The sequence below is a fragment of the Scyliorhinus canicula genome, chromosome 12 (genome assembly GCF_902713615.1).
Source record: "Scyliorhinus canicula chromosome 12, sScyCan1.1, whole genome shotgun sequence".
NCBI classification, from domain to species: Eukaryota; Metazoa; Chordata; class Chondrichthyes; order Carcharhiniformes; family Scyliorhinidae; genus Scyliorhinus; species Scyliorhinus canicula.
Genome location: NC_052157.1, coordinates 99,037,506 through 99,109,594, shown reverse-complemented (window position 1 = coordinate 99,109,594; position 72,089 = coordinate 99,037,506). Strand labels below are relative to the sequence as shown.

The following is a 72,089-nucleotide window of genomic DNA, read 5'->3' as shown; positions in this document are numbered from 1 at the left end:
ATACAGCAGAACATAGATAGATTGGAGAATTGGGTGGAGAAATGGCAGATGGAGTTCAATCCGGGCAAATGCGAGGTGATGCATTTTGGAAGATCCAATTCAAAAGCGAACTATACGGTAAATGAAAAAGTCCTGGGGAAAATTGATGTACAGAGAGATCTGGGTGTTCAGGTCCATTGTACCCTGAAGGTGGCTGCGCAGGTCGATAGAGTATTGACAGTCAGAGATATCCAGGTGTACAGATCCACAGGTCACTGACAGGGGCAGCACAGATGCATATAGGCACCAATGATATAGGTAAAAAAAACGGGATGAGGTCCTACAAGCAGAATTTAGGGAGTTGGGAGCCAAGTTAAAAAGTCGGACCTCAGAGGTAGTAATCTCAGGATTGCTACCAGTGCCACGTGGTAGTCAGAGTAGAAATGAAAGAATAGACAGGGTGAATGCGTGGCTTGAGAGATGGTGCAGGAGGTAGAGGTTCAGATTTTTGGGACATTCGGACCGGTTCTGGGGGAGGTGGGTCTACACATGGAACCAATGTCCTTGAGGGTGCTTTTGCTAACGCTGTTGGGGAGGGTTTAAACTAATGTGGTAGGGGGGATGGGAACCAAATGAGGAGGTTAGTGGACAGTAAGGAGGTAGTAACTAAAGCCTGTAAGGAACTAGATCATGAAGTCAGCGTGACTAAGGGGAAGGGTAGGCAGGGAGCAGATGATGAACGCAAAGGGACTGGTGGCCTGAGGTGCATTTGTTTTAATGCAAGAAGTTTAGTAGGTAAGGCAGATGAACTTAGGGTTTGGATTAGCACTGGGAGTATGATGTTATTGCTATTACTGAAACTTGGTTGAGAGAAGGGCATGATTGGCAATTAAATATCCCAGAATATCGATGCTTCAGGCGGGGTGGGTAAAAGGGGTGGAGGAGTTGCATTACTGGTCAGAGAGGCTATCACAGCTGTGCTGAAGGTGGGCACTATGGAGGACTCGAGCAGTGAGGCGATATGGGCAGAGCTGAGAAATAGGAAGGGTGCGGTAACAATGTTAGGGCTGTACTACAGACCTCCCAACAGCGAGCGTGAGATAGAGGTACAAATATGTAAACAGATTATGGAAAGATGTAGGAGCAACAGGGTGGTGGTGATAGATTTTAATTTTCCCAACATTGACTGGGATACACCTAGTGTCAGACAAAGAGGGCTTTGACAAAGAGTCATCAGACTCGAAATGTTCGCTCTTTTCTCTCCCTACAGATGCTGCCAGACTTGCTGAGATTTTCCAGCATTTTCCCTTTCGTTTCAGATTCCAGCATCCGCAATAATTTGCTTTTATCCAGTGTTTAACTCACTGCCACCTCTCTTCCAGGAATGCGTACCCTGAAGAAGTACTGCTCTTCTCTCCGACAGGATATCCGTAAGTCCCTCCCTCACTATCCTACTTCACAGCTTTCCATTTCTCTCTTAGTGTTGGACAAGGTATTTACCAAGACTCGCTTCCACAGCTATATTTCCTTCCTCAGTGACTGTCTTCATCTCCGACTTACCCCACTGGGATTTCAACTTAAACTCCACCCTGCATGTAACCTCCAGGATTACAGGTACCTCCAGGATATACAACATTCTTCCAACCGCTGCTCTCGCCGCATCCTGAAAGCCACACTCAGTGCCATGCGGCGCCACATGAAGATACTCAACATCTCTCTCCAGCAGCACCATCTTACTCTCTCTCAAAGCTGTTCCTGTCCCCAGTTTCATTTCATCCTTCGCATCATTCAACAGCTTTGACAAAGAGTCATTGGACTCGAAACGTTAGCTCTTTTCTCTCCCTACAGATGCTGCCAGACTTGCTGAGATTTTCCAGCATTTTCCCTTTCGGTTCATCTAGTGTCAGAGGTCTAGATGGAGCAGAGTTTGTCAGGAACATCCAGGAGGGTTTTCTAGAGCAGTATGTAAATAGTCCAACTCAGGAAGGGGCCATACTGGACCTGGTGTTGGGGAATGATCCCGGCCAGGTGGTTGAAGTTTCAGTCGGTGATTACTTTGGGAATAGTGATCACAATTCCGTAAGATTTAGAATACTCATGGACAAAGACGAGAGTGGTCCAAAAGGGGTGCTAAATTGGGGGAAGGCCAACTATACCAAAATTCGGCAGGAGCTAGGGAATGTGGATTGGGAGCAGCTGTTTGAAGATAAATCCACATTTGATATGTGGGAGGCTTTTAAGGAAAGGTTGATTAGAGTGCAGGACAGACATGTCCCTGTGAAAATGAGAGATAGAAATGGCAAGATTAGGGAACCATGGATGACAGGTGAAATTGTGAGACTAGCTAAGAGGAAAAAGGAAGCATACATAAGGTCTAGGCGACTGAAGACAGACAAAGCTTTGGAAGAATATCAGGAATGTAGGACCAATCTGAAACAAGGAATCAAGAGGGTTAAAAGGGTTAATGAAATATCTTCAGCAAACAGGGTCAAGGAAAGTCCTAAAGCCTTTCATTCATATATAAGGAGCAAGAGGGTAACTAGAGAAAGGGTTGGCCCACTCAAGGACAAAGGAAGAAAATTATGCGTGGAGTCAGAGAAAATGGGTGAGATTCTTTTTTTTAAATAATTTTTTTTAAAAAAATAATTTTTATTGAAAAATTTTGATTTTATACAACATTGACGCACCTTTTTTAAAAAAATTTAGAGTACCCAATTATTTTTTCCAATTAAGGGGCAATTTAGCGTAGCCAATCCACCTATCCTGCACATCTTTGGGTTGTGGGGGTGAAACCCACGCAGACATGGGGAGAATGTGCAAACTCCTCACGGACAGTGACCCAGGGCCGGGATTCGAACCCGGGTCATCAGCGCCGTAGGCAACAATGCTAACCACTGTGCCACCGTGCCGCCCAACATTGACGCACCTTAGTAAAATACCGAAAATAACAATAATATTAACAATCATATACATTCGCCCCATCCCCATGAACAACCCAGCATTTTAACAACAACGCAAATTAACACACTATAAAGTTACAGAATAAACACTACAATAATGCACCCCCCCCCCCCCCGCCCCCCCCCCCCCCCCCCCCCCCCCCCCCCCGGGGTTGCTGCTGCTATTGACCAAGTTACCTATCTCTGAGCCAGGAAGTCCAGAAAAGGCTGCCATCGTTTATAGAACCCTTGTATTGATCCTCTCAGGGCAAATTTGACCTTTTCCAATTTTATAAATCCCGCCATGTCACTGATCCAGGTCTCCACGCTTGGGGGCCTTGCATCCTTCCATTGTAACAGAATCCTTCGACGGGCTACTAGGGACGCAAAGGCCAGGACACCGGCCTCTTTCGCCTCCTGCACTCCCGGCTCTACCGCAACTCCAAAAATCGCGAGTCCCCACCCTGGTTTGACCCTGGATCCAACCACCCTCGACACCGTCCCCGCCACCCCCTTTCAGAATTCTTCCAGTGCTGGGCATGCCCAGAACATATGGGCGTGGTTCGCAGGACTCCCCGAACATCTGGTGCACCTGTCCTCATCCCCGAAGAACCTACTCATCCTAGTCCTGGACATGTGGGCCCGGTGCAGCACCTTAAATTGGATGAGACTAAGCCTCGCACATGAGGAGGAAGAGTTGACTCTCTCCAAGGCATCCGCCCAAGTCCCGTCCTCTATCTGCTCCCCGAGTTCCTCCTCCCATTTAGCCTTCAGCTCCTCCACTGACGACTCCTCCACCTCCTGCATTACCTTGTAGATGTTAGACACCTTCCCCTCTCCTACCCACACCCCCGAAAGCACTCTGTCCATCGTCCCCTGCGAGGGCAGCAAAGGGAATCCCTCTACCTGTCGCCTAGCAAACGCCTTTACCTGCAGGTATCTGAACATGTTCCCTTGGGGAAGGCCAAATTTATCTTCCAGTTCCCCCAGGCCCGCAAACCTCCCGCCAATAAAGAGGTCCCTCAATTTGCTGATGCCCGCCCTTTGCCACCCCCTGAATCCCCCATCCGTGTTCCCCGGGATGAACCGATGGTTGCCACCCAGTGGAGCCTCCATCGAGCCCCCTGTTTCCCCCCGATGCCGTCTCCACTGTCCCCAGATTCTTAGGGTCGCCGCCACCACCGGGCTCGTGGTAAACCTCTTAGGGGAGAGCGGCAACAGTGCCGTTACCATGGCACCCAGGCTCGTACCTCTACATGACGCCATCTCCATTCTTTTCCACGCCGCCCCTCCCCCCTCCATCACCCATTTACGTACCATTGACACATTGGCTGCCCAATAGTACCCCAGAAGGTTGGGCAGCGCCAGCCCGCCTCTATCCCTTCCTCGCTCCAGGAACACCCTCCTCACTCTCGGAGTCCCATGTGCCCACACAAAGCTCAGAATACTGCCGGTCACTCTCCTAAAGAAGGCCCTGGGGATAAATATGGGCAGGCACTGAAAAAGGAACAAGAACCTCGGAAGCACCGTCATTTTGATGGACTGTACCCTCCCCGCCAACGACAATGGCAGCATGTCCCACCTCCTGAACTCCTCCTCCATCTGATCTACCAGTCTGGTAAAGTTATGCTTGTGGAGAGCCTTGTGGAGAACTACCACTTGCACCCCCAGGTACCTAAAGCTCTCCCCTTCCCGCCTAAGCGGGAGCCTACCAATTCCTTCCTCCTGGTCTCCAGGGTGCACCACAAACACCTCGCTCTTGCCTAAGTTTAATTTATAACCTGAAAAGGTCCCAAACTCGGCTAGCAACTCCATCACTCCCGGCACCCCTCCCACCGGGTCCGCCACATACAGTAACAGGTCGTCGGCATACAACGACACCCTATGTTCCTCTCCACCTCGCACCAAGCCTCTCCACCTCTCTGAATCTCTCAACGCCATCGCCAGCGGCTCGATTGCCAGTGCAAACAACAAGGGGGACAGGGGGCAACCCTGCCTGGTCCCTCGGTAAAGCCGGAAGTACTCCGACCTCCTCCTATTCGTGGCCACGCACGCCATCGGGGCCTCATATAGCAGCCTTACCCATCTAATGAACCCTTCACCAAATCCAAACCTCCCCAACACCTCCCATAGGTACCCCCACTCCACTCTATCGAAGGCCTTCTCCGCATCCAGCGCCACCACTATCTCTGCCTCCCCCTCAATCGTCGGCATCATGATGACATTCAGCAATCTCCGCACATTCGTGTTCAGCTGCCTTCCCTTCACAAAACCTGTCTGGTCCTCGTGCACAACCCCTGGCACACAGTCCTCTATCCTGGTGACCAGGATTTTTGCCAGCACCTTAGCATCCACGTTGAGGAGAGATATGGGCCTGTATGAACCACTCTGCTGGGGGTCCTTGTCCTTCTTTAAAATTAATGAGATCAGCGCCCGCGATATCGTCGGGGGCAAAGTCCCCCCTTCCCACGCTTCGTTGAGTGTCCGCACCAGCAAGGGGCCCACTAGGTCCACAAACTTTTTATAAAATTCCACCGGGAACCGGGTGCCTTCCCTGACTGCATCTGCCCGATCCCCTTAACTAGCTCCTCCAGCTCAATCGGCGCACCCAGCCCCTCCACCTTCTCCTCCTGCACCTTCGGGAAAGAAAGCCTGTCAAGGAACCTCTCCATTCCCCTCCTCTCCCCCGTTGGCTCCGACCGGTACAGTTTCCCGTAAAAGTCCTTGAATACCTCATTCACCTCTACCCCCTTCCGCACCACATTCCCACTCTTGTCTCTCACTCCAGCAATCTCCTTGGCCGCATCCCGCTTACGGAGCTGATGAGCCAGCATCCTACTCGCCTTTTCACCATGTTCGTACACTGTCCCTTGTGCCTTCCTCCACTGTGCCTCCGCCTTTCTAGTGGTCAGCAAATCAAATTTAGCCTGCAGGCTGCGCCTCACCCCCAACAGTCCCTCCTCTGGTGCCTCTGCATACCTCCTGTCCACCTCCAGCATCTTTCCCACCAGTCTATCCCTCTCACTCCTCTCGCTCCTCTTCCTGTGTGCCCGGATGGATATCAGCTCCCCACGAATTACTGCCTTCAGGGCTTCCCAGACCATCCCCACCTGAACCTCCCCCGTATCATTCACCTCAAGGTACCCCTCAATACTTGCCCGGGCCCTCCTACACACCTCCTCCTCTGCCAACAACCCCACATCCAACCGCCACAACGGACGTTGGTCCCGCACCGCCCCCATCTCCAACTCTATCCAATGCGGAGCGTGGTCGGAGATTGCAATGGCCGAATACTCGGCCTCCTCCACTCTCGGAATCAGTTCCCTACTCACCACGAAGAAATCTATCCGAGAGTAGACCCTATGTACGTGGGTGAAGAAAGAGTACTCGCGTGCCCTCGGCCTCACAAACCTCCATGGATCTACCCCACCCATCTGGTCCATAAACCCTCTCAGTACCTTGGCCGCCGCCGGCCTCCTACCCGTCCTAGAGCTGGACCGATCCAGTGAAGGATCCAACACCGTATTAAACCTCCTGCCTCCAGAACCGGGATCTGTCCCAACATACGCCTCATAAAGCCCACATCATCCCAATTTGGGGCATACACACTAGCCAGTACCACCTTCTCTCATTGTAGCATGCCCCTAACCATAACATACCTACCCCCCTTATCCGCCACCACCTTCGATGCCTCAAACAACACATTTTTCCCCACCAGAATCGCCACTCCCCGGTTCTTCACATTCAACCCCGAGTGGAAAACCTGCCCCACCCATCCCTTCCTCAGGCGGACCTGGTCCGCCACCCTCAGGTGGGTCTCCTGAAGCATTGCCACATCCGCCTTTAGCCCCTTCAGGTGAGCCAGTACCCTCGACCGCTTCACCGGCCCATTCAACCCTCTCACATTCCAGGTGACCAATCGGATCAGAGGGCGTCCCGCCCCCCCTCCCCGTCGGCTAGCCATAGCCCGTCGACTGCCCGCCCCAGGCCAGCACCCCCTGTGCGACCCCGTCCCCATAGCGACAACCCCTCACCTCTGACCCCCCCGGCCCCCACCAGCTCCTTCTTGACCCTACCAGCAGCAACCCGGTATTCCCCTTTCCCCCCCTCCCTTCCCCCCAGGCTAGGAACCCTCCCAGCCGCGAACCGTCCTCCATTGTACTTCCGTGGGTCAGCTAAGTTCTGCTGACCCCGGAAACTCCCGCCAATAGCCCGACCCCTCCCGAAGTGGGATCATCCCCCAATCTATCCCTCCTCCTGGCACCGCTCCAGCGCGGGGAAGAACCAGTTAAGGCCCCGCCTCCCCGTCACCGTCTCCACCCCCCAGCCCCGCAGCACGGGAAACCAGAGGAAAGCCCGCGCTTTCGCCCTGCCCCACCACACCCTTCTGACGCAGCTCCCAAATATCAGCCCCCCTCCATACCCCCACTCCGACATAGAATACAACATACCCCCCCGACCCTCCCCGCAAGATACACAGCCCAAACAATGCCCCAAGCACAAAAACAAAAACATAGCAGAACAACCCCTCTGTAAATAACCATATTAAAATTGCAAAAGTACTAAAACAAGAAGAAATAAACAGAAGAAAAAGAGAACACAGCAACAGCCGAATCCAGCACTAATATCTTACAGCCGACCTCGCAACCCCCAACCCCTAGTTCAAGTCCAGTTTCTCCATCCGCACGAAGGCCCACGCCTCCTCCGGGGAATCGAAATAATGGTGCCGGTCCAAATAAGTTACCCACAGGCGCGCGGGCTGCAACATTCCGAACTTTATCTTTTTTCTATAAAGCACCTCTTTCGTCCGATTAAATCCGGACCGCCGCTTAGCCACCTCCGCACTCCAGTCCTGGTAGATCCGCACTACCCCATTCTCCCAATTGCTGCTCTTCACCTTCTTGGCCCAGCGCAGCACGCACTCCCGATCACTGAACCGGTGGAACCTCACCAGCACCGCACGCGGGGGTTCATCTTCCTTGGGCCTCCTGGCCAGCACCCTGTGCGCTCCCTCCAGCTCCAAGGGCAGATGGAAAGACCCGGCCCCCACTAGCGAATTCAGCATTACAGCCACATAGGCTGTCAGGTCCGATCCCTCCAGCCCCTCCGCAAGGCCCAAGATCCGCAGGTTTTTCCGCCTCATGCGGTGATCCAGCTCCTCGAAGCGGTCCTGCCACTTCTTGTGGAGTGCCTCGTGCCTCTCCACCTTACTCACGAGGACCACGGCCTCCTCCTCTCGTTCAGTGGCCTGCGTCTGCAACTCCTTGATGGTAGCACCCTGGGTGGACTGAATCTCTGACAGCCTTCTGTTCGTTTCCTGCAGAGAGCTCAGTACTTCATCCTTGAATTCTTTAAAGCAGTGCAGGAGATCAGTTTGTTGCTCCTGGGCCCAGAGTCTCCATTCCTCTGGAGCTCTGTCGGCGGCCATCTTGGATCCCTTCCCCCCATTTTTTCTGAGGAGCTGCTGCTGTTTTTTCCCCCTTTCCACTCCAAATTCGAGGCATGGACTGCGGGGAAAGTCGTTCAGCACACCTTCCCCCACCCGGAGACGTCGAAAAATTTCCGTTTTGGGCTCTCAAAAGAGCCGAAAAATCTCTTTAAAACGGGAGCTCCCAAATCTGTGGCTTGTTACTCCATCACAGCCACCGGAAGTCCCCCAAAATGGGTGAGATTCTTAACGAGTACTTTGCATCGATATTCACCGAGGAGAGGGACATGACAGATGTTGAGGTTAGGTTGGATTACTCTAGGTCAAGTCGGCATAAGCTAGCTGTTCACCCTCCCCCTTCAGAATGCTCTGCAGCCTAATGGTTTGGCTGTAATCAACCACCATCCGGAACTTTTCCCCGGTCTTGACGACCACCACCTGAGCTCTCCAGGGGCTATTGCTGGCCTCGATGACTCCCTCCCGCAAGAGACGCTGGACCTTGGACCTAATGAACGTCCTGTCCTGCACGCTATACCGCCTGCTTCTGGTGGCGACCGGCTTGCAGTCAGCGGTGAGGTTTGCGAAGAGAGGGGGAGGGTCGACTTTTAGGGTCGCGAGGCTGCATATGGTGAGTGGGGGCAGGGGCCCCCCCGAACTTCAGGGTTAGGCTCCTGAGGTTACATTGGAAGTCGAGTCCCAATAGGAGAGGAGTGCAGAGGTCTGGGAGCACATATGATTTAAAGTTAGCGTACTCAGCGCCCTGTATAGCTAGAGTTGCAGTAGTGCACCCTTGGATTTGCACCGAGTGCGACCCAGAGGCGAGGGAGATGGTTTTTTGCGCCGGGAAAATTGGGATCAAGCAGCGTCTTACCATGTCCGGGTGAATGAAGCTCTCTGTGCTCCCGGAGTCGAAGAGGCAAGGCGTCTCGTGCCCGTTAACCCGGACGGCCATCATGGAGCTCCGGAAGTGCTTGGGTCGTGACTGGTTCAGGGTGACCACGCTAAGCTGCGGGTAGCCGGCGGCGTGATCGGAGGTGCTGGGGCGGCCTTGCGATGGCTGTCCATATTGATCATATGCGTCGAGCGGCGTAGCAGATGGCGGCCAAGATGGCGGCCACCGTTGGTCAAGCGTGGCGGGCGGTGAGGAAGATGGCGTCCAAGATGGCGGCCCCCATGGATCGCACGTGGCCGGCCGTGTGGGGGAGGATGGCCAAGGTGGCAGCCCCGGCGTTGCACATGCTGTGAGGGCTGGAAGATGGCAGCCCCCACTGATAGCACGAGGCTGATGATGTGACTGCAGGGGATGGAGTCGGCAGGCACGCTGCCACACTGCGGGGTCTGCGGGTCTGTGAGTCTGAGGATCGGGCCTGTGAGTTAGAGTTCTTAGACCTGGCCAGGCAGACTTTGGCAAAATGTCCTTTTCTCCCGCAGCTGCTGCAGTTCGCTTTGCAGGCCGGGCAGAGCTGTCGGGGGTGTTGAGACTGGCTGCTAAAATAGCAGAGTAGCCCCCCATGATGGGCGGGTGGCTGCGCGGCACAGGCCTGGGGTAGTCACGAGGGGGTCGCGTGGTCAGCCGGGAACGCAGTAAGGCTCTGAAACGCAACCTCCAGAGAGGTGGATAACTTTACCGTGTCGTCCAGGTCCTGGGCCCCCTGAGGCGCCTTCTCACATAATTCGACCGGACTCCTGCCACGTAGACATCTCGGACGGCGAGTTCCATGTGCTGAGTGGCCGTAATGGCCTGGTAATTACAGTTGCGTGCGAGGACTTTGAGGTCGAGTAGGTAGTCATCTAGTGTCACGTGTGAACCTCGTTCACGGGCCATACGTAGAGGCGTTCGAGCGTCGCTAGGGCTTATGAGGAGGCCTTGTCGAGCTGAACAGAAATTCGATGGCTCACCCGTGCGTGGAGGAGGCTCAGCTTCTGTTCATCGGTGACGGACGGTGTGGAAGAGGCAACGAGATAGGCCTTGAAGCATCGAAGCCAGTGCGAAAAAATGTCTTTCGCCTCCGCAGCCTGCGGATCAAGTTCCAGTCGATCAGGTTTGAAGGCTGATTCCATAGTTGTGTTTAAGCTGATTAAATTAATGCGACCATTAATTCACTCAGAGACACGAGTGGAAGCAAACAGAGGTTTTAATCAGCTTAGAACAGTGCCTGCCTGCGACTGGTACAATACGTTGAACCTCCTACAGCTCTTTATACTTCCTTTCAAGGCGAGGAGCCATGGGCGCAGTGGCGTGCAGAGGTCTGGTGATGCCCAGGGCAAATCTTGATTGTATGCCCCAAAGACTCAAGTATAAGGCCTAATATACTGAGAAATATTATGAGAAAGGAAAACATTTTGAATATATAAACATAGATGAAACATGAAATAAACGCTTTATTCGATTTTAATATAAATCAATCAAATTTATTAAGTTCTTTTCCCCAAATGATACCTCCTGTCACAAAACACCTGAACTACTTCACTTTTTACATCAGCTGTGAGAAATTCTTTTTCAATGCTTATTAAAGCCAGGTTGGTCAATCGCTCCTATGACATAGAAGACCTCAGATATGTTTTTATTAATTTCAGTTTTGAAAATGATCTTTCACGGCTGGCGACTGAAAATGCGATTGTAAGCAGTAATCTGTATGAAACACACAGCATCGGAAAGACATCCCTCCCATACTGCAGTAAAGACTCCAGAGCATCTTTAGGATCAGGGGGAACTCTATTCAGGGCAGCACAGTAGCATTGTGGATAGCACAATCGCTTCACAGCTCCAGGGTCCCAGGTTCGATTCCGGCTTGGGTCACTGTCTGTGCGGAGTCTGCACATCCTCCCCGTGTGTGCGTGGGTTTCCTCCGGCTGCTCCGGTTTCCTCCCACAGTCCAAAGATGTGCAGGTTAGGTGGATTGGCCATGATAAATTGCCCTTAGTATCACAAATTTGCCCTTAGTGTTGGGTGGGGTTACTGGGTTATGGGGATAGGGTGGAGGTGTTAACCTTGGGTAGGGTGCTCTTTCCAGGAGCCGGTGCAGACTCGATGGGCCGAATGGCCTCCTTCTGCACTGTAAATTCTATATCTATAATTCTATATCTATTCCCTCCAGCTTGAAGGAGCATCACAAAATCAATAATTTCGTCATATAACTGAATTGCAACCACATCATTGTCATAATAATTTGCAAAGTCTGAACATTCCTTTTTTAATTTCTCTCTTTCTTGTTCATCTTCAATCACTACTGAATTCAAGTTCAGAAGAAAAGAAAATCGGTCACTGAGTCTTTGAAGACGGACACTGCGGTCTTCAATTTCAGTTTTTAATCTGTTCACAATCTCTACCATTACTCTATTCATTTCTTCTTATGCCGTCAGTCCACTATCTCTTGCTGACTCTCCAGGCATTATTCTTCTTCTCCTTGTTCGTGCAATTGGTATTCCCCAATTTTCACAATATTCATTGGCTAAATCTATTGCATTGTGGATAATTTCGTCATTCTTCAAATTCAAGATATGAATAAGTCCTCTCAGATCACAAGAAGCTTCATGGAACCCCATTTTCGGATCCTGCAAGCGTTTTGAGACTTTTTCCACTGATGATAAAACTGAGTACCAAAAATTTAATAAAGCTATAAACGGGAACTGTTGAATAGAGTTAAGTAGCGATCCTGCATCAGATTTAGTTTCCCTTGAAAATTCTCCTTCCAGCAGGTGTTGAAGGCTTGCAATAACGTTGTCACACTCTTCGTGGATTACTTGCACAGCATCATGGTTGGAACTCCATCTTGTGTCACACTGTCTTTTCACAGTCCGAGTGACAAATGATTTTAACACTTCCCAACGAGAAGTAGATGAAGAAAAAAAAGTAAAGAGTTTTTCTAGAATGCAAAAAAATGTAACAACAACAGGTTGCACCTCACTTGCATGGACACAGGCCAAATTGAGGCTGTGGTTCTCGCAGTTCACAAACACAGCTTTTGGGTTAACTTCAAGAATTTTTTGTTGAACACCTCCTCTCACTCCAGCCATAACTGCTGCGTTACATATGCTTGACCACGACAGTCATTCATGGAAATTTTGTCTTCTTCCAATTTTTCCTGAATTTTATTTACCAGGCTGACTGCATCTTTCTTGTTGACTTGAAAAAATCCCAGCAATGTCTCCTTTATTTCTACTTTTCTGTTTTCATCAATATGAACGTAACGCAGAATTTCAGAAACCTGATCTTCATGGGCAATATCTGGAGTTGAATCCAGCATTATGCTAAAATATTTTGCGTCCTTAATTTCGGAAATTATATTTTTCTTGACAGTTTCACCAAGAAGATTGATTATTTCGTTTTGAATTCTGTTGGACAAGTAGGTGACACTTTTTGGTTTCTCTTTCCCTCTCTGCAAGTGTTTTGCTAAGATGTCATCATATTTGGCCAAAAGTCTGATTGTTGCTAGAAAGTTTCCTGTATTTTCACTGACTGTCTCCCCTGGCTCTGATAACCCAGATATTCCTTCTCCTCGATGTCCACGATAGGCCAGATTCTGTTTTGCCAGAAAGGATATAACCTCGACAATTATAGCTTTCCATCTTTTCTTTTCAGCAGACATTTGCTGTTGAAGTTCAGCATCTATCGTAGTTGAATGATGGAGTCAAACTACGAGGTTCAGGTATTCCCTCATGTGAGCTCTATGAGAAGGGTTTTTCTCATGGTCAGGTATTCTTGGATTTAATTTTCTCCAAGTGGAGAAACCGTCTTCCTTTCCAAAGTTTGACACAGACGACAAATGCTCCTTTGAAAACAAAAAGCAAACAAAACAGTAGCATGCTTTCTGATATGGAGAGTATAACAACCATTTTCTCTCCACAATTTCTCCGTTTGTGGAAACTTTATCAAACCATTGTTTGGAAAATCATCTCCCATCCTTCTCAGCAAATGAACCACTTTTATTCTGATATCTTTCAGGGCCATGTTGTAATATTGTCATCTTCAAATGATCTGGAATCGGTTTCTTCAAACAGCCAAAATCGCTTCTTTGCAAAAATATGCTAAAATCTTCTTTATTTTCTTCACATGGATCATCATCCTGACAACGAGACTGAGGAGAGAGAGTATTATGTTCTGACCGAGCTGAATCCGTATCAGAAAAATCCTTCTCTGCACCCACATCATCTTTTACTTCTCCAGGTTCGCCTACTTCTTCTTTACTTCTTTTTATCCATGCATCTAATGCCCCTCTTTGATGGGACTCTTCTTCGACTCTGGCCCTCTTTTTTTTCCTGTTCTGTGCTCCACTCGGTTGTACACAAAATACTCGTAATATTTCATTTTCTATCTCAAAAACCGTAAGAAGCATGAGAAAATGGGAAGAAAATGGTAAACAATCGGTCAGTTGCAGACGGATAAACCATATTTAATTTCTTTGTTCCTTCGTATCAAATTATTTCACACTGATTCTCCACTGATAATTTTGTGCAATTTATATCATAGACTTGCAAATTAGTGGTATCTGTATTCGAATATTAGCATGTTAAGGAATAAATGTCTCCTATTCCGAGATTAAATGCCATAGCAGTCCTCTGATCATCCAGGCTTCACTCTTACTACATCCCACGTAAATATTTCATTAAATATCACCAAAAAACCTATAAAAAACATAGTTGCACCCGTTCTAGAGCTATTCACTGACCTCTTTATCTTTGTCATCTCTAAGGTATAGGACGGCTGCCTGGTCCAGTTGACAGCTATAGAGAGGGTGCAGAGAAGAGTTTTAAAATGGATCAAAAGATAAAGAATATCAGTTCTGTGGATGGACTGGAGAAAAAGGGAATGTTGCCCCGGGAGAAGATTGAGAGATTTAATGGAGATGTGTTAAAACTTGTGAAGGGTCTGGACAGATTAGATAAGATGGGGCTATTCCCATTGGCGGAAGAGCCAAGAACCAAAGAACACAGGTTTCAATTGATCGGCAAGAGAAGCAATGGCAACATTCAGAAAAAAAGTGTTTGTGCAGCGAGTGGTTTGGATGTGGAATGCAGTGCCTGAGAGTGTGAAGGACGTAGGTTCAACTAAAGCTTTGAAAAGGGAGTTGGAGAAGTGCCTGAAGGGAACGAATTTTCCGGGTGGTGGGCAAGGTAGGAGTGAGGCAAAGTGAAGCGTTCTTCCAGGCTGCCAACATGGACAGGGTGAGCAGCCTCACTGGGTGCAGCAGCCATTCTATAACACGATGTGGAGATGCCGGCGTTGGACTGAACACACTAAGAAGTCTTACAGCACCAGGTTATTCACCTGAGGAAGGAGCAGTGCTCCGAAAGCTAGTGTTTGAAACAAACCTGTTGGACTTTAACCTGGAGTTGGAAGATTCTTACTGTTCTATAACACAGGGTTGGGCAAGGCCAGGCCATTCGGGCCGTCAGCCCTGCACAGGCTCCTTCCAACTTCGCCTCATTCCCCCTTCTACTTGCTTCCGAATAACCTCCGCCAATTCCCCACGAGGGCAGCACGGTAGCATGGTGGTTAGCATAAATGCTTCACAGCTCCAGGGTCCCAGGTTCGATTCCCGGCTGGGTCACTGTCTGTGTGGAGTCTGCACGTCCTCCCCGTGTGTGCGTGGGTTTCCTCCGGGTGCTCCGGTTTCCTCCCACAGTCCAAAGATGTGCAGGTTAGGTGGATTGGCCATGCTAAATTACCCGTAGTGTCCTAAAAAGTAAGGTTAAGGGGGGGTTGTTGGGTTAGGGGTATAGGGTGGATACGTGGGTTTGAATAGGGTGATCGTTGCTCGGCACAACATCGAGGGCCGAAGGGCCTGTTCTGTGCTGTACTGTTCTATTCTATAGAGTTGAGCCCAAAGCCGTGGGGCAGAAATCATAGCTTTTCAAGTATTATTTCGCAAAAAGCACTCGTTCGTTAAAAACGCACCCAGGGGTGGCATTGCCGTAGATTCGGGAGAATTCGCGCCCTTTCTGTTCCCGCTCCAGCCGCCGAGTGGAAAGCCGCCTCTGCACCAGCGGCGACCGCGGTGCGCAGGCGCGCTCCGGTCGACCGCGGTGCTCAGGCGCGATCCATTCTCTGATTGAATGCCCCCATCCAATGGATGCCCGGGGCCAACGCACCGTCGGCCCCCCCCTCTGCACGCCACTGCCCGACCCCATCTGCTGCATAAATGTTCCCGATTCCTTAGCCATGCCTCTTTTATCCACATTCGGGGTTCAATCGGTCAGTCAGTGGGTCCTGCACGCAGTTCAAGTCGCCCCCCATAATCAGTCAGTGTGTGTCAAGGTCGGGGATTTCCGCCAAGGTAGAACATAGAACAGCACAGAACAGGCCCTTCGGCCCACGATGTTGTGCCGAACGTTTGTCCTAGATTAAGAATAAATTAATCTACACCCCAGCTTCTACAGTAATCCATGTACCTATCCAATAGCTGCTTGAAGGTCCATAATGTTTCCAACTCAACTACTTCCACAGGCAGTGCATTCCATGCCCCCCCTACTCTCTGGATAATGAACCTACCTCTGACATCCCCCCTATATCTTCCACCTCTGTATGTGTGGCACTGGGCACGTCCCGTCTCCAACCTCTTGATCACCTTAAATTTATGTCCCCTTGTAATGGTTTGTTCCACCCGGGGAGTCTTCTTTGTGAATTCTGTGTCGTCCCAGTTGGGAGCGTACACATTTACCAGTAAAACCGGTGCCCCTTCCGGGACACCGCTGACCATGACATACCATCCCGTCGATCCATAACTGTTCTGATCTCAGTAAATCTCGTCCTCTTGCTGATCCCTATGGCCACTCCCCTAGCCCTCGTTCCGTAGCATGAATGGTATGTCTGTCCCACACAGCCCTTCCTGACCAGCGGTTTGTCCTTCTGCAGGTAGATAATGTCGGCCTTCAGGCTTCTCAAGTGGGCAAAGACTCTGGATCTTTTCACCGGGCCGTTATGTCCCCTTATATTCCAGGTGACTATCCTGATAGGGGGTTTCTGACCCCCCGGTCCTGTGGGATCACCCAGATTTAGCTGTTGGATGCGCCCTGCACTCCGGGGTTTCCCTTTGTGTCGGGAGCCTCCAAAGGAGCTGCTTTCGGTGCCCACATAATTTCTCTGCCTGCTCCATGCCCGTTGAAGCCTGTGCCTATCTTGATACCAACACTTTACTATCGTTTTTGATGTGTTGGGATGACTGGGTCGATGTGGACTGCACTTGATGCAGTGTAGCAAGAGATAGACTTCCAACTCTTGATGAGATGCAACACGATTTTATTTAACATCTAAACTATTATACATGTTCAACTGTGAATTGACACTATGCTACCGCATGGTGTTTGCACTGGCTAGCTCATGAGCTCTGACTGTCTCAGAGGCTTGGTCCCGAGAGAGCGGGAAAACTGGTGCCCTCTGGCTTTATAGTGGTAGTGTCCTGTCTGGTGATTGGCTGCTCTGTTCTGTGTGCTTACTGGTCATCCTGTGTGTCAATCACTGCCTGTCTGCACTCCATTATATACATATTATGACATCTCCCCCTTTTTTTTTTACATTGTTTGTGTTCAGATAATAAATAGTAAGGTGCATGTGCGTGTGGACATGTATATGTGTGTGACTATATACAGAATGTGCTAAAATGAACTTATATACATAGGAAGGTGTCGCTAGTGCAGATATAGGGCAGGTGAAATGGTAGAAACGCTATTTACAGAGGTCAAAACGATGAGGTAACAAAATTGTGCAAAAGTTCAGTCTATAAGTTTCGTCTTTGTGGCGGGTGACAAATTCTGGTTGACCGCCTCAAGGGTGGATCAGGGGCCGCCTGCACTTGGATAGGCGGGACTGCCGGCAATGCGGTGGTCGCAGAGGCCGGCAGGATTGCTGGTAGATTGGTGGCCTCGTGGTAGGGCACGTCCGGAGGAAGCATTGTGGGAGGCGGGACGTCACGGTTGGGTGGCGGGCGTGGAACTCTGCGCAGCGCCCATCTGTTCCGTCGTAGGAAGGAGCCATCAGCCATGCGGACGAGGAACGATCTCGGGGCCACTTGCTTGACCACCACAGCTGTGGCGGACCAGCCGCTGTCAGGCAGCTGTACACGAACACAATCATTTGAGACCAGCTCGGGGAGATCTGTGGCATGAGCGTCTGATGCTGATTTCTGTTGGGCCCGAGACTGCTGCATCTTCTGTATGACCATGAGGTGGTCAAGGTCTGGAACATGGATGGCTGGAACCGTGGTTCGCAGAGTGCGATTCATGAGCATCTGCGCTGGAAACAACCCGGTGGACAGCGGGGCAGCTCTGTATGCCAGAAGTGCCAGGATGAAGTCGGAGCCTGAGTCTGCAGCCTTGCATAGTAATCTCTTGACGATATGGACCCCTTTCTCAGCCTTACCGTTTGACTGCGGGTAGTGGGGGCTGGAGGTGACGTGACGGAAGTTGTACAGCCGGGCAATGTCAGACAACTCCTGGCTGTAAAAACAGGGACCCGTTGTCACTCATCACCGTGAGCGGTATCTCATGTCTGGCAAATGTTTCTTTGCATGCTTTAATCACTGCCTTCGACATGACATCAGACAGTTTCTTCGGGGTAATTGGAGAAGTAGTCGACCAGGACTACTTCTCCAGTAGTCGACCATGGTCATGCCCCTTGGCGTGGAACAGGTCGACACCGACTTTGGACCACGGGGAGGTCACTATCTCATATTGCTGCAGAGTTTCTTTGGGTTGAGCAGGCTGACATTTTTGACATGTAGGGCAGTTGAGGACCGTGTTGGCAACGTCCTGGCTAATGCCCAGCCAGTAGACTGCCTCCCAAGCTCTGCGTCGACATTTCTCAACCCCCAGGTGACCCTCGTGGATTTGGACGAGCACCATAGTTCGCATGCTCTGCGGAATCATGATTCTATCGAGCTTCATAAGGATGCCGTCCTGCACCGTCAGGTCGTCCTTGACGTTGTAAAACTGGGGACACCGTCCCTTCTGCCAGCCATTCATGAGGTGCTGCATCACACGCTGTAGCAGAGGATCCTTGGCTGTCTCCTCACGAATTTGAACGACCTTCTCATCAGAGGCCTGAAGGTTGGAGGCACACAATTGCATCTGTGCATTGATTTGGCAGACAAAGTCAGTTTGCTCACACGGTGTGGTGATAGACCTGGAAAGGGCATCTGCAACAATGAGTTCATTGCCTGGCGTGTAGACAAGTTCAAAGTCGTAGCGGCGTAGCTTGAGAAGGATTCGTTGTAACTGGGGTGCCATGTCGTTTAAGTCCTTCTGGATGATGTGGACTAATGGCCTGTGGTCTGTCTCAACCGTGAATTTTGGGAGGCCATACACATAGTCGTGGAACTTGTCACTTCCCGTTAGGAGGCCCAGGCATTCCTTCTCAATTTGAGCTTACTGTTGCTCAATGGGCGCCATGGCTCTTGTCATAATATACACCAGTATATCATGGTGCAGACACACACTGATGGACACACACAGGGACCAATCAACATGTACAAACACCACAGCCAATCACCAGTTAGAATACACACACTATAAAGGCAGAGGGCACCACGGTTCCCACTCATTCTGGGTGCTGCCTCTGAGTGTAACAAGAACTCATCCAGCCCAGCACTGACTCACAACACGTGCTGAGAGAATCAACTGGTTCGGACAAGGCTTAGGTCTCTAGTTTAAGTTAGCATCATTTAGACCCACAGTCATCGTGTTAGTTAGTTAGAAGTAGTTAATAAAATTGAGTTGAACCTTCATCAGTGTTGAAAGTCTCTGTTCATCTCTCAAGTCTACACTAGCCAACACTTCATGATACCAGGAGTTGAGGAATGCTCGCACTTCTGAGACCTACCTTTCAGTGATCTGCCTTCCACCAGTCTTGCGCTATCGTACAGAATGGATTCCACTCGCCCGCCGCCGCCTTTCCGCATTGCAGGGAATCTGGGCTCGAACTGGAAACTTTTCAAACAGCGCTTCCAGCTGTACCTCGAAGCCAGGGACCTGGAAGCTGCCTTGGACGCACGGGAGATTTCTCTCTTCCTCTTCACAGCCGGTGACCACACTCTGCACATTTACAACTCGATGAGGGGGAGGACAAATCGAAGTTCAAGACCATAATTCTGAAGTTCGACAGCCACTGCGCGGTCGAGGTCAACAAGAGCTTCGAGAGATACATGTTTCAGCAGCGAATTCAGGGTAAGGACGAGCCTTTCCAGTCCTTTATTACCCACCTCCGCGTCCTTGCGCAGTCCTGCAACTACGGGTCCACCTCTGACTCCATGCTCCGTGACCAGATTGTTTTTGGTGTTCAATCTGAGCCCCTGCACCAGCAGCTACTAAAAGTAAAGCAGCTCACTCTCTCCACGGCCATTGAGACCTGTGTACTTCATGAACATGCTTCCACGCTTCCTGCATCCAGGCTGCTGAAACGGCGCGGCAAGCCCCTTACGAGGCAGAACGGGTCCAAATGATTAAATCTTTTCAGGCTCTGGATCTGAACGATGGCGGGCATTTCGTGCGCTTTTTGCAGAGTCCCGCATTTCCATGCAGCGAGTGTGCTGATGTCACGGACCGCTTCGCGCAGGTGCGCGCTATGCTGGATCGCCCTGCGCATGCGCGGTGGCGCGACGAAAGTCCCGACTCTCCGGCTTGCGACAACTGCGGCTCCGCCCACTTAAAGCGGCAATGTCCCGCGAAGTCCTGACGCTGCCTGCAGTGTGGCAAACGAGGCTGCAATGTGCAAATATTCCATGCCTGCTGTTTTTCGAAGGTCCACCCAGCCCCACAAAGACGTCAGGGCTATCCGACCTGCCATCAATGAACCTACTCTAGACCTTGATTCCGACTGTGCCTGCAATGACCCACAGGTCCCGTTCCAAATCGGCGTTGTTACTACGAACAAGATGTCCCCCAAGCGTGGCACTGAACCCGTCCACGTCCACAGCGTCAGCCAGGATGATGAGTGGTGTGCCACCCTCACGGTCAACCGGTCCCCTGTCAGGTTCTGCCTGGACACTGGCGCTTCTGCCAATCTCATTGCGTCGTCTGATTTTCGCAAGCTCTGCATACAGCCTGCTGTCCTGCCATCTGCGTGTAAATTGCTGGACTACAATGGCAATGCCATCGCCGCCAGCGGCTCCTGCCGCCTTGAGGTGACACATTGTGCTCACACAGTCATTCTCCCGTTCGAGATTGTTGATGCCTCAAAAGCCTCCCTGCTTGGTGCACAGGCATGCAAGCTGCTCCACTTAGTGCAGAGAGTACACCCTCTCTCTTCAAGCGATGTGGCTGCATCCTCTGACACAGACTTCAGGGCGCAAATCGACTCCATCATCCAGCAATACCATGATGTTTTCGAAGGCATGGGCACGCTCCCCTACACGTACAAAATCTTACTCAAGCCCAACGCCACGCCTGTCGTTCACCAACCTCACAGAGTCCCAGCGCCCCTCAGGGACCACCTCAAGCATCAGGACCTCCAGGACCAAGGAGTCATCTCTAGGGTCACGGAACCCACAGACTGGGTAAGCTCCATGGTCTGCGTCAAGAAGCCGTCCGGCAAGCTGCGGATCTGTATTGATCCTAAAGATCTGAATCAGAATATCATGCGGGAGCACTACCCGATTCCGAAACGTGAGGAGCTCACGTCCAAGATGGCCCACGCCAAAATATTCTCAAAACTGGATGCCTTGAAGGGTTTCTGGCAGATCCAACTAGATGAGTCAAGCAGGAAGCTGTGTACGTTCAACACGCCCATTGGCAGGTTCTGCTACAACTGGATGCCATCCGGCATCATCTCTGCGTCCGAGGTTTTCCACCGGATCATGGAGCAGATGATGGAGGGGATCGACGGCGTCCGGGTATATGTCGACGACATTATTATCTGGTCAACCACCCCACAGGAACACATTGCCCGCCTTCAGTGCGTTTTCAGGCGCATCCACGAACACGGCCTCCGCCTCAATAGGGCTAAATGTTCCTTCGGCCAATCGAGTATCAAGTTTCTGGGGGATCACATCTCCCACCAGGGGGTGCGTCCGGACAAGGACAAGATTGCAGCAATCACGTCCATGAAGACGCCCAAGGACAAGAAAGTGGTCCTCCGGTTCCTGGGTATGGTGAATTTCCTCGGGAAGTTCATCCCTAATCTCGCCTCACACACCACGGCCCTCAGAGACCTGATTCGCAAAACCACAGATTTCTGATGGCTTCCTGCTCACGAGCGTGAATGGCAGGAGCTGAAGGCCAAGCTTTCCACGGCCCCAGTGTTGGCCTTTTTCAACCCTACCAAAGAGACCAAAATTTCTACTGATGCCAGTCAGTCGGGGATTGGTGCCGTGCTCCTGCAACGAGACGAGGCCTCGTCATGGGCCCCCGTTGCGTATGCTTCGTGGGCAATGACTCCCACAGAGCAGCGCTATGCACAAATTGAAAGAGTGTCTCGGCCTTCTCACTGTGAAGTTCCACGACTAGGTCTATGGGCTTCCGCAGTTCACGGTTGAAACCGGCCACCTCCACCTTGTAAATATTATCAAAAAGGACTTGAATGACATGACGCCTCGCCTCCAGCGTATCATACTCAAGCTGCGCAGGTACGACTTTCAACTGATCTATACCCCTGGCAAGGACCTTGCCGTTGCCGATGCCCTCTCAAGGTCGATCACAACTCCGTGTGATCATGATGGCTTCATTTGCCAAATAGATGCCCAATTTCAGTTTGCAGCCTCCCATTTGCCAGCTACGGATGCACGACTGATGCAAATTCGCCGCAAGACAGCGGCTGATCCACTTCTGCAGCGGGTGATGTGTCTGGTGTCAGACGGGTGGCTGAAGGGCCAATGTCTGCAATTTTACAATGTCCACGATGACCTGGCAGTTGTCGACGGGGTGGTCCTGAAATTGGATCGCATCGTCGTCCCACAAAGCATGCGCCAGCTAGTGTTGGAGCAACTCCATGAGGCCATTTAGGAATCGAGAAATGCCGCCGCAGGGCCAGTGAGGCCGTCTACTGGCCGGGCATCAATGATGACATCGCCAATGTGGTGATGTCTCTACCTGCCAGCATTTTCAGCCAGCCCAACCACGGGAGACCCTGATGCCCCATGAGCTCATCACATCGCCTTGGACCAAAGTGGGCATCGACATGTTCCATGCATTAGGCAGGGACTACGTCATCATCATCGATTACTTCTCCAGTTACCCGGAGGTCATCAGGCTGCACGATCTCACATCCTCGGCTGTGATCAGGGCGTGTAAGGAGACATTTGCCCGACATGGCATTCCGCTGATGGTCATGTCAGACAATGGCCCCTGTTTCGCGAGCCAGGAATGGGCCGGCTTCGCCCGACACTACAACTTCGAGCACGTTACGTCCAGTCCCCTATACCCCCAATCCAATGGGAAGGCAGAAAAGGGGGTCCACATCGTTAAGCGGCTCCTCAGCAAGGCCGCCGACACCGGCTCAGATTTCCATCTGGCTCTGTTGGCCTATTGCTCCACCCCGCTCTCCACCGGCCTGTCGCCTGCTCAGCTGCTAATGAACCGCACCCTCAGAACGACGGTGCCGTCAATTCTCGCTCCCAACCTCGATTATGTCCCCGTGCTCCACCGCATGCACATGTCTCAACTGCAGCAGAAAACTTCCTACGACTCACGGGCTGCTGACCTTCCCGACATCCATCCACGCGACAAGGTTCGCATCCACCTCCCGGTCGGTGGCTGGTCTGCGCCTTCGGTCGTTCTAAGGCAGGTGGCCCCCCACCGCTCCTTCCTGGTCCACTTACTGGATGGATCCATTCGGCGCTGCAACAGGCGTCCTCTTCGCCTGGTTCCAGGATCATCACGGGATCCTCCGACCAGCTCTTCTACTGATCCCGCCATGGACTGTGTGGCGCTTCCGGTCGCTCTGCCTGCCCCTGACAGTGCTGCAGCCCTCCCAGCTCCTGACGCACCAACCATTGCCCCACTCTTGAGGCGGTCAACCAGAGTTCGTCGCCCATCTCAGAGACTGATCTTAAGAACTCTGTACACATGTGGACTCTCTGAAATGGTTTTTTTCCCTATATCTTTTATTGTTGCATTCGTTATCCAGTGATTTGTAAATAGATTCGTTGGTTGTTCCAGTTCATGGTAGTCATCTGCACCAGGCACCTTCCTCTGTAAATAGTCTTGTTCCCTGTATATAGCTTTGTACATGTCTTCGCACCTCACACGTAGCTCCACACACCCACACTATTTATTATCACATGCCTACATCAACATTTTTTTATAAAAGGGGGGATGTCATAATATACATCAGTGTATCATGGTGCAGACACACACAGGGACCAATAACATGTACAAACACCGCAGCCAATCACCAGTTAGAATACACACACTATAAAGGCAGAGGGCACCACGGTTCCCACTCATTCTGGGTGCTGCCTCTGAGTGTAACAAGAACTCATCCAGCCCAGCATTGACTTACAACACGTGCTGAGAGAATCAACTGGTTCGGACAAGGCTTAGGTCTCTAGTTTAAGTTAGCATCATTTAGACCCACAGTCATCGTGTTAGTTAGTTAGAAGTAGTTAATAAAATTGAGTTGAACCTTCATCTGTGTTGGAAGTCTCTGTTCATCTCTCAAGTCTACACTAGCCAACACTTCAGCTCTGGAGGCATACGGAACTGAGGCCCAGGAGGACGAGTCATCCCATTGGAGGAGCATCGCCCCAATACCATCCTGGCTGGCATCAGTGGATATTTTGGTCTCCTTGGTAGGATCGAAAAATGCCAGAACCGGGGCTGTGGTGAGTTTTGCCCTCAGCTCATGCCATTCTTTCTCATAAGCGGGCAGCCACTGGAATTCCGTTGACTTTCTGACGAGATGGCGGAGGGCTGTGGTGTGGGAAGCCATGTTGGGAATGAACTTCCCGAGGAAGTTGACCATCCCTAGAAAGCGGAGGACCGCCTTCTTGTCCTCTGGGGTCTTCATGGCGTTGATCGCCGAAGTCTTGTCAGCATCGGGCCGCACGCCTTGCGTCATGTGGTCACCAAGGAATTTGATTTCTGATTGACCGAACGAGCACTTGGCCCTGTTGAGTCGGAAGCCATGCTCGTAGATTCTGTGGAATACCTGCTTGAGACGATCGATATATTCTTGAGGAGTTGTAGACCAGATTATGACATCGTCAACATACACGCGCACCCCCTCGATACCCTCCATCATCTGTTCCATGATGCGGTGAAATACCTCTGAGGCAGAGATGATGCCAAAAGGCATCTGGTTGTAGCAGTAGCGACCGAACGGGGTATTGAATGTGCACAGCTAACCTTGTAAAGAATTTGTAATGAGGCAACTCTTCTCGTTTTGGTATTGGGTTGTGTTCCCTGATGATGTTGCGATTTAGATATTTGGGATCGATGCAGATTCGAAGCTCCCCTGACGACTTCTTGACGCAGACCATGGAGCTGACCCAGTCGGTGGGTTCGATGACCTTTGACATGATGCCCTGGTCCTGGAGGTCCTGCAACTGCTGCTTGAGGCGATCCGTGAGGGGCGCCGGCACCCGACGTGGTGCGTGAACCACAGGGGTGGCGTTTGGATTGAGCAAGATTTTGTATCGGTATGGGAGTGTGCCCATTTCGACGAACACGCTGTGGTACTGCGTGATGATGTCATCAATTTCAGCCTGGAATTTTCATCAGGTGAGGACGTCGCCTGTGAGGATGACATGGTGTGGACTCACTGAACCAGGTTCAGGAGCATGCAGGCCCGAGCACCGAGCAGGGATGCTCTGTCAGGTCCTACAATCTCAAATCGCAACGTTGCTTTAAATGATTTATTGGAAACTCCGAGTTGGCATGAGCCACTGGCAGCTATGGCATTGCCATTGTAGTCAAGGAGCTGGCAGGCCGGTGGAAGAATGCTTGGTTTGACGTGGATGGTATCGAGATCGGATTTCGAGATGAGGTTCGTCGATGCGCCGGTTTCCAGTTTGAACCGGATGCGAGGCTTGTTGACTGTGAGGACAGCACATCACTCGTCATCGGAATCCACGCTGAGGATCGGGAGGTGCTTCACTATCTTGGAGAAAGGCAGCACATGCTTCGTAATGATGCCCACCCGGTATGGGGATTTGAGGCACTCGGCATCAGGATCTGTTGAACTGTCGGGGTCGGAGTCTGGCATGGCCTGCTGTATGGAACGGACGGTTCTGCGTCATGGCTGGGATCGCTGTGTGCTGGGCAGTAGAGCAGATCTGCAAAGGGCTGCGTAGTGGCCAAGCTTGCCACACTGTAGACACCGTTGTGATTTTGTCGGACATTGCCGCTTTTAATGGGCGGAGCCACAGTTCAGACATGTCATGACGCCAACATCAGTGCATTCCGTGCGCCATCGCGCATGCGCAGTGCGGTCGAACAACATGTGCATGTGCGCAGTCTGGTCTTCTGCCTCACCATACCCTCGGTCGAGGCGCGCATGCGCTGGAGCCCGGGAAAAACGCACAAAATGGCCACTCTCGTCGATATTTAGGCCCTGCATTTGTGCGATGGCCTGCACCCGTTCCGCCTCGTGGGAGGTTTGCTTTGCCGTTTCTGCCGCCCTGATGTGGGGGTACCGATTGTTAGCATGTTCATGGAGAATGGATGGCGATGGTGAGGGTGAGCTGCTTGACTTTCAGGAGCTGCTGGCGAAGGGAAAGGTTCATCCTTACCCTGAAGCTCTGCTGGAAAACGTACTGTTCAAAGCTCTCATTCACCTCAATGTCACAGTGGCTGTCGAACTGCAGCAGGACGGTTTTAAATTTCGTCTTGTCTTCACCTTCAGCGAATGTAAGGGAGTTGTAGATGTGGATGGCGTGGTCCCCGGCTGTAGCGAGGAATAGTGCGATCTTCCTGGCGTCCGATGTGGCCTCGAGGTCGGTGGCTTCGAGACAGAGTTGGAACTTCTGTTTGAAAATCTTCCAATTTGCACCAAGGTTGCCGGCGATGCGGAACTGCGGAGGAGGGCGGACGTTTTCCATGTCACCGGATGGCTGTCTGCTGGTCAACACTGATTCACTCAAGGTAGGTCCGTTAAATTTTCAGCATCACTCACTGGTACCGTGATGTGTTGGGCTGGCTGGGTCAATGTGGACTGCACTTGATGCAGTGAAGTGAGAGACAGACTTCCAACACTTGATGAGATGCAACACAAAGAACAACAAAGAAAATTACAGCGCAGGAACAGACCCTTCAGCCCTCCCAGCCTGCTCCGATCCAGGTCCTTTATCTAAACCTGTCTCCTATTTTCCAAGGTCTACTTCCCTCTGTTGCCGCCCGTTCATATACCTGTCTAGATGCTTCTTAAATGATGCTATCGTGCCCACCTCTACCACCTCCGCTGGTAAAGCATTCCAGGCACCCACCACCCTCTGCGTAAAAAACTTTCCACGCACATCTCCCTTAAACTTTCCCCCTCTCACTTTGAAATCGTGACCCCTTGTAACTGACAGCCCCACTCTTGGAAAAAGCTTGTTGCTATCCACCCTGTCCATACCTCTCATAATTTTGTAGACCTCAATCAGGTCCCCCCTCAACCTCCGTCTTTCCAACGAAAACAATCCTAATCGACTCAACCTTTCTTCATAGCTAGCACTCTCCATACCAGGCAACATCCTGGTGAACCTCCTCTGCACCCTCTCCAAAGCATCCACATCCTTCTGGTAATGTGGCGACCAGAACTGCACGCAGTATTCCAAATGTGGCCGAACCAAAGTCCTATACAACTGTAACATGACCTGCCAACTCTTGTACTCAATACCCCGTCCGATAAAGGCAAGCATGCTGTATGCCTTCTTGACCACTCTATCGACCTGCGTTGCCACCTTCAGGGTACAATGGACCTGAACTCCCAGATCTCTCTGCACATCAATTTTCCCCAAGACCCTTCCATTGACCATATAGTCAGCTCTTGAATTTAATCTTCCAAAATGCATCACCTCGCATTTGCCTGGATTGAACTCCATCTGCCATTTCTCTGCCCAACTCTCCAATCTATCTATATTTTATTGTATTCTCTGACAGTCCTCCTCGCTATCTGCAACTCCACCAATCTTAGTATCATCTGCAAACTTGCTAATCAGACCACCTATACCTTCCTCCAGGTCATTTATGTAGATCACAAACAACAGTGGTCCGAGCACGGATCCCTGTGGAACACCACTAGTCACCCTTCTCCATTTTGAGACACTCCCTTCCACCACTACTCTCTGTCTCCTGTTGCCCAGCCAGTTCTTTATCCATCTAGCTAGTACACCCTGAACCCCATACGACTTCACTTTTTCCATAAACCTGCCATGGGAAACCTTATCAAACGCCTTACTAAAGTCCATGTATATGACATCTACAGCCCTTCCCTCATCAATTAACTTTGTCACTTCCTCAAAGAATTCTATTAAGTTTGTAAGACATGACCTTCCCTGCACAAAACCATGCTGCCTATCACTGATAAGTCTATTTTCTTCCAGATTCGAATAGATCCTATCCCTCAGTATCTTCTCCAACAGTTTGCCTACCACTGACGTCAAGCTCACAGGTCTATAATTCCGTGGATTATCCCTGCTACCCTCCCTAAACAAAGGGACAACATTAGCAATTCTCCAGTCCTCCGGGACCTCACCCGTGCTCAAGGATGCTGCAAAGATATCTGTTAAGGCCCCAGCTATTTCGACCCTCGCTTCCCTCAGTAACCTGGGATAGATCCCATCGGGTCCTGGGGACTTGTCCACCATAATGTCTTTTAGAATACCCAAAACTTCCCCCTTCCGTATGACAACTTGACCTAGAGTATTTAAACATCCATCCCTAGCCTCAACATCCGTCTTGTCCCTCTCCTTTGTGAATACCGATGCAAAGTACTCATTAAGAATCTCACCCATTTTCTCGGAGTCCACGCATAAATTTCCTCTTTTGTCTTTAAGTGGGCCAATCCTGTCTCTAGTTACCCTCTTGCTCCTTACATACGAATAAAATGCTTTGGGATTTTCCTTAACCCTGTTAGCCAAAGATATTTCATGACCCCTTTTAGCCCTCTTTATTGTGCGTTTGAGATTTGTCCTACTTTCCCGATATTCCTCCAAAGCTTCATCAGTTTTGAGTTGCCTCGATCCTATGTATGCTTCCTTTTTCATCTTAGCTAGTCGCACAATTCCACCCGTCATCCATGGTTCCCTAATCTTGCCATTTCTATCTTTCATTTTCACAGGAACATGTCTGTCCTGCACTCTAATCAACCTTTCCTTAAAAGACTTCCACATTTCAAATGTGGATTTACCCTTAAACAGCTGCTCCCAATCCACATTCCTTAGCTCCTGCCGAATTTTGTTATACTCTGCCTTTCCCCAATTTAGCACTCTTCCTTTCGGACCCCTCCTGTCACGATTTTATTTAACATCTAAACTATTATACATGTTCAACTGTGGGTTGACACTATGCTGACTTGAATGGAGACCTGACACTAGCCTGACCAGACTTACTGACTACCACATGGTGTTTGCACTGGCTAGCTCATGAGCTCTGACTGTCTCAGAGGCTTGGTCCCGAGAGAGCGGGAAAACTGGTGCCCTCTGGCTTTATAGTGGTAGTGTCCTGTCTGGTGATTGGCTGCTGTGTTCTGTGTGTTCACTGGTCATCCTGTGTGTCAATCAATGCCTGTCTGCACTCCATCATATACCTGGATGTATATTATGACAGTTTTGTCCCTTGTATGTTCTGTGTATCCCCTCTTTTCCCCTTTCCCCTTTGTTTCCCCCCCTCCCCATGTTCCCCCTTGCACCCCCCTCCTTGGCCAGATGCTCCCTCTCCCCCAAGAGCTGTGCCGCAGTCCCCCTTCCTACCTGTCTTCCCGTGATAGCCTCCTGCTAGTACGCTGGCTCCCCTCCCCGGGCTGGTTTAGCCCTGTATCCGTTTTGTCCGCCTGCCTCCATTCCCTTCATCTCCCCTCCCACCTGCACCTCCCTGTCACCGCTCGCTTTTCTTTGTCTTCCAACTCTAAACTGAAAATGAGGCAGTTCAGTCCCAGGCAAACACAAAGTCCACACACTAGTCTCTGGTTTCCGCTTTCTTTCCCGCTGCGATCCTTTTTCAGCGGAACCTACCCCAGCCGAGTTTGGTCCCTCTCCAGATCATTCGCTCTCACAAACACGTGAGGGTGCCAAAGCAATGTCCTTTCCCCCGGTATATGACCCAGAGTCTGGCCGGGAACAGCAGGCCGAACATCACCCCACTTTTATCAGGCGTCGATTGTGCTCTATTAAATTCGGCCTTTTCTTTTTGCAAGGTCCGCACCAATGTCTGTTAGACCCGGATTCTGTGCCCTTCCCATATGCACAACCTCGTACATAGAACATAGAACATAGAACGATACAGCGCAGTACAGGCCCTTCGGCCCACGATGTTGCACCGACATGGGAAGTCAAAAACTAAAGGCCATCTAACCTACACTATGCCCTTATCATCCATATGCTTATCCAATAAACTTTTAAATGCCCTCAATGTTGGCGAGTTCACTACTGTTGCAGGTAGGGCATTCCACGGCCTCACCACTCTTTGCGTAAAAAACCTACTGTGTTGTTCCTCGTGTCTTAATAAAGCTCGTAGTCTCAAATGTGGAGAAGATGCTTTATTGTGAATTTGTTCTTTCTTCAGAGCTTAACATACGGCTACCTCAAGTGCTGCCTGCCTGCCTGCTTGTGTGTCTGTCCTGCTATCAGTTCTGCCTTCCGTGAAGTGTGTCCTCACTTCCTGTCCCGGTGTATTTATATGGCTCTCCCGTGCTCCCTCTAGTGTTTGCTCAGTTGTATTGCATCTAGTTAACTTGTGATCACCACACCCCCCTTTTTCTCTTTACATATTTTCTGTACATCGTTAAAGAAAATTGTACATCCTGTCCCGGTGTATTTATAGCTCTCCCTCTAGTGTTTGCTCAGTTGTATTGTATCTAGTCAATCTACGATCACCACACCTACCTCTGACCTCTGTCCTATATCTATTACCCCTCAATTTAAGGCTATGTCCCCTCGTGCTAGCCACCTCCATCCGCGGGAGAAGGCTCTCACTGTCCACCCTATCTAACCCTCTGATCATTTTGTATGCCTCTATTAAGTCACCTCTTAACCTTCTTCTCTCTAATGAAAACAACCTCAAGTCCATCAGCCTTTCCTCATTTAAGATTTAAGGGGCAGCACGGTAGCATGGTGGTTAGCATAAATGCTTCACAGCTCCAGGGTCCCAGGTTCGATTCCCGGCTGGGTCACTGTCTGTGCGGAGTCTGCACGTCCTCCCCGTGTGTGCGTGGGTTTCCTCCGGGTGCTCCGGTTTCCTCCCACAGTCCAAAGATGTGCGGGTTAGGTGGATTGGCCATGCTAAATTGCCCGTAGTGTCCTAAAAAAAAGTAAGGTTAAGGGGGGGTTGGTGGGTTACGGGTATAGGGTGGATACGTGGGTTTGAGTAGGGTGATCATTGTTCGGCACAACATTGAGGGCCGAAGGGCCTGTTCTGTGCTGTACTGTTCTATGTTCTATGTTCTATTTTCCCTCCATACCAGGCAACATCCTGGTAAATCTCCTCTGTACCCGTTCCAAAGCTTCCACGCCCTTCCTATAATGAGGCGACCAGAACTGTACGCAATCCTCCAAATGCGGCCGTACCAGAGTTTTGTACAGCTACAACATGACCTCATGGCTCCGGAACTCAATCCCTCTACCAATAAAGGCCAACACACCATAGGCCTTCTTCACAACCCTATCAACCTGGGTGGCAACTTTCAGGGATCTATGTACATGGACACCGAGATCCCTCTGCTCATCCACACTACCAAGAATTTTACCATTAGCCAAATATTCCGCATTCCTGTTATTCTTTCCAAAGTGAATCACCTCACACTTCTCCACATTAAACTCCATTTGCCACCTCTCAGCCCAGCTCTGCAGCTTATCTATGTCCCTCTGTAACCTGCAACATCCTTCCGCACTGTCTACAACTCCACCGACTTTAGTGTCGTCTGCAAATTTACTCACCCATCCTTCTGCGCCCTCCTCTAGGTCATTTATAAAAATGACAAACAGCAACGGCCCCAGAACAGATCCTTGTGGTACGCCACTCGTAACTGAACTCCATTCTGAACATTTCCCATCAACCACCACCCTCTGTCTTCTTTCAACTAGCCAATTTCTGATCCACATCTCTAAATCACCCTCAATCCCCAGCCTCTGTATTTTTTGCAAGGCCCACCTCAGGATCTTTTCCCGGCCCTGGTACCGGTACGGCTTCGCGATAATTTCTCTCTAGGCTGCTCCCCTGCTTTGGGTTTCAGCCAGAGTGACCTGTGTGTCCTGTCGAGACCTGGGGGAGTGGGGAAGCTGTCCCTCCCGAGTAGGTTATCCAGCATTTGGGCAATATAGTCCATTGGGCCCCTGCCCTCGATGCACTCCGACAAACCCACTATCTGACTATTTTGTCAGCAAGTCCTGTTCTCTTGGTACTTAACCTTCACATTCAAGTTCTCCTGGGCCGCCCCCAACATCTTCACCTCAGCCTCCAGAGCCTCGATCCTGTTGCTCTGGTCTGAAAGCCTTTTCCAGGTCCAGGATCGTTTTTTTCTGAGCTTCCAGCTTCTTCCCCAGGCCGTCTATCGTGCACTGGAGGGAGGCCATTGCCTCCGTCACCATCTCCTTCACCACCACCTGGAGGGAGGCCATCGCCTCCGTCACCACCTCCTTCACCACCACCTGGAGGGAGGCCATTGCCTCCGTCACCACCTCCTTCACCACCACCTGGAGGGAGGCCATCGCCTCCGTCACCACCTCCTTCACCACCACCTGGAGGGAGGCCATCGCCTCCGTCACTACCTCCTTCACCACCACCTGGAGGGAGGCCATCGCCTCCGTCACCACCTCCTTCACCACCACCTGGAGGGAGGCCATCGCCTCCATCACCACCTCCTTCACCACCACCACCTGGAGGGAGGCCATCGCCTCCGTCACCACCTCCTTCACCACCACCTGGAGGGAGGCCATCGCCTCCGTCACCATCTCCTTCACCACCACCTGGAGGGAGGCCATCGCCTCCGTCACCACCTCCTTCACCACCACCTGGAGGGAGGGCATCGCCTCCGTCACCATCTCCTTCACCACCACCACCTGGAGGGAGGCCATCGCCTCCATCACCACCTCCTTCACCACCACCTGGAGGGAGGCCATCGCCTCCGTCACCATCTCCTTCACCACCACCTGGAGGGAGGCCATCGCCTCCGTCACCATCTCCTTCACCACCACCTGGAGGGAGGCTATCGCCTCCATCACCACCTCCTTCACCACCACCTGGAGGGAGGCCATCGTCTCCGTCACCACCTCCTTCACCACCACCTGGAGGGAGGCCATCACCTCCTTCACCACCACCTGGAGGGAGGCCATCGCCTCCGTCACCATCTCCTTCACCACCACCACCTGGAGGGAGGCCATCGCCTCCGTCACCATCTCCTTCACCACCACCTGGAGGGAGGCCATCGCCTCCATCACCACCTCCTTCACCACCACCTGGAGGGAGGCCATCGCCTCCGTCACCACCTCCTTCACCACCACCTGGAGGGAGGCCATCGCCTCCATCACCACCTCCTTCACCACCACCTGGAGGGAGGCCATCGCCTCCATCACCACCTCCTTCACCACCACCTGGAGGGAGGCCATCGCCTCCGTCACCACCTCCTTCACCACCACCTGGAGGGAGGCCATCGCCTCCGTCACTACCTCCTTCACCACCACCTGGAGGTAGGCCATCGCCTCCGTCACCACCTCCTTCACCACCACCTGGAGGGAGGCCATCGCCTCCGTCACCATCTCCTTCACCACCACCTGGAGGGAGGCCATCGCCTCCGTCACCACCTCCTTCACCACCACCTGGAGGGAGGCCATTGCCTCCGTCACCACCTCCTTCACCACCACCTGGAGGGAGGGCATCGCCTCCGTCACCATCTCCTTCACCACCACCACCTGGAGGGAGGCCATCGCCTCCATCACCACCTCCTTCACCACCACCTGGAGGGAGGCCATCGCCTCCGTCACCATCTCCTTCACCACCACCTGGAGGGAGGCCATCGCCTCCATCACCATCTCCTTCACCACCACCTGGAGGGAGGCCATCGCCTCCATCATCACCTCCTTCACCACCACCACCTGGAGGGAGGCCATCGCCTCCGTCACCACCTCCTTCACCACCACCTGGAGGGAGGCCATCGCCTCCGTCACCATCTCCTTCACCACCACCTGGAGGGAGGCCATCGCCTCCGTCACCACCTCCTTCACCACCACCTGGAGGGAGGGCATCGCCTCCGTCACCATCTCCTTCACCACCACCACCTGGAGGGAGGCCATCGCCTCCATCACCACCTCCTTCACCACCACCTGGAGGGAGGCCATCGCCTCCGTCACCATCTCCTTCACCACCACCTGGAGGGAGGCCATCGCCTCCGTCACCATCTCCTTCACCACCACCTGGAGGGAGGCCATCGCCTCCATCACCACCTCCTTCACCACCACCTGGAGGGAGGCCATCGTCTCCGTCACCACCTCCTTCACCACCACCTGGAGGGAGGCCATCACCTCCTTCACCACCACCTGGAGGGAGGCCATCGCCTCCGTCACCATCTCCTTCACCACCACCACCTGGAGGGAGGCCATCGCCTCCGTCACCATCTCCTTCACCACCACCTGGAGGGAGGCCATCGCCTCCATCACCACCTCCTTCACCACCACCTGGAGGGAGGCCATCGCCTCCGTCACCACCTCCTTCACCACCACCTGGAGGGAGGCCATCGCCTCCATCACCACCTCCTTCACCACCACCTGGAGGGAGGCCATCGCCTCCATCACCACCTCCTTCACCACCACCTGGAGGGAGGCCATCGTCTCCGTCACCACCTCCTTCACCACCACCTGGAGGGAGGCCATCACCTCCTTCACCACCACCTGGAGGGAGGCCATCGCCTCCGTCACCATCTCCTTCACCACCACCACCTGGAGGGAGGCCATCGCCTCCGTCACCATCTCCTTCACCACCACCTGGAGGGAGGCCATCGCCTCCGTCACCACCTCCTTCACCACCACCTGGAGGGAGGCCATCGCCTCCATCACCACCTCCTTCACCACCACCTGGAGGGAAGCCATCGCCTCCATCACCACCTCCTTCACCACCACCTGGAGGGAGGCCATCGTCTCCGTCACCACCTCCTTCACCACCACCTGGAGGGAGGCCATCACCTCCTTCACCACCACCTGGAGGGAGGCCATCGCCTCCGTCACCATCTCCTTCACCACCACCACCTGGAGGGAGGCCATCGCCTCCGTCACCATCTCCTTCACCACCACCTGGAGGGAGGCCATTGCCTCCATCACCACCTCCTTCACCACCACCTGGAGGGAGGCCATCGCCTCCGTCACCACCTCCTTCACCACCACCTGGAGGGAGGCCATCGCCTCCATCACCACCTCCTTCACCACCACCTGGAGGGAGGCCATCGCCTCCATCACCACCTCCTTCACCACCACCTGGAGGGAGGCCATCGCCTCCGTCACCACCTCCTTCACCACCACCTGGAGGGAGGCCATCGCCTCCGTCACTACCTCCTTCACCACCACCTGGAGGTAGGCCATCGCCTCCGTCACCACCTCCTTCACCACCACCTGGAGGGAGGCCATCGCCTCCGTCACCATCTCCTTCACCACCACCTGGAGGGAGGCCATCGCCTCCGTCACCACCTCCTTCACCACCACCTGGAGGGAGGCCATTGCCTCCGTCACCACCTCCTTCACCACCACCTGGAGGGAGGGCATCGCCTCCGTCACCATCTCCTTCACCACCACCACCTGGAGGGAGGCCATCGCCTCCATCACCACCTCCTTCACCACCACCTGGAGGGAGGCCATCACCTCCGTCACCATCTCCTTCACCACCACCTGGAGGGAGGCCATCGCCTCCATCACCATCTCCTTCACCACCACCTGGAGGGAGGCCATCGCCTCCATCATCACCTCCTTCACCACCACCACCTGGAGGGAGGCCATCGCCTCCGTCACCACCTCCTTCACCACCACCTGGAGGGAGGCCATCGCCTCCGTCACCATCTCCTTCACCACCACCTGGAGGGAGGCCATCACCTCCGTCACCACCTCCTTCACCACCACCTGGAGGGAGGGCATCGCCTCCGTCACCATCTCCTTCACCACCACCACCTGGAGGGAGGCCATCGCCTCCATCACCACCTCCTTCACCACCACCTGGAGGGAGGCCATCGCCTCCGTCACCATCTCCTTCACCACCACCTGGAGGGAGGCCATCGCCTCCGTCACCATCTCCTTCACCACCACCTGGAGGGAGGCCATCGCCTCCATCACCACCTCCTTCACCACCACCTGGAGGGAGGCCATCGTCTCCGTCACCACCTCCTTCACCACCACCTGGAGGGAGGCCATCACCTCCTTCACCACCACCTGGAGGGAGGCCATCGCCTCCGTCACCATCTCCTTCACCACCACCTGGAGGGAGGCCATCGCCTCCGTCACCACCTCCTTCACCACCACCTGGAGGGAGGCCATCGCCTCCGTCACCACCTCCTTCACCACCACCTGGAGGGAGGGCATCGCCTCCGTCACCATCTCCTTCACCACCACCACCTGGAGGGAGGCCATCGCCTCCATCACCACCTCCTTCACCACCACCTGGAGGGAGGCCATCGCCTCCGTCACCATCTCCTTCACCACCACCTGGAGGGAGGCCATCGCCTCCATCACCATCTCCTTCACCACCACCTGGAGGGAGGCCATCGCCTCCATCATCACCTCCTTCACCACCACCTGGAGGGAGGCCATCGTCTCCGTCACCACCTCCTTCACCACCACCTGGAGGGAGGCCATCGCCTCCGTCACCACCTCCTTCACCACCACCTGGAGGGAGGCCATCGCCTCCGTCACCACCTCCTTCACCACCACCTGGAGGGAGGCCATCGCCTCCGTCACCACCTCCTTCACCACCACCTGGAGGGAGGGCATCGCCTCCGTCACCATCTCCTTCACCACCACCACCTGGAGGGAGGCCATCGCCTCCATCACCACCTCCTTCACCACCACCTGGAGGGAGGCCATCGCCTCCGTCACCATCTCCTTCACCACCACCTGGAGGGAGGCCATCGCCTCCATCACCATCTCCTTCACCACCACCTGGAGGGAGGCCATCGCCTCCATCATCACCTCCTTCACCACCACCTGGAGGGAGGCCATCGTCTCCGTCACCACCTCCTTCACCACCACCTGGAGGGAGGCCATCGCCTCCGTCACCACCTCCTTCACCACCACCTGGAGGGAGGCCATCGCCTCCGTCACCATCTCCTTCACCACCACCTGGAGGGAGGCCATCGCCTCCGTCACCACCTCCTTCACCACCACCTGGAGGGAGGCCATCGCCTCCGTCACCACCTCCTTCACCACCACCTGGAGGGAGGCCATCGCCTCCGTCACCATCTCCTTCACCACCACCACCTGGAGGGAGGCCATCGCCTCCGTCACCATCTCCTTCACCACCACCTGGAGGGAGGCCATCGCCTCCGTCACCACCTCCTTCACCACCACCTGGAGGGAGGCCATCGCCTCCGTCACCACCTCCTTCACCACCACCTGGAGGGAGGCCATCGCCTCCGTCACCATCTCCTTCACCACCACCTGGAGGGAGGCCATCGCCTCCGTCACCACCTCCTTCACCACCACCTGGAGGGAGGCCATCGCCTCCGTCACCACCTCCTTCACCACCACCTGGAGGGAGGCCATCGCCTCCATCACCACCTCCTTCACCACCACCTGGAGGGAGGCCATCGCCTCCATCACCACCTCCTTCACCACCACCTGGAGGGAGGCCATCGCCTCCATCACCACCTCCTTCACCACCACCTGGAGGGAGGCCATCGCCTCCATCACCACCTCCTTCACCACGACCTGGAGGGAGGCCATCGCCTCCATCACCACCTCCTTCACCACCACCTGGAGGGAGGCCATCGCCTCCGTCACCATCTCCTTCACCACCACCTGGAGGGAGGCCATCGCCTCCGTCACCATCTCCTTCACCACCACCTGGAGGGAGGCCATCGCCTCCGTCACCATCTCCTTCACCACCACCTGGAGGGAGGCCATCGCCTCCATCACCACCTCCTTCACCACCACCTGGAATTCCGTTTTTATCACCTCCTTCATGATGGCCCGTTCCTTTTTCCAAAAGCTCTTCCACCCGCCTCCTGGTGGGGAGGGGTGGTCCGTCACTCGTGTTGATGCCGCCGCTCGGGTCGCCGGTCTTCCCCGCTATTGGGTAGTTGGGCTTCCACCTCGTCTCGTGGGTCCGCCGGAGTATCCGCCCGTTGCTCCTGCCCCTTTCAGCCGCTCCTGCCTTCTCATTGGCTCTTGAAGCTATCGTTCACCTGCATCCTCTTCACCACTGTTGTTTTTGTCCTGGATAAGTTTGGTAAAGTTTTTGGTGGCTTTTTGAGCCAGAAATCTCCAAAAATTAACTCTTTAGGTTCTAGTTATAATAATAATATAATAATCGCTTATTGTCACTAGTAGGCTTCAATGAAGTTATTGTGAAAAGCCCCCAGTCGCCACATTCCGGTGTCTGTTCAGGGAGGCCGGTTGGGGAATTGAACCCGAGCCGCTGCCTTGTTCTGCATTACAGGTCAGCTGTTTAGCCCACTGTGCTAAACCAGCCCCTAGTTGAGAGGCGAGCAACCTGATGTGCGCCCGCTCAGCACATCGCCGTCACCAGAAGTACTCCACTTCCTGCACTGACAAGCTCAGCTTCTTTCAGGAACAGCAAAGGTCCCAATATCGACCCCTGGGGAACATCATGACAAACCTTCCTCCAGCCCCAAAAAATATCCATTGACTGTTACTCACTGCTTCTAATTATTCAGCCAATTTTGTATCCATGTTGCTACTGTCCCTTTTATTCCATAAGCTCTAACTTTTCTCACAAGTCTTTTGGAGAACAAACATGGAAAACCGAGTGGAAAGCTTCTGTTTCAGTTTGATATTTTCTGCCATGTTGGAGTTGAAAATCTGTTGCTTTGACAAACAGAAGCAGAAAATTCTCGAAAGGTGCAGGTAACTGAATATCTGTCATCACATTTACCCCATGGTTTACACCTGCCAATTAGGCAGCAGTTCTTTTATCCATGTGTGAATGATCTCCTGGACAGAGGGCATATCCTCGAAGCTTGGCCACTTTAAAACCTCATTCAGACGTTGTGTCAATGAAGGGGGTGAATGTTGTGGCTGAGACCTGGCACCTGGACCAATCACCTTAGGGTAACACAGTGTGTGCAGCAATGGCAGAAACGGTCTTTGCAAGGAATTATGGGCCAGTAAATGTTGTTGCACTGACCTGACCCTTCAGATTCCAATCAGACATGCAGATCTTTGGGCTCCACGGTGCAGTCTCAGACATAAAGAATGAGAAGATAAAAGCAAATTACTGCGAATGCTGGAATCTAAAACAAAAACAGAAAACAGTGGACAATCTCAGCAGATCTGACACCATGGGCGAAATTCTCCGCCCATCACGACGGGTGGGAGAATAGCGGGAGGGCCTTCCCGACATTTTTGCCGCCCTCCCGCTATTCTCCCCCCCCCCCCCCCCCCCCCCCCCCCCCCCCGCCGAAGTCCCGACCCGAATCGCTGCCGCCGTTTTTTTACGGCCGGCAGCGATTCTCAGCTGTTAGATGGGCCGAAGTCCCAGCCCTTTCCGCCGTTTTTACGAACGGCAAACACACCTGGTCTTGCCGTTCGTAAAAACGGCGTCACAAACTCGCTATTAATAACCATGGCACCGATTGGCACGGCCGTACCACAGCCGTGCCAAGGGTGCCATGGGCCCGCGATCGGTGGGCACCGATCGCGGGCAGCGGGCCCGATGCCCGCGCACTACTTGTCCTTCTGCCGCCCCGCAGTATCCATTCGCGGGGCGGCTGAGGGGCAACCCGGCCCGCGCATGCGCGGGTTTCGCGCAAAAACGTGATGACGTCACCCGCGCATGCGCGGGTTGGAGTCTTCCAAACTGCGCATGCGCGGCAGACGTCATATGACGCGTCAGCCGGCGCTAACTCCGGCAAGCGGGCTTAATGATTTTCGTTAAGCCCGTCTTGCCGGAGCCTACGGCGTCGGGCTGCTAGCCCCGACGGGGGACCAGAATCGGTCCCCGGTCGGGAAGGGGCGCGCTGCCGTAAAACCCGCCCGGGTTTTACGGCAGCTTTACGATTTCTCCCGTTTTGGGAGAACCGCGCCCCATCTGTGGAGAGAGAAGGGAGATAACATTTCGAAACTGGACTCTTTGAGTCATCCAGACTCGAAACATTAGCTCCCTTCTCTCTCCACAGATGGTGTCAGATCTGCTGAGATTGTCCACTGTTTTCTGTTTTTGTTTGATAAATAATGAGAATATGTCTGGGAGATCTGACAGGGCCGAGGCAGCAAGTCTGCCTTATGGGGTAGAAGAGAGAATGAGGAATCAGTTATTCGAAATTACTTATTCTAAATTTCAAACCAATTGAAATACTTTATTATTCACATTAACTAGTGTATTGAACAGGCCACAGAGCGTAATGAAATATTAGTTTAATTGAAGGTTCAGATAATATCAGAAACTAGATAACAAATTTATGGAATATCGTCCATATGCTGAAGAAAAATTTGATTTTTTTCAGGATCTAAATAGCATGAAAAACTGGCTCATTCATAACAAATATCCATTATCGACCGATGAGTGGAGCATTGAGATGTCATCATTGCAGAATAGAAGCATAGGTGGAATAATTGAGACAGAAATATCAGGGAATAGTTCAGGAAATTGCAAAGGATATAAATGCCTGTTGTCATGTTGTCTAATTTGGCACATGGCACTGCACAGATGGTTGTTGATGCATGCTTACATTTAGATGTTGATTTTACCAGTCTGTCTACATTCTATATCACTTACAACATCCAGACACAGTTAGTTTGCAAACACACTCACTATCCCTATTCTGACTATATTAGGCACTGGATATTCGGCTCCTGGCCCAGTTCCCAGAGGGTCAGGTCAAGGACTTGGTAACAAAGATCTTCTCGTTCCTTTCAGGAACAATATAATGGAATCCGTATCAGATATTAAATTACACATCCAGCACATGGCTCATTCCTGCTGTACTATTTTAAGTTCCATGTTTTGTTTCCCCAGTTCAGCAGAAAATAGTTGTTTTTCTTTGTTAATTGAAATAAAGTTCTATGTGCAATAGGGAGCAATGGCACACTGAGTGACCCATTGCACACCCTCAATCTGAGATCTGAGAGAGTGAATGAAGGAATGGTGGTCCCCAATGGGAGATGCTGTAGCCTAACTCATTCTTCAACTAAAGGCTCATGGCCTGAAACTTCTCCAGTCAGTCTCTGATTGGACTGCTCCGTCCTGAGGTATAATGGGTGACACATTGCAAACTAATGTCCCAAGACCACCCCATCTGCTGAATTCTCTGAGAGGTTCCAACCATTCTCTCTTTGTGATCTGAAGGTCAGTCATGCTTCAGATAACGAGCCTATTAGGTTACCGGTCTGAACATTTGCCATGTTTAGCTCCTGTATCTATACTTGGAGCATGTATATTTTTACTCCCACAGACTCTCTATATAATAGAATAGTCCCACCTTCTTTCGTTTGGATCATCTAATTGTTGAGAGGATACAGGGTTCGAGATGGTAGGCAGCCAGGATCTTGTAGTCTTTCTGCTTCATTTTCACCTCTAGCTGCTGTTTTCTCATTTCACATTAACTCTCTTTTTTTATTTTCCTTTTTCTTTTGCTGTTTTGTCTTCAGCCTGAACTTCCTCTTTATCTCAGAGTTTGACGTTATCAGTGTTTTCATGTGTTTTCTAGTCCCCAAAGAAAGCCAAGAAGAAGTTGGAGGGAGGAAGCTCCAATGTTTTCTCAATGTTTGACCAAACTCAGATCCAAGAGTTCAAGGAGGTGAGTGTGAAATACCTCTCCCTGCCCCCCGTGTTAAGCCAGAATGCACCACAGTCAGTTAACATCAAACTGTGCCTGACCTGAATATGAGCAGAGCTTTCCTCTTAAACATCAGTCAGGGGGGAAAAAATCACAGCAAATTTCACTTTGTGACACAAAGCAGTTTAAAAATCTGAATGGTATTTTGCTTTGATCCCTTTCTGCACATACCAGGGCTTTGTGTTTTTCTCCAGTTCTGCTAAGATCCTTTCATTTATAATTTCAATGTACAAGATGATGAGGGAAGTGTTAGGTGATTTGGCAATACAGGCACTGTAAAATATAAAAGCTTTTATTCTCTCACACTGTGTAGCTGTCTTTGTCTGTTATCTGCTGGCCCACATGCCAATCTCATTCATTTTCTTTGCAGGCTTTCACTATCATGGACCAGAATAGAGACGGTTTCATTAATAAGGAGGATCTAAGAGACACCTTTGCTGCTCTAGGTAAGGATCCACATCCCCACATTTCACAAAGATTTTTAAGGAATACACGCGTGTCGAGTGCAGTTTAAAATAACTAGAACTACAACTGGTTTGTCACCAGGTCGTGCTGCCAAAAGTGAAGAGTTGGATGTGATGTTGAGTGAGGCACCAGGAGCAATAAACTTCACTGTCTTTCTGACCATGTTCGGTGAGAAACTGAAAGGTAAGAGCAACAAGAAATTCTTGATTAATTCACTCTTGATTAATCAGGGAACTGGGGTTAAGGGGAGAAGGTAGGGGAATAGGGATGATGGAGCAGGCTCGATGGGCTGAATACCCAATTCTGCTCCTATATCTTGTGGTCTTATGGTTTAAATGGTTGCCAACCTTGGGATAAAGTCCAGGACATGTCAAAGAACCGCCTAACCGTTTAATAAAGTGCTGACGTAAAGTATATTTGTTATTATCCTGTTTGTTCAGTAGAAATGTGGATACTTATAATAAGAACATGAAAAAGGCTGGAAATACTCAGCAAGTCAGGCCATATCTGTGGAGAGTAAGAGTTAATTTTTCAGCTTGATAACCTTCTTTATCAGAGTCTATAACCTGTCTCCATTTCAGTCATTATTTCATTGGATTTTGCTCAAAGTTGCTTTTCTCATATTTTGACATCACAGTCAGGCTAATTTAATGTGAAGTAAAATTATTTTTTTCCCGCTCAATTGTATTGTAGTATTGGGAAGACCATCATAATTCCAGGAGGAATCAGACATCCTTACTAACTGATAATATCAGTAAAATAATTAGAATAAATCAAAACAGAAAGAGCTGGAAAGACTCCACAGGTCTTGAGAATGATGATGTGGAGTTGCCGGCATTGGACTGGGGTGAGCACAGTAAAAATTCTTACAACACAAGGTTAAAGTCTAACAGGTTTGTTTCAAACACTAGCTTTCGGAGCACTGCTTCCTTCCTGCCTTCATCGATTGGGCCATTGAGTATAAAAATTGGCAAGTCATGCAGCTGTACAGAAACCTAGTTTGGAATATTGTGTACAATTCTGATCACCACACTACCAGAAGGATGTGGAGGCTTTGGAGAGGGTACATTAGAGACTTACCAGGATGTCCCCTGGTCTGCAAGGTATTAGCTGTAAGAGGAGGTTGGATAAACTCAGACTGTTTTCACTAGAGCGCAGGTGGTTGAGGGACGACCTGTTTACAAGATTATGAGGGGCATGGACAGAGTGGATAGTCAGATACTTTTTCCCAGGGTGAAAAAGTCAATTACCATTTAAGGTGCTGTTTTGGGGAAAGTTTAGAGCAGATGTGCGAGGCATGTTTTTACACAGAAGGTGGTGAATGTCTGGAGCGGCTGTTTTTTTTCTGGGAGGTGGTGGAAGCCGATATATTAAAGACGTTTAAGAGGCGTTTTGACGCATACATGTTCAAGAGAAAGATGGATCGTTTTTTGAAGAATAAAGGAATAATATAGTGTTCGGGCGGGCAAGTGGAGTTGAGCCCACAAAAGATCAGCCATGATCTCATTGAATGGCGGAGCAGGCTCTTAGTTCTTATATTCTTATGATAGGATGGGAATAGAGGGATATGGACCCTGGAAGTGCAGAAGGTTTTAGTTGGGACAAACACATGATTGGTGCAGGCTAGGAAGGCCAAAGGGCCTGTTCCTGTGCTGTACTGTTCTTTTACATGGCTAAGATAGCTTATTGATGATTTGGAAAACTTCATGTTTGTCTCTCTTGAAAATTGTGTCTTTCACGGCGCTTCAATGTGTTTTCTAAATTCTTGAGATGCTCCTGTTCAGTCCTGCTGGTAATTAAAATGTTGCCCATAAAACATTGAACACCATTGAGGCCACTGAGGATTTGGAATAGGACTGGTGCTGACGTTATTCTGAACGGAAGGCACGTGTACCTTAGCAGTCCTTTGTGTGTTACAATAGGTTGCAACTCAGCTGTTCCTTTAGCTGGAGGTATGTATTCTTGGCAAAAATCTATCATACTGAACTGTCATCCATCTGACAATCCAACAAATAGGTCCTCTGTTTTAAAAAAAATAAATTTTGATTGCCCAATTCCTTTTTTCCCCAATTAAGCGACAATTGAGTGTGGCTGTTATGGGCCAGGGTTTAGAGAACCCCAAAGTGTATCATGGAGTTCCCCTGACCCAGAACATTTACTAGATTGTGGTATGGGGAGCACATGGCCCACTCTACAGGTGTGGTGGAGCAGAAAATTAAAATTAAATTTTGAAGCAAAACAATGTTTATTCTATATTTTAAAACATAGAGTGAACATCTTAGCAAACATCAATTCAAATACAACCCCCAAAGAATACAACATTCTAAGTAATCCTTAAACTTTCATTTTTGTGTCAGACGGATTGCTGGTCACATAAATTTGAAAATGTTGCAAAGGCAGCACCAAACTCAAAGTCTCCTCCTCAATCGTGGAATATTTCTTCTGGTGAGAATTCAATTTCTTCAAAAAATAACCAATAGGCTGCTCTTGCCCTTCGTTGTAAAAGTACCGCACCTACACCCACATCACTCGCATCAACAGCCACTTTGAATGGTTTTGTGTAATTTGGGATGACTAACACAGGATCAGTGGTTAACACAACCTTCAGGCCGTCAAATGCCTGTTGACACTCTGCTGCCCACTGGAATTTGTTACGCTTCTTGAGCAAGTCAGTCAGTGGAGTGACCACACTGCTAAAATCTGGTACAAATTTCCGGTAAAATCCACTCATACCCAGAAATCGCATTATTTCCCGTTGCGTCGAGGGTATCGGAAACTCCCTAATAACTTTTGTTTTCACATCCCGTGGGACCATTTGACCCTATCCAATTGTATGGCCAAGGAAAGTGACTTGGGATTTTCCAAATTGACTTTTGGCTAGGTTTATCACCAAACCCACCCCCTGAAGACGATCGAATAACTCCCTCAGATGCTTTGATTCTTCTGTCCATGTCTGGCTAAAAATTACCAGATCGTCGATGTATACTGCACAATTGGGTAATCCTGAAACGACTTTGTTAGTTAACCGTTAAAATGTGGCTGGGGCGTTTTTCATGCCAAATGGCATAACTTTGAATTGGTATATACCATCTGGAGTCACAAAAGCTGAAATCTACTTCGCTCTGTCGGATAAAGGTACCTGCCAGTAACCTTTGAGTAAATCCAATTTGGAAATAAAAGTGGATTGTCCACCTTCTCAATGCAATCCTCCAAGCATGGGATAGGATAAGAGTCCATTATTGTAACTGCATTTACCTTTCTATAGTCTGCACACAATCGTTGGGTATTGTCTGGTTTAGGCACCATCACTATGGGTGAGCTCCGTTGGCTGCAACCCACTTCAATTATGCCATCTTTAAGCGTACTTTCAATCTCTTTGTTAACTGTGCCAATTTTAAAGGGTTAAGTCCATATGGATGTTGTTTAATTGGAACAGCATTTCCCACATCTACATCATGTAGAGCCATTTTAGTACTTCCCAATTTATCTCCCCAAACTTGCCCATGTGATATCAATAACTTGGGCAGCAGGGTAGCATGGTGGTTAGCATAAATGCTTCACAGCTCCAGGGTCCCAGGTTCGATTCCCGGCTGGGTCACTATCTGTGTGGAGTCTGCACGTCCTCCCCCTGTGTGCGTGGGTTTCCTCCGGGTGCTCCGGTTTCCTCCCACAGTCCAAAGATGTGCGGGTTAGGTGGATTGGCCATGCTAAATTGCCCGTAGTGTCCTAATAAAAGTAAGGTTAAGGGGGGGGGTTGTTGGGTTATGGGTATAGGGTGGATACGTGGGTTTGCGTAGGGTGATCATGGCTCGGCACAACATTGAGGGCCGATGGGCCTGTTCTGTGCTGTACTGTTCTATGTTCTAACTCTTTCAGGTCAGTCCATTTTTCCTCTGGAAGGCAACTCAACAATTTATCCCAATTTTTAAGGACATCCTCATTTTCCAATTTAATTTGAGGTATGTCAAATTCACAGTCATCTGGATTTGGTTTGTCACTTTGAGTTAGAATCATTAAAACCTCCTTCTTTTTCTCTCCTTCCCTTCCAAAGTATCTTTTAAGCATATTCACATGACACACACACAGTGAGTTTTCCTTCTATCTGGCGTTCTTTCCACATAATTCACCTCACTTAATTTCCTTTCAATCTAATAAGGTCCACAAAACCTTGCTTTTAAAGGTTCACCTACCACTGGCAACAATACTAAAACTTTATCTCCACAGGCAAAACTACGAACTTTGGATTTCTCGTCTGCTACCCATTTCATCACATGTTGTGCAACTTTTAAATGTTGTCTAGCCAATTCCCCTGCTCTATTTAATTGTTCCTTAAAATTTGACACGTAATCCAATAATGTAAGTCCTGATTTCTCACTGACCAATTTTTCCTTAACCAATTTAAGTGGTCCTCTTACATCATGATCAAAAATTAGTTCAAAAGGTCTGAATTTGGTTGACTAATTAGGTGCATTCCAAATTGCAAACAGTACGAATGGAATTACTTTATCCCAATCCTCAGGATAATCTTGACAATAAGCCCTTAACATTGTCTTTAATATCTGATGCCACCTTTCTGATGCTCCCTGCCATTCTGGATGGTACACAGTTGATACAAATGGTTTTATTCCTGAGCTATCCATAACTTGTTTGAATAACCTTGAGGTAAAATTTGATCCTTGATCCGATTGTCTTTCTGTGAGTAGTTCCATATCTAGTAAACAATTTAAGTAACTCCTCCACAATCTTTTTAGCTGTAATATTACGTACTGGAATGGCCTCTGGAAACCTAGTAGACACACACTATTATAGTCAAAAGATATTGATTCCCACTTTTCGTTTTAAGAAGCGGTCCTATGCAATCAATTAGGACCCTTGTAAAAGGTTCCTCAAATGCTGGAATGGGTATTAAGGGCGTTGGCTTTATCACTGCTTGAGGTTTCCCTATCACTTGACGTGTGTGACATGATCGACAAAATCTTACGACATCTGTATGTAGTCCAGGCCAAAAAAATGTTTTTGTATTTTAGCTTGAGTTTTCCTTACTCCCAAATGACTTCCCACTGGTACCTCATGTGCTACTTACAACAACTCCTTTCGATACCCTACCAGCAAGGGGCTGGGGCTGTTTAGCACAGAGCTAAATCGCTGGCTTTGAAAGCAGACCAAGCAGGCCAGCAGCACGGTTCAATTCCCGTAACAGCCTTCCCGAACAGGCGCCGGAATGTGGCGACTAGGGGCTTTTCACAGTAACTTCATTTGAAGCCTACTCGTGACAATAAGTGATTTTCATTTTCATTTTCATTTTCAATACTACTTCATGAACTTCTGCCCACTTTTCATCCGCCTGCATATACCCCTACGTTTTCTCATCAAGACATCACTTTTACGGTAATAACACTCTGGTAAACACGCAGATTCCTCTTCCGTGCATGCTTTCTGATACATCCAGTTTATTTCGACACCTTTCAGTTGTAACTCCACCAATTTTCCTGAACTAAACTAAACTAAGCCTCATCCTCCACATGTTCTTGCTCTTTTTCAACCATCTGATCAAAAATTGTTTCTGATAATTGTACTTCAACTTGATCTTCACTCTTTGATTTCTCCTCTTGTCTTAACCTGTGAATTTGCGACCTTGTTACTACAAAATCCAGAATAATCCCAGGCTACTTGTCCTTCAACATTTCAGTTGTCTGATTTTCTACTGGCTTATCAACCACTGTAGGCATCACTCCCATCTGCGATCCAGCTATATCATTACCCAAGATAAACTGTATTCCTGGACAAGATAGTTTCTCTATTACTCCTACTACCACTTCACCAATCTTCACTGGACTTTCCAACCTTACCTTATATAATGGAACACTACTCCTCTCACCCTGAATTCCACATATTGCCATATTTTCTGGCAACATTCTTGCCAAACTACATAACTCCTCATCTCTTACCATAAAGATTGGCTAGCTCCCGTATCTCTTAAAATTGTGACTGCTTTACCTGCTGCTCCTGATACACATGAGTAAACTTTACCCACACAAGTAAGTTCTTTAAAGAGATCTGGCACCTTCTTATCAATCACCTCTTGATCAGGCCACACAATGTTTTGCACCTCCTTTGCTTCACTTGGGCTTTCTTTTACCATTTTAATCTCACATGGAAACAAAAGCCCCATCTGGTGGAAGAAAGGCAGAAGTGCACTGACCTGAGCATCCTGTGTACATCATCATCTGGTGGCCGGCAATGAGAACTGCGCTGATCTGAACACCCCGGACCTGGTTCCATCTGGTGGTTGAATAGCGGAATCATCCTGATCTGGATTTCTTAGGTGAAACGCCAACTGGTGGTCGATTGACGGAATTGTGCCAACCTAAACCGCTCAATAAATGAGTTTCCCAGAGGCCGTAACCAGAGTAGTGAAGACCATCTCAGACCTATCCCTTTACATAGAACTGTACAGCACAGTACAGGCCCTTCGGCCCATGATGTTGTGCCGAACTAGTCTGAAACTAAGATCAAATCAACCTACTCCCAATCATTCTAGTGCACTCCATATGCCTATCCAATAACCGCTTGAAAGTTCCTAAAGTGTCTGATTCCACTACCACAGCTGGGAGTGCGTTCCATGCCCCAACCACTCTGAGTAAAGACATTGTGGACCGAAGGGCCTGTACTGTGCTGTACAGTAAAGAACCTACCTCTGACATCCTCCTATATCTTCCACCATGAACCTTATAGTTATTCCCCCTTGTAAGAGCTACATCCACCCAAGGAGAAAGTCGCTGAACATCCACTCTATCTATCCCTTTCATCATCTTATACACCTCAATTAAGTCACCTCCCATCCTCCTTAGCTCCAAGAAAAGCCCTAGCTCCCTCAACCTTTCCTCATAAGACCTACCCTCCAATCCAGGCAGCATCCTGGTAAATCTCCTTTGCACCCTTTCCAATGCTTCCACATCCTTCCTATAATGAGGTGACCAGAACTGCACACAGTACTCCAAATGTGGTCTAACCAAGGTCTTGTACAGTTGCAGCATAAACTCTTAAATTCAATCCCCCTGTTGATGAATGCCAACACACTATAGGCTTTCTTCACAGTCTATCCACTTGGGTGGCAACTTTCAGAGATCTATGGACATGAACTCCGAGATTTCTCTGCTCCTCCACATTCTTCAGAACCCTGCCGTTAACCCTGTAATCCGCATTCAAAGTTGTCCTACCAAAATGAATCACGTCACACTTATCAGGGTTAAACTCTATCTCCCACTTTTCAGCCCAGCTCTGCATCCTATCAATGTCTCTTTGCAGCCTACAACAACCCTTCACATTATCCACTACTCCACCAATCTTGGTGTCATCAGAAAATTTACTAACCCAACCTTCAACTCCATCATCCAATCATTGATAAAAATCACAAATAGCAGAGGACCCAGCACTGATCCCTGTGGTACACCGCTGGCGACTGGGCTCCAGGATGAAAATTTACCATCTACCACCACCCTCTGTCTTCTATGTGATAGCCAGTAACTGATCCAATCGGCCAAATTTCCCTCTATGCCATGCCTCCTTACTTTCTGCATGAACCGACCATGGGGCATCTTATCAAACGCCTTACTAAAATCCATGTATGCAACATCAACTGCTCTACCTTCATTTATGTACTTAGTTACCTCCTCAAAGGATACAATCAAACTTGTGAGGCAAGACTTACCCCTCACAAATCTGTGCTGACTATCCTGGATTAAGCTGCATCTTTCCAAATGATCATAAATCCTATCCCTTGGGACCCTTTCCAATAATTTACCTATGACCGAAGTGAGACTAACCGGCCTATAATTCACAGGGTTATACTTATTCCCTTTCTTGAACAAGGGGACAACTTCATCTCTCTCCAGTCTTCTGGCACTATTCCTGTAGACAGCGAGGACATAAAGATCAAAGCCAAAGGATCTGCAATCTCATCCCTCGCTTCCCAAAGAATCCTAGGATATATCCCATCAGGCCCAGGGGACTTGTCTATCCTCAGGCTTCTCAGAATTTCTATCATATCTTCCTTCCGAATATCTACCTCCTCCAACCTACCAGCCTGTATCGCACTATCCTCCTCAACAACATGGCCCCTCTCCTTTGTGAGCACTGAAGAAAAGTATTAATTTAGGGCCTCTCCTATATCTTCAGACTCCATGCACATGTTCCCACTACTGTCCTTGACTGGCCCTAACTTCACCTTGGTCATTCTTTTATTCGTCACATAAGTGTAAAAAGCCTTGGGGTTTTCCTTGATCCTATCCGCCATGGACTTCTCATGTCCCCTCCAAGCTCTCCTAAGCCCTTTCTTGAGCTCTTTCCTAGCTATCTTATATCCCTCAAGTGCCCTAACTGAACCTTGTTTTCTCATCCTTACATAACCCCCTTCTTCCTCTTGACAAGACATTCAACCTCTTTTGTAAACCATGGTTTCCTCACCCGATCATTTCCTCCCTGCCTGACAGGGACATACATATCACGGAGACGCTGTATTTGCTCCTTGAACAAGCTCCACATCTCAATTGTGCCTATCCCTGGCAGTTCCTGTTTCCAACTTATGCTCCCCATTCTTGCCTAATCGCATCGTAATTACCCTTCCCCGAGTTATAAAACTTGCCCTGCCATATGTTCCTATCCCTCGCCATTGCTATAGTGAAACTCACCGAATTGTGGTCACTATCTCCAAAGTGGTCTCCCACAACGAAATCTAACACTTGGCCCGGTTCATTACCCAGTACCAAATCCAATGTGGCCCCGCCTCTTGACGGTTTATGTGGATATATTGTGTGAGGAAACCCTCCTGCACACACTGGATAAAAACAGCCCCATTCAAACTATTCGAATTATAGTGGTTCCAATCAATATTCGGAAAGTTAAAGTCACCCATGACAACTACCCTGTGACTACCGTACCTATCCAAAATCTGAATTGCAATCTTTTCCTCCACATCTCTGTTACTGTTTGAGGGCCTATAGAAAACTCCTAACAAAGTGACCGCTCCTTTCCTATTTCTAACTTCAGCCCACACTGCCTCAGTGGACAGATCCTCCTCAAACTGCCTTTCTGCAACCGTTATACTATCCTTGATTAACAATGCTACTCCTCAACCTCTTTTACCGCCTTCCCTAATCTTACTGAAACATCTAAACCCCGGAACATCCAACAACCATTCCTGACCCTGTTCTATCCACGGCTCCGTAATGGCCACAACATCATAGTCCCAGGTACCAATCCATGCTTCAAGCTCACCAACCTTATTCCTGATGCTCCTCGCATTGAAGTACACACACTTCAAACCACCAACATGCCTGCAGGTCCACTCTTGTGACCTTGGTACCTTCCTCAGTACTGCACTACCCTCAACTTCCTGAACTCCAGCAACGCTATCTCCTGGACTACAAATCAGTTTCCCACCCCCCTGCCAAATTAGTTTAAACCCCCCCCCCCTCCGAAGAGCTGCAGCAAATTCTCCTCCCAGGATATTGGTGCCCCTCTGGTTCAGGTGTAACCCGACCTTCCCCAGAATGTGCTCCAATTATCCAAGTAACTGAAACCCTCCCTCCTACACCATCCCTGTAGCCACGTGTTTAACTGCACTCTCTCCCTGTTCCTCACCTCGCTAGCACATGGCACTGGCAGCAACCCAGAGATGACAACACAGTCTGTCCTGGCCCTCAGCTTCCACCCTAGCTCCCTGAATTCGTGTTTTATATACCCATCCCTTTTCCTACCTATGTCATTGGTACCAATGTGTACCGATGTTGGTACTGATGTGGTACGACTTATGGCTGCTCCTTCTCCCTCTTGAGGATCCGAAAACACGATCAGAGATGTCACGGAGCTTGGCATCCGGGAGGCAACACACCAACAGTGAGCCTCCATCGTTGCCACAGAAATGACTATCTGTACCTCTAACTCTCCTGCTCTCCCCCTTTCCTTCTGAGCCACAGGGACAGACTCAGTGCCTGAGACCTGGTCACCGTGGCTTACCTCTGGTTGGTTCCCCCCCCCCCCCCCCCCCCCCCCCCCCCCACCACCCCACCCCCCCCACCCCCAACAGTATCCAAAACGGTATACTTGTAATTGAGAGGAACAACCGCAGGGGATCCCTGCACTGACTGCTTCTTCCCCCTCCTTTTAAACGTCACCCATCTACCTTCATTTTTAGGAGTAACTACAGCCCTGTAGCTTCTATCTATAACCGACTCTGTCTCCCGAATGATCCTCGGTTCATCCAGCTCCAGTTCCCCAATAAGGTCTTTGAGGAGCTGGAGATGGGTGCACTTCCCACAGGTGATTTCAGCAGGGCCACTGACGGTGTCCCTCACCTCGAACATCCTGCAGGAGGAACATTTGCACTGGTCTCTCTGCCATCCCTTCCATTTATCCACTTGACAATTACAGAGAAAAAAAAGCTTTCCTGATTTTCACACAGGTTAGAGGTGGTGGAAGGGTGGGGAGAGGAAAAGGAAAGAAAAGCTGACCTTACCAACTCACCACACAGTCTTTTTGTTTGGTTAGAGGAGGAGGATGGGTGGGAGACACTACCTGTCTCGGGTTTAGCCACTGCCTAAAATATATTAGTTCTAGAAACTCACCCGACAGCAGCTTTCCAAAATTCACTCCCCGCAACAGCCAATCAGCGTCGCCACTCTGCCGCCCTCTGCAGGATACTTGCCTCAACTTGTCCCATATCTCAGTAAGGCTGTTGGTCATTCTGTTGGAGTTGGAAACAAGTATGAATTAAACAGGCATGAGGCTGTTCCTTTGAGTGAAGGCCAAGGCTGGTAAGTTAAAATGCCTCTCCAGAGGAAAATCTATTTGTCTAGGAGTACTGATTAAAAGCTCTTGCCAAAACATTATCTCTCACCATACACCGGTGGCTTTGATTCCTAAGTATTCTGAGAGGACAGCCTGCGGAAACAACCTTAGCACCGGATCAAGGACACTCATCTTTCATTTAATTTTAATTCCTACTATTTTAGCCCTCTCCTTCCCTCTGTGCCTGTGTGTTTGGGTAAATGGTGAGACGATAAAAGGTGGCGATACTTAGATGGCTGTTATTCTGTTATGATTATTGAATATTTCAACTTTCTTTCTGTTATAAATAAACAGTTATTTTGTTCAACTCATAAACCTGGTGGATGCAACTTATTGAGCAGTCAAGAGGCCAAAGGTTCTGCAAATTTAATACAGATTATTGGTTAATTCACTTGTGTTGGGACTCCGAGGCTTGTGGGACTGGAATTGACTGTGCACTCGGCCAGGGTATCGTAACAGCCTCCTCTAAAGCTCTCAATTTTGTTTCAGTATCTTGACACCCCACTATAAACATTTAGCAAGTGAATTATCTCATGTAGAGGGGAGTGTGAAAAGAATATTCAAATTTGAGACAAAAAATAATAACGAGCACAGCATTCAGAACACTGCAACCCAAATTTAATGGTGAATGATCCTATGATTTTCTTCAGGTGCTGACCCTGAAGAAACTATTGTAAATGCTTTCAAGATTTTTGACCCAGAAGCGAATGGATATATCAAAGCAGATTAGTAAGTATGAAATAAACTTTCTGTTCTTTCTGCTGGTTGTAGATTTACGCAGAGGACATTATCCACACCATGTAATCAAATTCTTCAAAATATTAATATTTAACATAGTCTTTGGTTGTAAACATTCACTTTTAGAGTATCTCTGCATGGGGTCTAATAGTCCTCATGAGGTCCACTGTTCCTCTATGAATATCCTTATTCCTCATTGTAGCCTCTCTTCTTCTATGGAGTCCTTTGTTCCTCTGAGGCATCCTTCTGAGGCATCCCGAACACCCGTCAGACAGACGTTAGAGGCAGGTTGGAGTGTTGGTGCAAAAGTGTTCAATGGTGACTATGTACATTGTTGTGCCCTAACCCCTAATTACACCCGTGTCAACTCCTTGTGATTTAACTTTCTTATTTTACATGGTCTATCCCTGTGGGAGGCACTGGCATGGGCCGTATCACTTCTTCCTCCCTTAGTGTGCTTGCTGGGCTACTCCATGGGATAGAGGTGAGGCTGGAATGGGCTTTGGAGGGTCCACGGTCACCCGGTGCTGCCAGCCCTGGAGGCATGCTCTCGTCTAAGCCATAGTCTTGATGCCCTCAGCCATGAAGCATTGAGACTGGGACATGTCCCTCAACTAGTGTGACATGTCTCTCACTGCTTTTTTGTCTCTGACATGTGACTGCTAAGGTAAGTCAGCACCTGGCCAATGCTCTTGATGCCCTCAGCCACAGATTTGAGCTTATTTCAAGTTTACAGCAAAGATGTGCCAGGCACTCATTGGTTTTAGAAGTCTTACAACACCAGGTTAAAGTCCAACATGTTTGTTTCAAACACTAGCTTTCAGAGCACAGCTCCTTCCTCAGGTGAATGTTGGAAGTCCATCAAGCCAAGTCCATCAAGGTGTGCCACCTGAGGAAGGAGCAGTGCTCCGACAGCTAGTGTTGAAACAAACATGTTGGACTTTAACCTGGTGTTGTAAGACTTCTTACTATGCTCACTCCAGTCCAATGCCGGCATCTCCACATCATTAGAACAATAAAGCCATTCTTCCAGCAAGAGAGCGAGTTCCTTCTCCTTTCAAGATCTAAACACTTCTGCCAAGCTCTCTCTCTCTTAGAATGCATCACACAGGAACCAATCACTGACTGTTGTCAGGCAGAACACGTCCCTGGAGAACTGACTAGTTGCCAGCCAACCAACTGAACCAACATCCTCCCAAACCTGTGCCGAAGATTCACTCGGTGTCGACGAATCTGTTTCTCCTCTTCAAAATACAAAACCTGGAAAACATTGTCCTGACTAGCAGGCTGCTTCACTTGGGTCAAAGAACAAAGAAAAATACAACCCTCTAAGCCTGCATCGACCATGCTGCCTGTCTAACCTAAAACCTTCTACACTTCCGTGGTCCTTATCCCTCTATTCGTGTATTTGTCAAGATGCCCTTAAATGTCACTATCGTCCCTGCTTCCACCACCTCCGCTGGCAGCGAGTTCCAGGCACCCACTACCCTTTGTGTAAAAAACTTCCCTTGCACATCTCCTTTGAACCTTGCCCCTCGCACCTTAAACCTATGCCCCCTAGTAATCGACTCTTCCACCCAAAGAAAATTTTTTGTATACTTCTGTCAGGTTGCCCCTCAACCTCCATCGGTCCAGTGAGAACAAACCAAGCTTATCCAACCTCTCCTCATAGCTAATGCCCTCCATACCAGGCAACATCCTGGTAAATCTCTTCTGTAACCTCTCCAAAGCCTCCACATCCTTCTGGTAGTGTGGCGACCAGAATTGAACACTATATTGCAAGTGTGGCCTAAGTAAGGTTCTATACTGGGCAGCACGGTAGCACAGTAGTTAGCACAGTTGCTCCACAGCACCAGGTTCGATTCTTGGCTTAGGTCACTCCCTGTGCGCATCTGCACGTTCTCCCTATGTCTGCATGGGTTTCCTCCGGGTGCTCCGATTTCCTCCCACAAGTCCCGAAAGACGTGCTGTTCGATCATTGGGACATTCTGAATTCTCCCTCTGTGTACCCGAACAGGCGCTGGAATGTGGTGACAAGGGGATTTTCACAGTAACGTCATTGCAGTGTCAATATAAGCCTACTTGTGACACTAAAGATTATTATTACAGCTGCAGCATGACTTGCCAGTTTTTATACTCAATGTTCTGGCTGATGAAGGCAAGCATCACATATGCCTTAAAGTCCTCTGCTTAAAAACACATTCTGATTTGGTCTACAGACCAAATCTAATAAAGTAAAACAAAATAAAATGGGAATAAGGAAAATAAACAGGAAGGACTAGTTCTTACTTATGTGCAGGACTTTGAATATTGTCATAAACTCTTTAAAACCAGTTTCTAAATCCCTTCGAGCACAGTTTTGGTGATCTGGTATTCTTGGACACATTCCAGATGTCTTGTTTCTTTTGTCAGGTGGATGTACCTTTAAGAAAGGGTGTTTAGCTGCAGTGATGTCAGTGTGTGGGTGGAGCCAGGCTGTCTGTCTGTCTTTTTACTTTCGTTTTGAGCTGTAAAGCTGCTTTGTGGCTCTGTGTTTTTTTTCAGAGTTGGAGAGCTGTATATCTCTCTCTCTAAAGAATGTCTCCAGATCACTTGATGATTTCAATGTAATATCTGTTTCTGTAGAGAATTTAAACCTGCTGTCTATGTTAAAAAAAGGGTTTAACTTATGGATGTTGCTAGGAAAGGTATGAAGGGTTACCTTGAGAGTATTGTACACGTTACGTGTGTTGGTGGTTGATGAGATGTTTACTGTGTGTTTATAAAATGCTAACTGGGTTCATAGAATAAACATTGTTTTGTTTTAAAAATACTTAAGGTCTCTGCTGCATCACACCTGGAGAGTGGACCCTTGTGCTCCCCATAACCAAAATCAATTAAAAATCGTTGGTCATGTGAACTCCATGATAGACTTTGGAGTTTTCTAAACCCTAGCCCATAACACATTATTGTTATTTGACATTTTTAAAGTTGTGGAATGTGGACTGTGTCACTCAACCCCGAACCGTCCATCTAAACTATCTCTTTCTGTTTCAGTATCAAGGAAATGCTGACGACCCAGGCTGATAGGTTTAATGAAGAAGAGGTAATGATTGAATGTTATCATTCAGGTTTTTCTTGGGCATAGCACTAGTCATTGTACAAAACCATCAACACTTTCAAAATTTACAGCAAGGTTTACAATGAGGCGCTATTTCATTTGTTGAGATTTTACACTTCCTAACGAGGTCTTTTTATTTCAAATTCTGTGATCGCTGTCCCTGCCGCTATTCAGTCGCAGGTCTAAAGAATGAAAGGTTCCTGTGAATTGATTCCTGCTGAGTGATTCAGTGAGAGATGCAGCAGTGTCATTGGAAAGGTGAATGTCAGTAGTGATTAACACAACATTATTATCTCCTGATGTCACTTGAGTGTTGAACACCTACTCGCCAGCAGGAATTACATCAGAATTTGAGTCAACGCAATCGTTTCTCTTCTCAGAACATAATGCTTAATGAGGGCTCTAAAATTAGATAATTCAGTTACAACCCCATTCCTGAATAGAACTATGAACATTCTAAAATTCACTGAGTCGTGACTGGCAAGAATCAACCCCCTTTGGTAATGAGGGCACATCACCATAATTTGATAACAAATCAAGCTCAAATAAGAGCAAAGAACAAAGAACAAAGCTTCTACAAGGAATCCCCGAGACCCTCCTGATGCAGAAAGAGAGTCAGATTGGAGAATTGGGGTCGGTTCATGATTCTGAAAGTTTCAGAATGTCTAAGCTCCAAAATGGTGGACACGTGGACACTGCGAGTTGGAAATCTGTCTCTTGCCATCCTGGTGTCGATCAAAAAATGCCACTCAGGGTCCAGGCCTGATGTAGGGAGTTGGACCCTTTGGAAATAGGGGCCTAAAATCTGTCCGGGGCCCTCTTTGGAAAGTTGGGTTCCCTTGAAGACCGTCGACACCATGATGACTCAGGAAAACCAGGGTTCCGTTGGGCCGAGCCAGCGGAACAGGCTGCCAGCTAAAAGTAAATTTTAAAGCAAGTTACTGAATGTGGAGCTGGAAGAAGAATTTGATCCCACCTTTAAACTCCAGGCAGTAACAGCCACTACTAAATCAGCAGACATTCCCCCAGTCAGGTGCCTGTCCCCAATCTTGCCTCCCTAGCTCACTGTCTCCCTGAGCAGCGATGCTGTTGCCTAATATCAGGTGTGTCCCATTCTGGCATGAGATTGATGAACATTTCTAGACCAATCAGTTTCGAACAAGGTATTGACCAGGGCTAGCGTCTCAAAGTTTATTCAAAGTAATATACTCAGCATTGAAATTACTCTCATCTCTCATCATTGGTCAGTCTATGCCTAGAGTATTGTGTCCAATTCTGGTCACCACACTTTAGGAAGGATGTGAGGGTCAAAACCTACAGAAAAGTGATAGACTCTTAACTGAACTTGGAAATGCCTCGCAAGCCACTGGGTTGTATTCCGGAAGGCAGCTCACCATCACTTTCTCAAGGTCATTTAGGGATAGACAATAAAAAGTGGGTTTACCTGGTTGCTGGGATGAGGAATTTTAGGTTGGAAAAGCTGAGCTTGTTCTCCCCCTGAGGCGAATGCAATGGAACTGCATGAGATTCTGACAGGTTTCGATATGGTAGACGTAGAAAGGTTTCTACGTCTACCATATCAGAGGGTTAGATAGGGTGGACAGCGAGAGCCTTCTCCCGCGGATGGAGGTGGCTAGCACGAGGGGACATAGCCTTAAATTGAGGGGTAATAGATATAGGACAGAGGTCAGAGGTAGGTTTTTTACGCAAAGAGTGGGGAGGCCGTGGAATGCCCTACCTGCAACAGTAGTGAACACGCCAACATTCAGGGCATTTAAAAATTTATTGGATAAGCATATGGATGATAAGGGGATAGTGTAGGTTAGATGGCCTTTAGATTTTTTCCATGTCGGTGCAACATCGAGGGCCGAAGGGCCTGTACTGCGCTGTATCGTTCTATGTTCTATGTTCTATGTTTCCCCATTGGCTGATGGTACAAGACTCAGGGACACTGTATTGGGCAAGAGATTCAGGAGCGAGTGTGTGGGAGATTTATTAAGCAGGGAATGGTAATGATCCCGCTGCCTCCAATGTTGCTGGAAATGGAGATGATCAATGATTTCAAAAGGAAATTGGATGGGAACTTGAGGAAAAAAACTTGCAGGGATACAAAGTGAAGTGAGGGAATGAGACCAAGTGAATTCCTCTACAGAAAGCCTGATTTGATGAGCAGAATGACAATGACCACAGAATTAGCGAGTTCATGACACAAGCTCCAATTGTGAATCTCCACTTGGTGAAATTAACTGTAAGCCCCATCGGGCTTGGAATATTCAAATTTCAAGCATCTAATTAATCTTCTGGTGGCTGAGTCTGTGACTATTGTGAATATTTTTCACTTTTTCTCCCTCCAGTGTGAGCAGATGTTTACTGCCTTCCCTGCTGATGTTTCTGGGAATCTCGACTATAAAAATCTGTGCTACGTGATCACACATGGTGAAGATAAGGATCAGGAGTGAGGAAACTCATCCTCAGGATAAAGATTGCCATTGAGACAGATGTAGTTCTTACTGCCTGCCAATGGGAATGTTCAGGAAAGATACATTTCACGTGTCAATTGTGGCATCATTGCCAGTATGTTCACAAACCTTCAAATGTTAACTTGATGTTAACCATTCTGATTATGTAAAATGTTTGTTGTAATTATATCCTGATCAGGACTTTCATTCAACTGTAAATAAATATTCTTATGAGCATAATTGTGATGATTAACTCATTAACCATTGTAACTCATTAACCATTGCAGCAACTCACCAAGGTTCCTTAGGCAGCACCATTCAAACCTGTGACTGCTCTACCTAGAAAGGCAAGGGCACCAGACACATAGGAACCCACCACCTGGAAGTTCCCCTCCAAGTTACTCACCATCTTAATTTGAAAATATACCGCCATTCCTTCACTGTCACTAGATCAAAATCCTGGAACTCCCTCCCTAACAGCACTGTGGGTGTACCTACATAACATGGGCTGCAACGGTTCAAGAAGGCGACCTCGCCACCTTCTCAAGGGCAATTAGGGATCAGCAATACATACTGACCTAGCCAGCGATGCCCACATCCTGTAAATTAATAAAACAAAACCAATGATCATAACTAGAGGTTGCTACATATTTTACTATTTGACTGATTTTTACTTTGATCATTCATGGGACATTGGGGTCACTGACAAGGTCACCATTTATTGCCCATCCCTAATTTCCCTTGATGGAGGGTGTTCTTATTAAGTTTTGTCCTGGATGGTGTTGATCTTCTTGAGTGTTGTTGGAGCTGCATTCCTCCAGGCAAGTGGGGAGTATTGCATCAAATTCCTGACTTTGCCTTGTTGATGCTGAACAGGATTTGGGGAGTAAGGAGGTAAGTTGGAGGAGCAGAGAGATCTTGGGGTCTATGTTCACAGATCTTTGAAAGTTGCCACTCAAATGGATAGAGCTGTGCAGAAGGCCTATGGTTTGCTAGCGTTCATTAGCAGAGGGATTGAATTTAAGAGCCGTGATTGATGATGCAGCTGTACAAAACCTTGGTAAGGCCACATTTGGAGTATTGTGTGCAGTTCTGGTCACCTCATTTTAGGAAGGATGTGGAAGCTTTGGAAATGGTGCAAAGGAGATTTACCAGGATGTTGCCTGGAATGGAGAGTAGGTCTTACGAGGAAAGGTTGAGGGTGCTCGGCCTTTTCTCATTAGAACGGAGAAGGATGAGGGGGGACTTGGTAGAGGTTTATAAGATGATCAGGGGAATAGAGTAGACAGTCAGAGACTTTTTCCTCGGGTGGAACAAACCATTACAAGGGGACATAACTTTAAGGTGAATGGTGGAAGATATAGGGGGGATGTCAGAGGTAGGTTCTTTACCCAGAGAGTAGTGGGGGCATGGAATGCACTGCCTGTGGAAGTAGTTGAGTCGGAAACATTAGGGACCTTCAAGCGGCTATTGGATAGGTACACGGATTACGGTTGAATGCTGGGGTGTAGATTGATTTGTTCTCAATCTCGGACAAAAGTTCGGCACAACATCGTGGGCCAAAGGGCTGTTCTGTCCTGTATTTTCTATGTTCTATGTTACTGGCTCAGGATTTCCAGCCTCTGACCTGTTTTTGTAGTCACAGTATTTATATGGCTGGTCCAGCTCAGTTTCTGATCAATGGTAACCCCCAGGATGTTGATGATGGGAGATTCAGCAATGATGATGCTGTTGAATGTCAAGGGGAGTTGGTTAGATTCCCTCTTACTGGAGATGGTTATTGCCTTGTATTTGTGTGCCATGAATGTCCCTGCCACTTATCAACCAGGTCGCACTACATGCGGGCATAGAGCATTTCAATATCTGAAGAGTTATGAATGTTGCTAAAAATTGTGCAATCATCAGAGAACATTTCTACTTCTGACCTTCTGGCGAATGAAGGACATTGATGGAGCAGATAAGGATGGTGGGGTCCAGGACACCAGCCTGAGGAACTCCTGCAGTGATGTCTTGTGGCTGAGGTAATTGGCCTCCAACCACCACAACCATCCGTTGTGTCAGGTGTGACTCCAATGCATGGTTGCTTGATGACACGCTCACCTTGTCTCTGGAATTCAAAGAACAAAGAACAAAGATAATTACAGGACAGGAACAGGCCCTTCGGCCCTCCCAGCCTGCGCCGATCCAGATCCTTTATCTAAACCTGTCTCCTATTTTCCAAGGTCTACTTCTCTCTGTTCCCCGCCCGTTCATATACCTGTCTAGATGCATCTTAAATGATGCCATCGTGCCCGCCTCTACCACCTCCGCTGGCAAAGTGTTCCAGGCACCCACCACCCTCTGCGTAAAAAACTTTCCACGCACATCTCCCTTAAACCTTACCCCTCTCACCTTGAAATCGTGACCCCTTGTAATTGACACCCCCACTCTTGGGAAAAGCTTGTTACTATCCACCCTGTCCATACCTCTCATAATTTTGTAGACCTCAATCAGGTCCCCCCTCAACCTCCGTCTTTCCAACGAAAACAATCCTAATCTACTCAACCTTTCTTCATAGCTAGCACCCTCCATACCAGGCAACATCATGGTGAACCTCCTCTGCACCCTCTCCAAGGCATCCACATCCTTCTGGTAATGTGGTGACCGGAACTGCACGCAGTATTCCAAATGTGGCCAAACCAAAGTCCGATACATCTGTAACATGACCTGCCAACTCTTGTACTCAATACCCCGTCCGATGAAGGCAAGCATGCTGTATGCCTTCTTGACCACTCTATCAACCTGCGTTGCCACCTTCAGGGTACAATGGACCTGAACTCCCAGATCTCTCTGTACATCAATTTTCCCCAGGACTCTTCCATTGACCATATAGTCCGCTCTTGAATTTGATCTTCCAAAATGCATCACCTCGCATTTGCCTGGATTGAACTCCATCTGCCATTTCTCTGCCCAACTCTCCAATCTATCTATATTTTGCTGTATTCTCTGACAGTCCGCCTCGCTATCTGCAACTCCAGCAATCTTAGTATCATCTGCAAATTTGCTAATCAGACCACCTATACCTTCCTCCAGGTCATTTATGTAGATCACAAACAGCAGTGGTCCGAGCACGGATCCCTGTGGAACACCACTAGTCACCCTTCTCCATTTTTAAAAAAATATAATTTTTATTGGAACTTTTTACAGAAAATATAAAACATAACGACAAACAATGAAATGCAACAAAATAACCCATAATAACCGTACCACCCCCAGACCGTATCGACGCATGTATCACATCCCCCCACCCCCCCAACCCCAATGAACAACAAAAGAACTTCAAAATAAATTTAAATTAAATAAACAAACATAGTCATCGTCCGCCCCCCCCCCCACCTTTTCCCTCCCCCTTCCCCCCCCCCCCCCCCCTTTTCCCTCCCCCTTCCCCCCCCCCCCCTTTTCCCTCCCCCTTCCCCCCCCCCCCCCCGGGTTGCTGCTGCTACTGTCCTCGTACCCTATCGTTGAGCCAGAAAGTCGAGAAAAGGTTGCCACCGCCTAAAGAACCCTTGTACCGACCCTCTCAGGGCGAATTTGATCTTCTCTAGCTTAATGAAACCCGCCATGTCATTGATCCAGGTCTCCACGCTTGGGGGCCTCGCATCCTTCCATTGTAGCAAGATCCTTCACCGGGCTACTAGGGACGCAAAGGCCAGCACACCGGCCTCTTTCACCTCCTGCACTCCCGGCTCCACCCCAACCCCAAAAATTGCGAGTCCCCAGCCTGGCTTGACCCTGGATCCCACCACCCTCGACACTGTCCTCGCCACCCCCTTCCAGAACTCCTCCAGCGCCGGGCATGCCCAGAACATATGGGCATGGTTCGCTGGACTCCCCGAGCACCTGACACACCTGTCTTCACCCCCAAAGAACCTACTCATCCTTGTCCCAGTCATGTGGGCCCGGTGCAGCACCTTGAATTGGATGAGGCTAAGCCACGCACACGAGGAGGAAGAATTAACCCTCTCCAGGGCATCAGCCCATGTCCCGTCTTCGATCTGTTCCCCCAGTTCCCCCTCCCACTTAGCTTTCAGCTCCTCTACTGACGCCTCCTCCGCCTCCTGCATAACCTTGTAGATATCAGATATCTTCCCCTCTCTGACCCAGACCCCCGAAAGCACCCTGTCGCTCACCCCCCTCGCGGGAAGCGAAGGGAATCCCTCCACCTGCCGCCTAGCAAATGCCTTTACCTGCAGATACCTGAACATGTTCCCCGGGGGGAGCCCAAATTACTCCTCCAACTCCCCCAGGCTCGCAAACCTCCCATCAATAAACAGGTTCCTCAGCTGTCTGATGCCCGCTCTGTACCAACCCTGAAATCCCCCATCAATGTTCCTGGGGACGAACCTATGGTTCCCCCTTAACGGAGCCTCCATCGAGCCCCCCACTTCTCCCCTATGTCGCCTCCACTGCCCCCAAATCTTGAGGGTAGCCGCCACCACCGGACCCGTGGTATACCTCGTAGGAGGGAGCGGCCACGGCGCCGTTACCAGGGCCCCCAGGCTTGTATCTCCACAGGACGCCCTCTCCATCCGTTTCCATGCTGCCCCCTCCCCCTCCATTACCCACTTGCGCATCATCGACACATTGGCCGCCCAATAATACCCCGAGAGATTGGGTAACGCCAGCCCCCCCCATCTCTACCCCACTCCAAGAAGACCCTCTTCACCCTCGGGGTCCCATGCGCCCAAACAAAGCTCATGATGCTGCTCGTAACCCTTCTAAAAAAGGCCCTAGGGATAAAGATGGGCAAACACTGAAAAAGGAACAAGAACCTCGGGAGAACCGCCATTTTGACGGACTGCACTCTACCCGCCAATGATAGCGGCACCATGTCCCACCTTTTAAATTCCTCTTCCATCTGCTCCACCAGCCTGGTAAAATGAAGCTTATGGAGAGTCCCCCAACTCCTGGCCACCTGCACCCCCAGGTATCTGAAACTCTTCACTGCCCTCTAAAATGGGAGTCTCCCAATTCCCTCCTCCTGATCACCCGGGTGTACTACAAATACCTCACTCTTGCCTAAATTTAACTTATAGCCCGAGAAGCCGCCAAATTCCGCTAACAGCTCCATCACCCCCGGCATTCCCCCTTCTGGATCCGCCACATACAACAGCAGGTCGTCCGCATACAGCGATACACGATGTTCCTCCCCACCCCGCACCAGACCCCTCCATCTCCCTGACTCCCTCAACGCCATAGCCAAAGGTTCAATCGCCAATGCAAAGAGCAAGGGGGACAGGGGGCACCCCTGCCTGGTCCCACGGTAGAGCCTAAAGTAGTCCGATCTCCTTCCATTTGTAACTACACTCGCCATCGGAGCCGCGTAGAGCAGCCTCACCCATTTGATGAATCCCTCCCTGAATCCGAACCGCTCCAGCACCTCCCACAGGTACCCCCACTCAACTCTATCAAACGCTTTCTCCGCATCCAGCGCCACCACTATCTCCGCCTCCCCCTCCACTGCCGGCATCATAATAACATTTAGCAGTCTCCGCACATTCGTGTTGAGCTGCCGTCCCTTGACAAATCCTGTCTGATCCTCATGTATCACCACTGGCACACAGTCCTCTATCCTGGTGGCCAGGATCTTCGCCAGCAACTTAGCGTCAACATTGAGGAGCGAGATAGGCCTGTATGATCCACACTGCAAGGGGTCCTTATCCCGCTTTAGGATCAGAGAGATCAGTGCCCGCGACATCGTCGGGGGCAAAGCCCCCCCCCTCCCATGCCTCATTGAAAGCTTGCACCAACAGGGGGCCCACCAGATCCGCATACTTTTTATAAAATTCCACTGGGAACCCGTCCGGCCCCGGCGCCTTACCTTACTGCATTTGTCCAATCCCCCTGACTAGCTCCTCCAACTCTATCGGCGCCCCCAGCCCCTCTACCAGCTCCTCTTGAACCCTTGGGAACCGTAGCCTGTTCATGAAGCTCTCCATCCCCCCTCTCCCCATCGGAGGTTCTGACCGGTACAGTTCCTCGTAGAAGTCCCTAAAGACCCCATTTACTTCTGTCCCCTTCTGCACTACATTCCCACCCCTATCCGTCACTCCACCAATTTCCCTAGCCGCATCTCGCCTGCGGAGCTGATGCGCCAACATCCTGCTCGCCTTCTCCCCATACTCATATACCGTGCCCTGCGACCTCCTCCACTGTGTCTCCGCCTTTCTGGTGGTCAACAAGTCAAATTTGGCCTGCAAACTGCGCCGTTCCCCCAGCAACCCCTCCTCCGGTGCCTCCGCGTATCTCCTGTCCACATCCAGGAGCTCTCCCACCAGTCTCTTCCTCTCCTTCCTCTCCCTCCTTTCCCTATAGGCCCGGATGGAGATCAGCTCTCCCCGGATCACCCTATGGACATGGGAGAAAAAGGAATACTCCCGCGCTCTCGGCCTCCCAAACCTCCAGGGATCCACCCCTCCCATCTGGTCCATAAACCCCCTCAGCACCTTGGCCGCCGCCGGTCTCCTACCCGTCCTTGAACTGGACCGGTCCAGTGGGGGATCCAGCACTGTGTTAAAGTCTCCCCCCATGGTCAGGCCCCCTGCCTCCAAATCCGGAATGCGGTCCAACAAGCGCCTCATGAAGCCGGCATCATCCCAATTCGGGGCATATACATTAACCAGCACCACCTTCTCTCCCTGCAGCCTACCCTTCACCATAATATATCTGCCCTCCTTGTCCGACACCACCTCAGCCGCCTCGAACGCCACCCTCTTCCCCACCAGGATCGCCACCCCCCGGTTTTGCGCGTCCAATCCTGAGTGAAAAACCTGCCCCACCCACCCCTTCCTCAGACGAACCTGGTCCGCCACCTCCAAGTGGGTCTCCTGGAGCATAGCCACGTCCGCCTTCAGCCCCTTCAGGTGAGAAAATACCCTGGTTCTCTTAACCGGCCCATTCAGCCCCCTCACGTTCCAGGTAATCAGCCGAATCAGAGAGCAACCTCCCCCTCTCCCCCGCCGGCTAGCCATAGCTTATCAACTGCTCGCCCCAGGCCAGCTCGCCCCGCCTGACCCGTTCCCCATGGCGATAACGCCTCTCCTCTACAGCCCCGCCCCACGCCAGCTCCTTCCTGGCCATTCCAGCAGCAACCCGGTATCCCCCCCCACCCCCCCAGGCTAGGACCCCCACCTAGCTGCGACGCACCCTCCATGGTACGTCCGTGAGTCAGCTGACTTCTGCTGACCCGGCAGCTCCTGCCAAAACCCATCTCCCGGCATGGGGTCATCCCCCTCTTGCCACACCTCCTTGGCACCGCTTCAGCGCGGGAAAGAAAACCAGTAGAGGCCACGCCCCCACCTCCAGCTCCGCCCCCCCTGCCCCGCAGCGCGGACAACCAGAGGAAAGCCCGCGCTTTCACACTGCCACACCCCACCCTTCCGACGCAGCTCCTCAAAATCCAGTTCCACCCCAACCCCCGGCCCCGTACAGAAGAGAACATATAAAGCACATACCCCCAACGTTCCCCACATACCCCACACCCATACCCAACAGACAAACCCACCCGGAAACAGAGCAAAAAGAAAAGCAGCATAAAAAAAACACGTGTCAAAATTGAAGAACAGCAACAGCGAAAACAGCAACGGCCATAGTGTGTCCCCAGATCCTAATTCGAGTCCAGCTTCTCCGCCAGTACAAAGGCCCACGCCTCCTCCGGGGACTCGAAGTAGTGGTGCCGGTCCTTATATGTCACCCACAGACGCGCAGGCTGCAGCATTCCAAATCTGACCTGCTTGGCATGCAGCACCGCCTTCGTCCGGTTGAACCCGGCCCTCCGCTTTGCCATCTCCGCACTCCAGTCCTGGTAGATTCTTACTACCGAATTCTCCCACTTGCTGCTCCTCTCTTTCTTGGCCCAGCGCAGCACACACTCCCGGTCACTAAATCGATGGAACCGCACCAGCACCGCCCGCGGGGGTTCATTTGCCTTAGGCCTCCTGGCCAGCACTCTGTGAGCTCCCTCAAGCTCCAGGAGCAAATGGAAGGACCCCGCTCCCATCAACGAGCTCAACATCGTGGTCACGTACCACGGGAGATCCGACCCCTCCAGCCCCTCCGCCAGGCCCAGGATCCTCAAATTCTTTCGCCTCGTGCGAACGTCCAGCTCCTCCAAGCGGTCTTGCCACTTTTTGTGAAGTGCCTCGTGCAACTCCACTTTCCCCACGAGGACCACGGCCTCCTCCTCCCACTCAGCGGCCTGCTGCTGCAACTCCCAGATAGACACCTCCTGGGCCGCCTGAGCTCCAAGCAGCTTGTTGGTAGTCGCATTCAGTGAGTCCAGCAACTCAGCCTTCAGCTCCGCAAAACAGCGCAGAAGAGCAGCTTGCTGCTCCTGCGCCCACTTCCACCAGTCCTCAGGTGTTCCGCCAGCCGCCATTTTGTCCTTCTTCCCCCGCTTTTCTTGTGGAGCTGCTGCAGCCTTTTCCCTTGCCCCACTCCGGGTGAGCACCATAAATTATGGGGAATGCTCCTCTAGACACCTTCCCCCACCGGGATTCGTCGAGACAGCACCGTTTGGGGCCCTCAAATCGGCCCAAAAGTCCTTAAGTAGCGGGAGCTGCGATGCAGCTTAGCCGCAACTGCAAAGCCGGTTTTCTGACCGCTCCACTCCTAGTCCAGGCCATCCACCGGAGGAGAATCTGAGAAGGAGTGTTCCCACACGGGGAAAATTCCAAACAGCACCACTACGAGCCCTTAAAAGAGCCCCAAAGTCCGAAAATAGTGGGAGCCACTGAACGTGCGGCTTAGCTCCGCATGACCGCTACCGGAAGTCCGTCTCTGCTTCTTCAATGGCCTTTGTGAGATCTTTTCACAGTTCTTCCCTCGGCTGCTAGAATTCAGCTTTCATAAAGGCCCTCAGGTCAGCTTGAGACCTATAAGCTGGCCCTTCCCCCGCTAGCATGCTTGCAGAGGCTTTTGTTTGTTGCAGTTCAGACAAATCTTGCACTAATTCTGAGGGTCTGATAACCAAGAAACATCCTATTCCTGGGGGAAAATACTCCTTGAACATTCACCCACGCCTTTTCATCGAAATTCCAACCCGTGCTGCCCAAAAAAGAGCTCTTTTCTGCAACCTTAGGCAGGAGCTGCCTCGTGTGTGCTCACTCACTTCATGATGCACACCGGAAGTCCCCACCCTACTCCATTTTGAGACACTCCCTTCCACCACTACTCTCTGTCTCCTGTTGCCCACCCAGTTCTTTATCCATCTAGCTAGTACACCCTGAACCCCATACGACTTCACTTTTTCCATCAACCTGCCATTATAACTTTATCAAACGCCTTACTAAAGCCCATGTATATGACATCTACAGCCCTTCCCTCATCAATTAACTTTGTCACTTCCTCAAAGAACTCTATTAGGTTTGTAAGACATGACCTTCCCTGCACAAAACCATGCTGCCTATCACTGCTAAGTCTATTTTTTTCCAGATGTGAATAGATCCTATCCCTCAGTATCTTCTCCAACAGTTTGCCTACCACTGACGTCAAGCTCACAGGTCTATAATTCACTGGATTATCCCTGCTACCCTTCTTAAACAAAGGGACAACATTAGCAATTCTCCAGTTCTCCGGGACCTCACCCGTGCTCAAGGATGCTGCAAAGATATCTGTTGAGGCCCCAGCTATTTCGACCCTCGCTTCCCTCAGTAACCTGGGATAGATCCCATCCGGTCCTGGGGAGTCGTCCACCTCTATGTCTTTTAGAATACCCAAAACTTCCCCCTTCCATATGACAACTTGACCTAGAGTATTTAAACATCCATCCCTAGCCTCAACATCCGTCTTGTCCCTCTCCTTGGTGAATACCGATGCAAAGTACCCATTAAGAATCTCACCCATTTTCTCTGACTCCACGCATAAATTCCCTCTTTTGTCTTTGAGTGGGCCAGTCCTTTCTCTAGTTACCATCTTGCTCCTTATATACGAATAAAAGGCTTTGGGATTTTCCTTAACACTGTTAGCCAAAGATATTTCATGACCCCTTTGAGCCCTCTTTATTGGGCGTTTGAGATTCGTCCTACTTTCCCGATATTCCTCCAAAGCTTTGAGTCGCCTCGATCCTATGTATGCTTCCTTTTTCATCTTAGCTAGTCTCACAATTTCACCCGTCATCCATGGTTCCCTAATCTTGCCATTTCTATCTCTCATTTTCACAGGGACATGTCCGTCCTGCACTCTAATCAACCTTTCCTTAAAATGAAAAATGAAATGAAATGAAAATCGCTTATTGTCACGAGTAGGATTCACTGAAGTTACTGTGAAAAGCCCCTAGTCGCCACATTCCGGCGCCTGTTCGGGGAGGCTGGTACGGGAATTGAACCTTGCTTCATCAGTTTTGAGTCGCCTCGATCTTATGTATGCTTCCTTTTTCATCTTAGCTAGTCTCAAAATTCCACCCATCATCCATGGTTCCCTAATCTTGCCATTTCTATCCCTCATTTTCACAGGGACATGTCTGTCCTGCACTCTAAACAACCTTTCCTTGAAAGACTCCCACATTTCAAATGTGGATTTACCCTTAAACAGCTGCTCCCAATCTACATTCCCTAGCTCCTGCCGAATTTTGTTATACTCTGCCTTTCCCCAATTTAGCACTCTTCCTTTAGGACCACTCTCGTGCTTGTCCATGAGTATTCTAAAACTTACGGAATTGTGATCGCTATTCCCAAAGTAATCACCGACTGAAACTTCAACCACCTGGCCGGAATCATTCCCCAATACCAGGTCCAGTATGGCCCCTTCCCCAGTTGGACTATTTACATACTGCTCTAAAAAACTCTCCTGGATGCTCCTTACAAACTCTGCTCCATCTACACCTCCAACACTACACGAATCCCATTCAATGTTGGGGAAGTTAAAATCTCCCATCACAACCACCCTATTGCTCCTACATTTTTCTATAATCTGTCTGCATATTTGTACCTCTACTTCATGCTCGCTTTTGGGAGGCCTGTAGTAAAGTCCCAACAATGTTACTGCACCCTTCCTATTTCTCAGCTCCACTCATATTGCCTCAGTGCTCGAATCCTCTATAGTGTCCTCCTTAATCACAGCTGTGATATAATCTCTGACTAGTAATGCAACTCCACCACCCCTTGTACCTCCCTCTCTATCCCTCCTGAAGCATCTATACCCTGGGATATTCAGTTGCCAGTCCTGCCCTTCCCTCAGCCAAGTCTCAGTAATATCAATAACATCATATTCCCAGGTACTGATCCAAGCCCTAACTTCATCTGCCTGACCTGCTACACTTCTCGCATTAAAACAAATGCACCTCAGACCACCTGACCCTTTGCGTTCATCACGTCCCTGTCTACTCTTCCCCTTAGTCACATTGAGTTTATTGTCTTGTACCGTACTGGCTTTAGTTGCTGCCTCTTTACTGACCTCTAACTTCCTAATCTGGTTCCCATCCCTCTTGTTCATGTTTGGTCCAAGATTATAATGAGGACTTGGGCCAAAGGCAGTCTAGGTTACGGAAACCTCACAGTTATGTTACTGCACCAGTATACAGATTCTGAACAGAGGATCGAAAGATATGAGTTTTAAGTCCACCATTCCATCATGTGCGAGACGTGTGTCCAGCTGCAGCTCCTGTTAGACCGCTTGATGGCTCTGGAACTGCGGATGGACTCACTTTAGAACATCCGCGATGCTGAGAATGTTGTGGATAGCACGTTCGCTGAGCTGGTCACACCTCAGGTGAAAATTACTGAGGGAGATAGAAAATGGGTGTCCCCTACAGTCATCTCCCTGCAAAACAGGTATACTGCTTTGGATACTGTTCGGGGAGATGGCTCACCAGGGAAAGGCAACAGCAGCCAGGTTCATGGCACCGTGGCTGGCTCTGCTGTGCAGGAGGGCAGGAAGAAGAATGGCAGGGCTATAGTGATGGGGACTCAATCGTAAAGGGAATAGACAGGCGGTTCTGCGGACGCAATCAAGACTCCAGGGTGGTTTGTTGCTCCCTGGTGCAAGGGTCAAGAATGTCTTGGAGAGGGTGCAGGACATTCTGGTGGGGGGGGGGGGGGTGAACAGCCAGCTGTCGTGGTGCATATAGGCACCAACAATATAGGTAAAAAATGGGATGAGGTCCTACAAGCTGAATTCAGGGAATTAGGAGTTAAATTAAAAAGTAGGACCTCAAAGGTAGTAATCTCAGGATTGCTACCAGTGCCACGAGCTAGTCAGAGTAGGAATGTCAGGATAGATAGGATGAATGCGTGGCTTGAGAGATGGTGCAAGAGGGAGGGATTCAAATTCCTGGGCCATTGGAGCCGGTTCTGGGGGAGGTGGGAGCAGTACAAACCGGCACTTGGGCAGGACTGGAACCTATGTCCTAGGGGGAGGGTGTTTGCTAGAGCTGCTGGGGAGGGTTTAAACTAATGTGGCAGGGGGATGGGAACCAATGCAGGAAGTCGGAGGGAAGTAAAACGGGGACCAGAAACAAAAGGCAGTAAGGGGGAAAGTGTAAGTCAGAGAAGCTATAGTCAAAAATCAGAAAGGGCCACAGTACAAGGTACAGTGACTGAGGGGAGCTTAATGAATAGGCCCAGTAATACTAAAAGGAATAAAACGGGAAGTAAAAACATAAATGGAAAGTGAAGCAGCAGGTTATTACATGAAGGAAAATTAGGAGAAAAATTAAAAGGGACAATAACTTCAGTGAGGTTACTGATAGAGGTGTTAAGATTCAAAACGGAGGTATAAAAGCCAACATAAGGGTAGTTTACCTGAATGGTCGCAGTATTCGGAATAAGAGTTGATGGCGCAAATCATCGTGAATGACTATGATTTAGTGGCCATGACTGAAACAAGGTTAAAGGATAGTCAAGACTGGGAGTTAAAGTTTAAGGGGAGATGTGCGTGGAAAGTTTTTTACGCAGAGGGTGGTGGGTGCCTGGAACGCTTTACCAGCGGAGGTGGTAGAGGCGGGCACGATAGCATAATTTAAGAGGCATCTAGACAGGTATATGAACGGGCGGCAACAGAGGGAAGTAGACCTTGGAAAATAGGAGACAGGTTTAGATAAAGGATC

The 72,089-nt window shown here is 49.9% G+C and overlaps 1 protein-coding gene across 1 annotated transcript; it reads left to right on the top strand.

Moving 5' to 3' along the window:
- The first annotated feature begins 40,945 nt into the window (after window positions 1-40,945).
- On the top strand, window positions 40,946-59,248 carry LOC119974911 (myosin regulatory light chain 2, ventricular/cardiac muscle isoform-like). The gene is made up of 7 exons (XM_038814252.1): window positions 40,946-41,092; window positions 41,270-41,359; window positions 41,769-41,844; window positions 41,945-42,046; window positions 53,362-53,440; window positions 56,486-56,534; window positions 58,904-59,248. Exons 1-7 carry the CDS (start codon window positions 41,090-41,092, stop codon window positions 59,006-59,008), a joined length of 504 nt encoding a protein of 167 aa, XP_038670180.1. The 5' UTR covers window positions 40,946-41,089; the 3' UTR covers window positions 59,009-59,248.
- The last annotated feature ends 12,841 nt before the right edge of the window (window positions 59,249-72,089 follow it).

Coding starts and splice junctions, on each gene's coding strand:
- LOC119974911 (XM_038814252.1), top strand. Junction 41,360..41,768: donor AGATCCAAGAGTTCAAGGAG/GTGAGTGTGAAA, acceptor TTTTCTTTGCAG/GCTTTCACTATCATGGACCA. Junction 56,535..58,903: donor ATAGGTTTAATGAAGAAGAG/GTAATGATTGAA, acceptor TTCTCCCTCCAG/TGTGAGCAGATGTTTACTGC.